The sequence below is a fragment of the Ambystoma mexicanum genome, chromosome 1p (assembly GCF_040938575.1).
Source record: "Ambystoma mexicanum isolate Mex_15411 chromosome 1p, UKY_AmexF1_1, whole genome shotgun sequence".
NCBI classification, from domain to species: Eukaryota; Metazoa; Chordata; class Amphibia; order Caudata; family Ambystomatidae; genus Ambystoma; species Ambystoma mexicanum.
The window spans coordinates 1,299,006,079-1,299,078,167 of NC_090921.1; positions in this window are offsets into that span (position 1 = coordinate 1,299,006,079).

Sequence of the window (72,089 nt, forward strand, 5' to 3'; positions counted from 1 at the left end):
CTGAGAAAACAAAAGGTGAGGGAAAGGGGTGCAGAAAGGGAGAGGAGGAAAAAAACAAGCGACTATCGTACTAGGCCTGATGACATTTCAGATATTGCTCGGGGGAAAGGGGAGGAGACAGACGAGGTTGCTATCATACTAGGGCCAGGGACAATTCTGATAGAGTAAGTCCATAGAAGAAAGTAAGGGGACGGGGGGATGATGGAAGGAGATAGGAAAAGGGGGAAAGAGAGAGGAGGAGAAAACAGAGAGTAAGCAGTCATAAAGAGTTGAGGATCAAGCGGGGAGGGCAAATACAATTGCAGAAGTCAGTAGTAGCACATAATGTTGCAAGCCAGGATACAAGATGAAGATTGGAACAGCATGTTTCAGGGCCTACATGAGTACAAGATGCAAAGGAGGTTCAGCATGAGAGTTGAGAAAGGGTGACGCACCGTGAATCAATGAAGTCCATAAAGTAAAATCCAGCATTGGCCACAAGACGGTGATGGTGAAACCAGAATGTATCAGGACAGACTCCTGCAGAAGTAGGCTGAAAGGGGGCGAGGGGGAGCAGGGTAGAAGAATCAAGCAAAACAGGCAACACCTGTGTGTGAGAAGGGGGGGCTCAGGACAGAGGGAATAAACACATGTTGTTGCATGCTTACATGATTTAGTTTAGTTTCTGGGCCATCCACATTTATCATGCATTTTTCATGTCCCCACACAGCCTTTGCCAGGCGCACTTGAGAAACACTCAAAACACCAATTTGCACACAGTGCCCATAATGTTTAAAGACAGCCAAGGCCCACAATCTCTGCACCGGTCCCAGCCGACTGGGCAAGGAGAAAAGCACCCCGAGTTCACTCCAGAATGCCCGGTTTTCCTCTAATGTCTGTATTGGTCCACACCTTCCTTGCTGCTGGGACTGCTCCAGGTAGGTGTCACTCTTTCAGAAGATAAATATGTTCTCATGCCACTCAATGCTAATCAAGAAACCTATATTAGTGCTCAACATCTCTTTTGCATCCCCTTCTGAGTTACATGTTGCATGCGCTTTGAAGTTCGAATACGGTGGTAGGACTGACCCAGCCATTCATGCTCTCAAGGTTGATACAATGAGTAGCATTAAATTATTGGGTAATAACACCTACTAGTACAAGTGCTTAGAAGCAAGAGGAATCCACATGAAGAGCTATATAAGAACACCAATTATTAATATTAGCGACCTATCTTGTGCTCGCAGTGTTACAAGATCACCCATGCCATTATTTGCTTCTTGGAAGGTTAATCATGCACACCTAGAAAAAAAAACACAAGGATGGAGAGTTTCCTATAGCGTTGCAAGCAAATAATAAAAGGTGCACACCTTTTAAATCTAAAAACAAGCCTTTTCACTAATATCCTGATAAGACAATGGAGTGGCCTTGTGGTTAAGTGCTTTGCCCTTGATCCTAACCATATCATGTTTGAATCCTGGCTCCGGCAGCATCGACAGTTTAAAGCAGTCCAATTACATTACAATAATAAAGGGGGCAAATGGATGTTGTCGGATTGCAGGTAAGGGGGAGACATTTTTTGGCTGATCTCAGACCCGGCAACCCTGTCCTACATGGTGGCCCAGGCACTATTGTGTGTCTATTTCACTTTGACACAGGCTTGGTGAACTCGTCCGTCGCCATGGTGCCACATGGGCTCAGACATCCGGCCCAGGGTGAAGTGCAATATCACGAGGCCATGTCACCTGAAGATGTACATACGGCCCTGCACCCTATCCCAATGCTAGCGCATCACCGTGGCGACAGCCTAGTGATCCGCCTAAGATCTCCTATGATCTACTATTCAGGGAGCAGCTCACAGCCCTTTTAAATAAGCCCTGCCCAAATAAGTCTAATTGTGTTACATTTGCTGTGCCTGCCCTCAATAAGTACCACTTTGCCCTGCAAAAGTAAATAAAAGCACCCTACAAAAGTATACCACACAGCCTCATTACCATCCTGGGAAGATCACTGGATATTGTCCAATACCTCCTCGAGGTGCCCCTTGCATTTCCCAGGTGTGAGTGGGTGTTCCCCGGAGTCGCACACACTGCCACCACAGTGCCACCAGCACAGAGGGCAAACCCCCAACAGGTATAAACAGTGCTCTAAACACATTGCTCGGGTGTGTGTGCATTCCCCACATGCACGCGTGCACATTACAGCAGGTGTTCAACGCAGAACAGGGGCCTCGCCTCACTTCTGCTTAAAAATACATGGGGGGGGGTCTCCCTATAGGTTCGTACATCCATATTCCAGGAGTGAAGAGCAGCGGGTGCACTATTTAAAGCGTGTCCGAGTAAGGATATGTGCCTGCCATATGATGGACCTACAGCACCCACGCCAGATTATAATGAAAAAATAATCATAATTAAGTAATGATTACCCTTCTAGACCACAGGTCACAGAGTTTACCATTCAATAATGTGAATGCCACTAACATGGCAGACACTGTGTGGGTGGCATGACGGAGATGTGATCTGCTGGCGTTCAACTGTGCAAACAGGAGAGCCATGGGTTAATCCCGGCATCTCCTCCATGTCTATCAAAAAGTGTGATCCTGGTCAAATCCCCTAAACTGGGAGAATTAAAAAACTGGCCAGCGCTTGAAGTAGTGGCTGTGTCAACGAATTAACATTTGAAAACACTTGTTGGGTGCGTTTGTTGTTTTTATTCTGGTTGCATGTGTACACACACACACATTGGTATAGTGACCTAGATTTTGGTGACCTTTAACACTGGGTCATCTTTAAAAAATAAAGCTGCTTTGGCGCGGCAGATGTACTGGTGGTGATTCAATTAAAAGGCATTTTTGTGTGGATAAAACATCTGTCACAAAATCAGTGTTTCTCAAACCATGAAGGAAAACTCTCTCTAAAAGAACACCATGCATTTCACAGTGTAATGCAAAATATTTGTGCAACACGAGCAGTCGCATATAGAGCAGGATCTACCTGCATTTCTACTTGGACACTGCATATTGTCAAGACATTGGGTTGTGGTTTTCTTAAGGATCGCCCCCGTCTCACGACATCACACATTCAGTCACACGCTGCAGCCTGCACAAGTATTTTTACACGATGTATGATGCAACTGCAGACAGTGCAGAGACACAGTGCACCATACATGCCAACATTCTGTGACCAAAAATCTGTAGGAATCTTAAAGTTTCAAAAATAGTCAGGCGAGGAGGTAATGATAGGAATAGGGCGCGTCAGCAACCCATTGTCATTGAATGAGCCCGCCGCTGCGGGTGCATTCAATGACAATGAGGCGCCTGCCACGCCTTCTGCCACCACGCCAGCTCGGGGGAGCCCTTGAAAGACTCCCCCGAGTTGGCGTGGTTGGGGGCTAATGGCGCCTTTTGTGAAAGGCACCCTCGGCGGAGGGGCGTCCTTAGCCCACCGCCGTGGGTGCCTTTTACATCAAAAGCCTGCATGCTGCGCCTTCTCCCGCTATGCCAGCTCGGGAAGTCCGTGAAAGACTCCCCGAGCTTGCGTGGTGGGGTGCTAATGGTGCCTTTTGTCAAAGGCACCCGCGGTGGAGGGGCGCATTTAGCCCACCGCCGTGGGTTCCTTTGACATCAAAAGCCTGCATGCCACGCCTTCTCCCGCTATGCCAGCTCGGGGGAGCACCTGAAAGACTCCCCCGAGCTGGCGTGGGCAAAAAAAAAAAAAAAATGAAATATTTTTTTTTTTTTTTTTTTTTTTTTTTTTACAAAAAAATCGGTATTTGCTGCTAATAAATCGGTAGGCGGTAGGACTGCTTAAAAAGCGGTATCCTACCACCTAAATCGGTAGGGTTGGCAAGTATGAGTGCACTGCATTGCGCACGACGACACTTAAATATTTTCTGGGGGGATAATTGTGGGGTGGATTTGTACCCCCTGTCCTACGCCCATGGGAAGAAAGACAGAGGAAACGGCAGAAAGGTGACGAGGAAAGCTGAGGAAGAAAAAGAGAATCAATTGCAAGTGAAGAGGGACAAGAGAAAGCTGTAAATTAAGAGATGTGTTAAAGAGCGTCAACACAGAGAGGAAGAAGAGAGGGGCAGGAGACAGGTACAGGAAAGAGACAGAAGTAGAGAAAGACATCTCTGCGAGATAGCAGACATTATGACAAGACAAACCCATCTAAATGTTGATGAGGAAGAGGGGATACGAAGGAGAGCAGAGAAGTATAGCCTGGACTCATTGAGGGGGCAAAGCAATTTCGTGGACAAAGTGACGTGGAAACGACAGGGGAAACACATGTTAAGGAGACTTAATTAAGGAGAAGAGGACAGCGATGATGGCAGCGGGACAATGGGGTCAGATGATGAACCAGGGGAAAGTGACGATGACGAAGGGAGTCAGCCTTGCCGCCCCTCCAGGGAAATAAGCCATGAAAGAGAGACACTGTGGAGAGAAGAGGAAGACGCTGGAGCACTTGGATTGTAAATTAGACTTACGTAGATTTGCTTTCACTCTGCCTTCCCTGGAGGCTTTTCACAAGTCCCCCGTGCCAGTACCCAGCCCGAGTCTTGCATCAGTTTTCAGTTTTGGTTCATGTAGTGTTCAGGCTCTGTTTCTCCTGGTCAAGGCAGGGCTCGTGAATGTTCGCATGTTGGTGTCTGCTTTGTGTTTTTTGTTGTGTTTTACCATAGCCTGAGTACTTTCCTCCATTGACTGATCCAGCATCTGTGCTTGTCTATAGTTGAAGTAGTATTAGTCCTGTATCTCTGCGTATTTTCGTTCTTTTAAGTATTGGTTGTGTGCTTGACTTACCCTTCTGCACACTACCTCTCTCCCATTCTCTCTACTCCCCACAGAGTACTGAGATGCTGTAATTTAAATGTTTTGGTTGTAGGTTTGCTGATTTGCCACTTCATAGTGCGGCTAACCAGGACCGGCCTTAGGGCAGGGCCACCCGGGCGACCGCCCAGTGCACCATTAGCCTCTCCGCCATGTCAGATCGGGGGGAGCCTTTCAAGGTCTCTCCCGAGCTGGCATGGTGGGAGAAGCCACAGCAGGTGCCCTATTGAAATGAAAAGCCCCACACTATTACATACAGGTGGTAAAATTGTAGCTCAATTTGTCAGCCGCAATTCATCAAGCCCCATGCCAAAAATTCCACAAGTGAAAAAGTCCTTGACACAGGCATCACATTTTTATTATTTATTTATTTATTTATTTACTGAGCATCTGGAAGGCGAGTATACATCAAGTAAATTGTGTTTCAAAGCGCCCACGGGGCAATCGGGAAGGGACCATGGCAATGAAAGGTAAATATAACAATGAAAGAGAGAGATGGTCCTACTAGGCCTTGTGAGTATTCAGAACGTGCAAGTGCAGGGAGAGAGAAGGGATGAGTGGGGGGGGGGTAAATGCTAGGAGTACCACAGAGGGAAGTGCTAGGGAGTGAGTTGCAAGCAGCTGTTAGTGCCTGGCAGCGATCACTTGGTAAGAGCTGCCAATAAATAAGTGCAGGCCTGTAACAGCACAGGTCAGTGGGTGTCAAGGCAAGTGCTGGTAGTTGGTGGAGGCTGAAGGCGATTGGGGGTGGGAAGCCAGGAACCAGGTGAACACATAGGGGCCCTGGTCACCAATCTCAGCAGCTGTGGGGATTAGCAAAGGAGGGAGAGGGGGAAGGAGGAGGTGAAAAGGAAAGTCTTGAGGACCTTCTGGAATTTGATGAGATCCAGCTAAAGAGGAAGAGTAAGGGGGGGGGTTGAAGGGAATAGATGGGGAAGTGAAAGGCCCAGTGGTGTGGGGTGTGGGAGTTAGTGTAAAAAATTGGAGAGCAGTGTATAGCAGTACAGCGAGGTGGGCATGAGGAAAGGGAGAGGGGTTTAGGAGATGATGGCGTGAGAAAGAGGATCAGAGGTTGAATGAGGGAGAGAAGAGCGGGAAACAAGGACAGGAGAGAAAATAGTAGAAGGGGAGAGCAGAGAGGGGAGGAAGAAGGCAGGAGAGAGAGAGCGAGCAGTGGTGGTAGAGAGGAGAGCGAGAGGAGCAGAGGTGGTAGGAAGAAGGCACAGGATGGAGCGGGTTGAGGCAGAGAGGAGGAAGGGAAAAGGCAGAGGAGACAGAGAAGATATATAAAGGGTGTAGGAGGGAGATTAGGGAGAAGGCAAGGGGAAGTGGTAGAGAATGAGATGGGGCACAGAAGGCATATAGGAGACAACCAGTGTCTGCGGTAGGGAAAGAGACTGGGCTACCAGCTGTTATTAAAAAGAGGGCACTGTTTGACCAACTCCAGGGCCCACCAAACCTAAAAATGTCAGATGCTTGACCCCCACATCCTAATGAGCCAGGGGTGTCAGAGGTAGGCAAAGTAAGAATCCAGAAAGACCAACACAAGATCCAGCGGGGACCCAACGCAAAGCCAAGAAAGAAGTGTGGGAGACTGCAAATCCCAGTGACTGGGAGTGGCTGTTGCCAAGACGTCAACCCTTATGAGGTGACATAAGACCGGGAGCAGCAGATGAAGCACTCATCACATAGCCTGCCCACCACCGGTGCCAGCAGTGCAAGGTTCCCTGGCACAACAGGGCGATTCTGCCCCCTCCCGTCCCGCCCTGGTTCTAATGACATAAACACACTCCGCCTGGGCCCAAGGCTGCAAAGACACTGTACCGTTTCCGCCACACCTCGCCTCAGCCCATCACCGAAGGGCCCCACTGCTCACTAGATGCCCGGACCAGTAGCCGAAGGTGCGCTGTTACCTGCTCACTGCGCGCTCTCTTGTCTCCAAGTCCTCATGGCGAGCCATGGGCCTGGGTACCCGGGGGATGGTGTACCGCAAGCCAAGTACAAGGGTTCCCAGCCTGACACTGAATGACATCCCCGAAACACGGATGGCTCAGGACACCCATCTGCGGCTTCTACATATTTGGCACAAGTGTGACAGACATATAAACCCCGCCCAAACTTCAATTATGGTTATCAGGAAACAGACCCCCGTGACCATCACATTGAATTGGGTAGCGTTTTACTCTCCGATCAGGAAATAATCCGGAGATGAGGGGAGGGTTGGCAAAGCAGCCAAAACACAGATGCGTGGCTGTCACTGCTTTTTGCAGGGCTTGGGTTCAAGAGAATTTGGTAGGCTCTCTGACCCAGCCTCCATTTTGAAACCGTAGCTCACCATGGACTTTCCCCCCCTCCAACACTTCCGTTACTTTAAGTTCTTCTGCCACACCCTCCTAGTCTTCCTCTGATCCATCAGAAGCGAAATTCGGGTCTCTGCCTCTCTCCACTTCTCGGGAGCTTTGTATATATGCGCACTTGGCCACATGGAATGAACCCACTTAATTGGCATAGGCAGGGCGGGTGGTGATTGGACCCCAAAAACAACGCATAATGCTCAGCAACACTGTGGATGCAGATATCACCAAATCAATTTGTTTCATATGCATACATTTATAAATAAGGGAAATTGGTTGGATGGCTCATGGTAAAATTGCCAAAAAATACAAAAAACACTCCACATCAACATTTCACAATTACACATTATAACTACACCACTGGGGAAAAATCACTGATCACCTTTCATACCTGCATCACTCTGCTAATCACACTGTTGCTTAAGCTTTAGAGAGCTCTTATGAAGGGTAAATAATCTCTCTATTTATTCAGTGCTATCTCCTTCTGACTCTCTGGCCTGACCAATACTTCGTTTTTTGTTTTTTGTTTTGCTGAATGGTGTCTGTCTTGTCCCCACACTTCTATGCCCACGGGCTTCGTTCCAGCGCGTTACAAATAAACTAACTAAATAAATAAATAAATATAGATCCTAAAACAGTGATCTGGTTTTAATGTTCTGCCTCTTTTAATGTTCTCTTCTTGATCTAAACCAGACAGCAGTGCGCGAGGCCACTGTGGGTGGGCCACGGTGTAAGTAAAGGGGGCTGATAATAGTTCCCGCCATTGCTTCACAGCACTGGTGTAAATGTCAGCCCTTTTCAGGGTGAACAAGTTATCAACCCCAGAAGGATTCCAAAATGAGCTGTCCCTTCTGGGACATGAACTGAGCAACAAGCACCTAACTCACTGAGCTATCTGTCCTGCAAGTAAACATGGAATCTGTAGATGTGGATGGCTAGTTACCAGCCACCTGTTTTCCATGATGACTGTAGGAGGGAGGTGCTGGAGAAAGCCTCACAGGTGCTTCAGTATGTGACTCGCATTGTTACATCAGTTGTCCTATCTCTGTTGAGGCAGCGCTTGGCTTGATGGGGAAGGTAGTGATCACATGCAGGGAGGCAGTCCTAAACCAGCAGGGGGCAGCCTTTCGGGCCATGATGCTGCCAACAAAGCCATGCAGTGACCCACACAGTTTGAAGGACATCCTCCCCTGCCACTGCCCCCAACTCCAGTGGACATTGCAAGTGCTAGCTTTTTTCAGGCGTGTCATTTTTCACTTTTGCACATTCCGTGTTGCATATTTTCGCTCTGACAATTGACAAGAGCTTAAAAGCCAGGACGTTCTCATTATTTCCCCCTTGGCACAGACTCACATGTGATCCATGTAAACAATCTTGGATGGCCCACTACTTTCTCAAAGGGACACTGTAGAAGAGCATGTGTAATAAAACCAACTACTTGCTTTAACTCATGGTTTGACACAGGCATGTAGCTTGTTGCAATGCATGACCTGAATATCATTTGGAATCTCACAAAATATGTGAGCATATTGTTTGTGTGTGTGCCTAACGGGAAGACGTCATGGATTAGGTATTATGGTAAAGTTTATAAACTTTGGAGCAGAGATAGATTATAAGCCAACTGGGGGTCTTGAGATGCCCTACCTGGGCAGGGAATTTCCATTTCACATTCGTCTCAGTGTGTCCTGCAACCCCCCTAATGAAAGGACAAGTACACATTCACTTCTTAAAACAAACACAGAAAGAGGGCGCCCCTGCTGAGTATCCTGCGGGATTGGTCCGGAACTGGACATTTTGTACCACCCACAGTTTAGGAGAGCTCTGCCAGGAGGCTAAGCGACTATACTTTTGATGGACATGTGAGTAGCTGAAGCCCCACACTAATACACCCATCACCACCACTAGCATTGGTGTAAAGATTTCAGATCATAAGCACATTTCCTGAGACTACAATGCAGGAGTCTGCAATCTTTGGCACTCTAGATATTTTGCGCCTCACCTCCCATCAGCCATCACAAGCCTAGTCAATGGTGAGGGATCATGGGAGTTGAAGTCTAAAACATCTGTCAAGCCCCAGGTTGCAGACCCCTGCTATAATCAATTTACATTGATAGGGAAGATTTATCTTACAACTAATTTACCTCTATATTTGTGGACCCCCCACATTTTTTGCTTTTATTGCAGCATCCTGACCTGACTGTTGCCAGTGGAACCCAGCCCTCAGCTGCACCCCACTGGGATTGTTCTCATCGTTATGGAGAAACTGACTAGTCCTTCAGCCTATCAGTACTGGGAAACTTTGTTTCTCTTACTCTTTTGACTTTGCTGCCACTTTTGGTAACCTTTTTATCATTGTACAAAGTACATTACTGTACCGCGCAATGGAGTCCTTGTGTTTTCTTACCCTAGTCAGTCACTAAGGATTTTTAGGTGACTGGACAATATGCCTAGGAGTGGACTGGTGGCAGCAGAAGCTTTTTCGTGGTATTTTCTAACTTTTTACTGAGCCATACTGCGCTTACCACGTTTGGCTCATAACTATGGCTAGTGTCCGTCATGGCCATGCCACAAGGTCTTTTATCTACTCCTTTGGCCATTTTGTCTGTAGGTCTTCCCCCTGGTCTTTGTGATCCAGGAATTCCTTATTTGGCCATGCAGTAGCCCGCAAAAGTGGCTTCTATCGTGGGCTACTGCAGGTCACGTGTGTGGGTACCCAGGAAGTGGGCTGGGACAGTCTGGTCCCAATCCATACTACTGGTGCCAGGATGTCTGGTGTGCACCAGAGCATGAGAGCTGCAGGGGTCCCTGATTCACCACTGCTGGCATGCATGAGTGGGGCAGATCTCCTCATTGACCGGCTTGGTGCGAGCACTCACTGGACTTGTGGATATGAGGAGGGGTCCTGAATATAGGCCCGCAGATCAGCACCAGGCCTGAATCGACATGTAGATGGAGCGAAGTATCCAGAAGAGCCAAGCAGATCCAAGGACTATCCGGAAGCAAGCAGAAGAAGGTTGGCACCCTCAGTCCGCTGTTGGTCTGGTAGAGCCCTGCTTTGCGCTCGATATCTGAAGACCTGCAAAGGTGCTTCAAACCCAGGGAGTGGTGGGAACAATCACTCTCGACGCCTCTTGGTTACCCTGTAAAAGCGTTTGTTCAGATGTGTTCCTGGGTCATCCAGTGGACTGTACAGCTGAAACGTTGGCCCTCATGCAGGAGCGTCATTGCATCGTGTTTTGCCTCAAAACCATGGGGAATCCTGGCTTGCACTACAAAGCACCTTTTCACTGAATTTCGTCCGCCCAGCTGCTTTGAGCCGCGAGAGAGAAGAGTGCGTCAGACCGTGAGAGTTGGGTGCCCCTGCGTCCCTGAGCGACAGTGATGGTCACTGAAGGTATTTTTCTGCATTCCTTCTTGTGCCCTGAGAGCAGCTGCATTGGTGCTCCTTTGTTCTTGAACCAATACAAGAGATATAGCTCCAGTTGTAAACCAAACCCGCATCTGCATCCGCAGTGCCTGTGCACTATTGAAGCCGAATCAAGGGCGGGAAACTGTACCTCTGGTGACCCCCTCCAGACCTGCCAAGCCTTTGTGGTCCTCCCTTTGGCTTGGGTAGCCCCTGCTTCCTGAAGTCCTCCGAAAGTTTGGAATAGCCTTGTTCATCGCAGCAGGTCCTCTCCTGACTTTTGGGAGCTGTTTTCCACTCTTCAGAATCCTATCTATGACTTTGCCAGCTTCTTAGATACAGTACTTTGTGAATTTATGCACGACCGAGCGATTTTAAACACACATCGAACGCTGAGCACAAGGTTCTATTTATCGTAGGGCTGGACTTATAAAGTTAGGGTTATCCATCTCTGAAGAAGATTCTCGATGTTATAAAGTTTGCCTGCCCTTTTCCCTTACAGGTGTTTAGCACTTTACAGCATTGACCAAAGTGACTGTATATATTTTACAAAGTGTGTTGTTACAGTGGTGTTTTTACTGTGCATTTCATTATTGGCTAGTGTTTATTATCAGGTCTAATAACTGGTATATTTTCGTATACTAATGTCTAAGTGTAATTCTTGGTGTCTGTGTGCTCATCAAAGACCTCAGATCACCGCCACTCCTCCTGTGACTTAGCCTTGACTGCTCTCCAAGCTACCTTGAATTGGTCTGGCTGCCTTCCCAGAAGTGTTCCGTGTTTCACTAACAAGGGTGGCCTTCTAAACTTCTGTTCAGCAGAGCAGAATTTAGAAATCCATTCTAACAGACATTACTGAGGTATTAACCCCTTATGTGCCAAGGACGAGATATCTCGTCCTTGACATTACCTCGGTAGTGCCAAAGACGAGATAGCTCGTCCTTTTTGACACTCTGTTTTGAGCGATCCCTGCAAAACTGTAATCCAACACCCAGGCTATGTGAGGGGGAGGTGCCACGGGGCTGGATTACCTTCAGTTTCACGTCGGTGTCCGTAATGCACGCCTGCGTGAAACTGAAAGTAAATTCACTGCGGCAGCCATTTTCGGCTGCCGCGGTGAAGAGAGAAGGTGAGTGCCCTTCTCCTTCTGCCTCGATCTCCGGCTGCATTTCAAGCTGGAGATCGAGGCAGGTGTTGTTGGAAAGGGGAGATTCTCCCCTTTCCAACGACACCCTTTGTGTAAGCACTGCTGCTCACGGATCGGGCGCAGATTGCTCGATCCGTGGACAGCAATGCCATTAGACACCAGGGGTGTCTTTTCAGTATGGGGGGCTGCTTACTAGGTAAGCGGCCCCCTTACCCCCTGAGGCCCCAAAGCATGGGGCCACAGGTATGGAGACCCCTGGGGGTGGATCAGTGACCATCTGCCCCCAGAGGTGGGGGGGCAAAAAATAACAATAAAACCGCCAGAAAAAAAGCTATGGGAAGGGGGGAAGGGGTTTGGGACCCTAGACACCAGGGATTTTTTGTGATGGTGTTGTTGGAAAGGGGAGGTTCTCCCCTTTCCAACGACACCATTTTTGTAAGCATTGCTGCTCCCGGATCGGGCGCAGGGTACTTGATCCGTGGGCAGCAATGCCACTAGATACCAGGGATGTCTATTGAAAGTGGAGGGCGTGGGGCTGCATACTAGGTAAGCAGCCCCCTCCCCCGAGGCCCGAAAGCATGGGGCCACATGTATGAAGAACCCTGGGGGCCGATGGGTGACCATCTGCCCCCAGGGGTGGGGGGCAAGAAAAGAAAAGAAACAGCATGCCAAAAAAAGTTATGGGAAGGAGGGAGGGGTTTGGGGACCCTAGGCACCAGGGATTTTTTTTTTTGATGGTGTTGTTGGAAAGGAGAGATTTTCCCCTTTCCGACGACACCATTTGTGTAAGCATTGCTGCTCCCGGTTTGGGCGCAGGGCGCTCGATCTGTGGGCAACAATGCCACTAGACACCAGGGAAGTCTTTTGAAAGTGGGGCCACATGTATGGAGACCCCTGGGGGCAGATGGGTGACCATCTGCCCCCAGGGGTGGGGGGCAAAGAAAAAAAAAGAAAAAAAATATCATGGCTGGTGTTGGAGGGGGTGCCTCCCCCCACTGGACCACCAGGGATTTTTTTTATGGAAATGGGTTGTCCCTGCCACCCAAAATGGACTTGGGGTCATGTCATGCAGCCCTCCCTGGGGGCAGTTATCTGCTGTTAGGAAGGGGCATGTAACCCCAGGGAGGGCTGCATGGGAACCCCCCCACTTATCTGTCCCCAGGTAGGGCTGAATGAGATGCTCCCCTCCTGCATTTGGTGTTGGGGGGAGAGGCGCGCCCCCCATTACATTAGAAAATTACCTGGCAGTTTAGGGTGCCCTTCACCCCCCTCCCTAAAGGCCAGCCTGCCATTTTGAAATGTTTTCTTTGCTTACCAAACTTGCCTTGGCACAGAGGGGCACATTGGTGTGCCAATCAGGCCCCAGGGTGCCCAAACATTACTGCCCCACCCACTGGGGGGCCCGTCCCACAGTTTTTGGTGGCCATCTCCCCCCACCCCAAATGGAGGGTGGGTGTACCTCACACAGCCGTTTGAAAGAGGCCCAGGGAGGCCTGCGTGAGGTGCCCCCGCCACCCATTTGGGGTGAGGGGGAGAGGGCCACAACAAAATGTGGGACAGGCCCCACAATTGGTGGGGCAGTAGGTTTTGGGCACCCTGGAGGCAGATTGGCACACTATTGGGCCCATCTGCGCCAAGGGGAGTTGGGTCACCAAAGGAAAAAAGTGAAAATGGGAGACAGCATTTTAGGGGGGGCTGTGGAGCACCCTAAACCGACGGGGAATTTTCTAATGGGAAGGGGTGGTAACCCATCTCCCCACCACCCACAATGGAGTGGGGGCCATATCATGCAGCCCTCCCTGGGGGCAGATGTCTGCTCCTAGGAAGGGACACCTGAGCCCAGGGAAGAGTGCAGGACAGCCCCCCCTTATCTGCCCCCAGAGAGGGCTACATGAGATGTGCCGCCCCTCAAATTGGGGTGGGGGTGGAGAGGTGCACCCCCGTCACATTACAAAATTCCCCGGCGGTGTAGGGTGCCCCTCAGCCCGCCCTAAAGTGCAGCCTGCCATTTTCAATTTTTTTCTTTGTTTACCAAACTTCCCTTGGCGCAAATGGGCACATTAGTGTGCCAATCTTGGCACACGGTGGCCAAAACATACTGGCCAATGCAATAGGGGTTGGGGGCACTATGGGTGGTTTGGTATTTGGGTGGGCTGACACAGATAATTTATGTTTTGTTTTTCCCTTTACATGTCTTGAGCATTTCAAACTTTTCCCTTGGTATGTACGTATGGAATTTTGGTTATTTCAACATTGTATAGTACCTGGAGGGCACATTGCTATTGGGGTGGGTGGGAACTGGGCCTGTAATGTTGGTGTTGTGAAGGGGAGGGTTCTCTGGGGAGGTATTGGGGTGGCCAGGGACACACTTGCCGGGGTAGCGCACAAAATGCCCCCCAGTCCAGCTGAACAGTGCTGTTCCCCTGGGAGGGCAGTTTGCCACTTAGCCATCTGTACAAGGTTTTACTTTTGTGCTGGGGGTTGCCATACGCCCATTGTTCTTATTCCCATTGCCTATCATTGTGCAGTCCAGCCTTCCATGGTGGTAGATAACTGAGATGTGTCTTGTATCCGGTGGAAGGAACTGAAAAGTTTGTCGATAGCTGCCAGACAGTTTGGATGTGTTATTGGTAGGCAAAGCACTGAATGTAATTCTTTTATGTTTCCTTTGCAGTTGCGGCTACTGAAAAGCTTTTGCTGACTTATGTAAGTACTACATATATTACTTGGTAATGTGGGGGTGGAGGGTTACTGTGGTGGGAGGAACTGTGGCTGCAGTGTCAGTGGTATGGGTGGGAAAGGGTAGTGGGGAGGTTCTGGGGGCAGTGATGGGTGTGCCTTGCATTGAGGACGATGGCTGCTTTGCAGAAGGAAAAGTTTGGCTGACATAAGTAGCAGCAAACATTCAAAAACGTTGCCGGTAGTAATGCAGATGGTCATTTTTTCTGAGCATGCTATGCACACTGTAACGCTCACCTGATTCCCGTAGAGGCGCCGGTCTTGACTGGGCGTATACCGTATCTTCAAAGGTGATGTGTAACACACGGCTGGCTCTTTGGGCTGGACCTCTGTGCACTGTATGTCTGGCTCGAAGGGTAAGATGTCTGCAGATAGAAAATGTGGGACTAATGAACTGGGTTATTGAATGTCTCTCTCTTCTTCCCTTTCTCTTCTCCTGTAGAACCCCAAAGGTTAACGCTCTCACCTTAGGTAAGTGAACGCCGTGCTCTCCATCTGCCTCGAGGCAGGGTGCTGTAACCAGTTTCTTCACTGGATAAGGGGAGCAGGTCTCTTGACTTCAGAGGACTGCTGTCCGTCGTTTACTGCACGAACGGTAAGTTTCGAGTAATTCTAATGTCTTTAAAGTCTTTAGTAATGATGTCTCTTGTTTTGCAGGGTTCCGGCGATGGCGGATGGCGGGCTGAAGTGAGTTGAAGATGGAGCCCGTGTAATGAATAGAAGCGCCTGGAAGCACGTAAGTAAGCGCTTGTTGCCTGCTTCACGATGCGCTCTAACTGTCTTTTTATTTTGCAGGTACAAGTTCGGGGCGGCTGCAGGGTGCCGGAATACCCACTGGGTTAGATGTGGAAAGGAGTAATGGCACGTGAGTATTAAAGTTCCCCAATGTCTTTAAACGCACCTTGTTTTGTCTTTCAGATGCGGGATGCAGCGCCGAAGGCCTCCGGAGCGTGCGAAGAGTTGGTAAGCTTTTGTCTTTCAGATGCCGGAATGCAGTGTGAAGACTTCCGGAGCGCACAAAGAGTAGGTAAGCCTTTGTCTTTCAGATGCCGGAATGCAGCGTGAGGCGTTGGTGACAGCCGATGGACCAGGTAAGTGAAGAGCTGTCACTGAAGACCGTAATGCTAACCTGTTCTTTCTTGTCTTTATAGGTGTTGCTGAAGACTGGATTCAGAATGGTAAGCCTTTTTCCTTAGGCCCAGGATCAGATGCAGAAGACACGATGAGCGTTCTGCTGCTGAGGATGCAGAATAACGCAAAGCAAGATTCATCCATCGGGTGTGGTTTAAATAGCCTCCTGTAGTGCTTAGGTGTCTCCTTCCACAGCCACGCTTAGGTAAGAAAAGAGTTCCTGCTTTCCAGAAGAGTTCCAGTGTTCTGAATCTAGGGAGTGGCTCCTGCCCCACCCAACAGGAAAAGTAGTTCCAAACAGAAGAGGATCAGAGACTCAACTGGCAGGCAAGTAAGCAGCATGGTCTGCTGCAGGTAAGTCCACCCAAGCATTATGAGCCCAGCGCTTCCAGCGCTGGGACTGGGCATATTTATGAGCCTGGTGCCACTGGCGCCAGGACTGGGTCCAAAAGGTCCCAATTGGGACTGGTTGGCACTCGGAACCTGGGTTATGGATCTGCTTCCAAGGGAGTTGGGAAAACCCTGACCTTTTGTAAGCAGAGATCATGACAGTACCCCCCTCAAGGCCCCTCCCAAACCGGGCTTCTCCGGGGTTTTGGCTTGTCAGGAAATGTTCGGTGAAATCTTTTGATTAGGCGAGGAGCGTGGACATATTCAGCAGGTTCCCAGGATCTCTCTTGGGGGCCGTAGCCTTTCCAGTCAATTAGGTAGAATAGTTTAGATTTGGAGATCTTGGAGTCCAGAATGCTTTTGACTTCAAACTCGAGTTCTCCATCAACTAGGATAGGTTTTGGAGATTTGGTTAGTCGGGTTTGAGGTTGCACGGGTTTTAATAGAGAGACGTGGAAGACCGGATGTATCTTCATGTGCGGGGGCAAGTCCAACTTGACCGCTACTGGGTTTACTATGGTAGTGATGGAATAGGGACCAAGGTATCTTGGGTTGAATGTGCGTGGCCCTTTTAGAGGTAGATATTTGGTGGATAACCAGACTTGATCCCCTACTTGATATTGAGGGGCTTCCTTCCGATGTTGATCTGCTCCTTTCTTGTATTGTTCTTTAGCCCTTTGAAGGTGAGAAACAGCTTCCTTAAAGGCTTCGGTGATTGTAGAATGCAGGTAGTCTACTGCTGGTGTTTCAAGATCTTGGAGGGGATCCAACTCCGAGGTTCGAGGGTGACTGCCGTACAAAAGAAAAAACGGGGTTTTCCCAGTTCCCGAATGGACAGAGTTATTGTAGGCATATTCGGCTATCCAAAGGATGTCTTTCCAAGTTTTTTCAGTTTGTTGCAGCATGCAGCGTAAATACTGTTCGAGAGTTTGATTGGTCCTCTCGGTTTGTCCGTCGGTCTGAGGGTGGTGACTGGTCGATAGTCTCACATCAATTTGAGCCGACCGACAGCAACTTCGCCAAAAATGAGAAATAAATTGACTACCTCGATCCGAAATTAGAACCGAAGGAAAACCGTGCAGTCGGACGATGTTTTTGAGAAATTATCGGGCCAGAGTTGCTGCTGTTGGCAAGCCTTTGAGCGGAATGAAATGCGCCATCTTGGAGAATAAGTCCACGATTACTAGAATCGTATTGTATCCGGAGCATGGAGGTAGATCGGTGATGAAGTCCATAGAAAGCGTATGCCAAGGGCGAGGTGGGATGTCAATAGGGCGTAAGAGGCCTGCTGGTCTTTCCTTTTGACTCTTGTTTTGGGCGCATACTCCACAAGACATTATAAAGTCTCTGATATCTTTTTTCCAAGACGGCCACCAGAAGTAGCGCTTGATCTTTTCTGAGGTCTTGGCCATACCGGGATGTCCTTCCATTAAAGAATCGTGATAACAAGAGATTACTTTTTTCTGTAAATCTGTGCTGGGTAGGTATAATCGTTCTTGGAAATACAATAAGTTGTCCTTTACTGCAAAGTCCTTTCCCTGCAGATGCCAATTCTGTATGTCTGCTGGAGTTACAAGTTGCCTGGCTTTATCCTTAACTTCCTCTATGGATTCTGTGGCGATTACACCCAGAATTCTTTGTTCGGGAATGATTGGTACAGGTTTAGGGTTGATCAAGTGTTCTTCCACTCCCATCCGAGAAAGGGCATCAGCTTTACCGTTTTTTGTACCAGGTCGATAGGTAATTATGAAGTCAAACTCGGCAAAGAATAATGCCCAACGGAGTTGTCTAGAGGATTGGGCTTTTGCGGTTTTCAAATATTGCAGGTTTCGGTGATCCGTAATCACAGTAACGGTGTGTTGGGCCCCCAGCAGATAATGCCGCCAAGCCTTAAAGGCAGACTTGATAGCCAGAAGTTCCTTGTCAGTAATCGTGTAATTGATTTCAGGAGGCGAGAATTTGCGGGACCAAAATGCCACGGGATGCAACTGATTGGTTACCGGGTCCTTTTGTGATAGAACTGCCCCCATGGCAAGGCTTGAAGCATCAGTTTCCACAATGTAGGGGAGTTCGGGGCGAGGGTGTTTTAAGATTGGTGCAGTCTTCAAATCCTGGAAAGCTTGTTCCGCCTCGGTAGACCATTCAAAACGTTTGTTTTTCTTTAACAAGGCAGTGATGGGCTGGACTATTCGAGAGAATTCGGGGATAAACCTGCGGTAAAAGTTAGCGAAGCCTAACATGCTTTGCACACCTTTTACGGAGGATGGTGATGGCCATTTGAGAACTGCATCGACCTTCTTCGAATCCATACGCACTCCGCCAGGTGATAATATGAATCCCAAGAATTCAACTTCAGTCACGTTGAAAACACATTTTTCCAACTTAGCGAAAAGTTTGTGTTGACGCAATCTTTCGAGGACCATTTTCACGTGTTTCCGATGTTCAGATTCCGATGAAGAATAAACGAGGATGTCGTCAATGTAAACAACAACACACACATCTATGAGCTCTCTGAGGACATCGTTCATAAAATATTGAAAGGCGGCCGGGGCATTACAAAGTCCGAAGGGCATGACCTGATATTCAAATAGCCCATACTTGGTGCGGAAGGCCGTCTTCCATTCATCGCCCTCTTTTACTCGTACCAAGTGGTAAGCTCCTCTAAGATCCAGCTTTGTATATATGCATGCTTTTCTGACTTGGTCCAGGAGTTCAGGGATCAAAGGTAACGGATATCTATTCTTAACGGTGATCTGGTACAGGGAGCGATAATCTATACAAGTTCTAAGGTCTCCTTCCTTTTTTGGAACGAAGAACAAAGCTGAAGAAGCAGGGGACTTGGAAGGACGAATAAACCCATTTGCCAGGTATTGATCCAGGTATTGTCGAAGGTGAAGGTTCTCAGGCTCGGTGAGGGCATAAATTCTACTACAAGGAGGAGTAGATCCAGGTATCAGGTCGATCTGGCAGTCATAAGACCTATGAGGAGGTAGAGAGTTAGCCTGATCCTTCCGGAAAACATCTTGGTATTCTAGGTATTCGGGAGGTAACTGGGGAGTCTCTGAAGAAATTGCTGCCAGTGCAACACCAGGTGGAGGGTGACAAGTAGAGACACATTCTGGAAACTGGACCGTTCTTGCTCGCCAATCGATCAGAGGATTGTGTTTCTCTAACCAAGGTATTCCTAGAATAATCTGAAACTGAGGGGCCTTGATCACATCGAACACGATCTTCTCATGGTGTCCATCTTGACTTACTAGCGTCACTTCTTGAGTGGTATGCGTTACTGGCCCGGAGGCTATCTCCGTACCATCCACCGTAGTAATGACGTCCTTTACAGCCTTGGGACAAAGAGTTAGATTCATCCTCAAACCATTTCATGATCCACATAATTGCCGATGGCACCGCTGTCGACGTAAGCTTCAATTGCATGTAATCGATCCGGATTATCAGGGCTAATGAGGACCATAGGTATCACGAAATGCGAGGTCACGGAACTGGTTTTCACGCTCGGCAAGAGGACCTCTATTCTTGTCGGGCGAGGTCGTTTCCCTGCTCAGAGTTTGTAACTTTGGTAACTGCAGCTCCTACTGCCTTCTTGGCAGGTTTCACCGGACAGTCTCGAAGAAAGTGCCCTGAGTTTCCGCAATAGAGGCATAATTGCAACTGTTTTCTCCTTTCCCGCTCCTTTTGTGTTAGAGGACCTTTCAGACCCCCTATTTGCATGGGTTCCCCGGAGTCTACTCCTTTGGAAGGAGTTGGCGGTTTGGAAAATACTCGAGCATCAAACTTGGAACGATCGGCCTTCCTGTTCTGCAGTCTGTGATCTATTTGAACGACTAAGTCTATATAGTCCGAACAATCTTGTGGGGGATTCACTACTTGGGCTAACTGTCAGATTCAGGAGTTCCCTTCACCCCTTCCGAGTCACTCCAATCCCCTTCCTCCTCACCTGTGAGTTCTGAATGTAAGGTTCCTCCGAACCGCTTCTTCCACAGCTCTTCTTTCTTCTTTCCTTTTTTTTTGTGAAAGGGATCTGCCCCAAAGGGAAGCCACCCTGACTTCCAAATAGAAGGTCTGGGGGGGCCCCTCCTCCGGTTCAGACCAGAGGGGAAAAAGCCGTAGGCATAAAAAACCCCTGGGTGATGGACTGTGATGGTCTTCAATTCGAAAATAGCAGAAGGTAAGTCTTTGTATGAGAAGCCGGCAGGTAAGTAGCATGCAGTAAAAAGTGGACTGGAGAACCTTAGACAGACCGTGAAAATACTGTAGCAAGAGAGATAGGGAAAGCTGGAGGAAAAGGGAAGGGAAAATATGTACTAAGCTCCCTGCTAAACCTGGCGAGAGCCTGCGAGTCCCAGGGCGATAGAAACACAGAAAGACAAGAGGAAGGGCGCTAGCAGATGGGAAGAAAAGCCGGCACCGAGAAAAGGCGCAGTGCAGCACACAAAAGGAGAAAAACTTACGAGCGCTCCAACCCGAAAGCCTGACGCGAGTAGGTTGCAACGCGCAGACTTCCGGGTAGGAGCGGCTAAAAAGCGATCTCCCCCGGCGGCCGGCCGGAAGACTAGACCACCACTGAGCGTTGCATGGAGACGTGGCGGAATAGCTAATGGCCGCTCCAACGCCATCGGCTCCATGTACGACAGCCGCGGCGGAGCGTGACAGTATGCCCCCCTCCACGGCCCACACCCCCCGGTTTACCCGGATGGAGTCGGTGAAACCGTCGAGTCAGCCTGGGTGCATGTACATAAGACTCAGGCTCCCAAGAGTCCTCAGAATGGGGAAACCCCTTCCAGGCCACCAAATACTCCAGCCGCCCTCGTCGATACCTGGAATCCAGAATACTCGAAACTTCGTATTCCTCGGGGAAAGGCTGTTGGGCTACAGGTATGGTTAGTTTCCGTTTGTAAGGAGTATCAGAATCAACCGGTCGGAGTAAGGAGGAGTGAAATACAGGATGAATCCGGTGCATACTTCTGGGGAGTTGTAGTCTAAAGGCCACCGGATTTATCTGCTTGACAATCTTAAAGGGGCCCAGAAATCGTGGAGTAAGTTTGTTCGGGTGAACCCATCGAGGTAAATATTTGGTGGACAGCCATACCCTGTCACCTACCTTCCACTCGGGACAAGGAAGGCGAGATCGATCCGACTGCTCCTTATACCTACTGCGGGATTGGCGTAGACTTTGCTGAGCCAACTTGTGAACGGTGGCTATCTCAGCTAAATGGGATTCAAGCGTAGGTATATTGGAGAAGGATTTGAAAGAGGGAAGCAATCCCCGTGGGTGTATTCCATAGGTGCAAAAAAAAGGACTAAGACCTGTAGCTGAGTGCAAGGAATTATTATATGCAAATTCCGCAGTAGGTAGGAGGGATACCCAATTATCTTGTACGCTATTAACATAACACCTAAGATATTGTTCAAGTGAGGCATTAAGCCTCTCAGTCTGTCCATTAGTCTGCGGGTGAAACCCAGAGGAAAGGGCACGTTCGATTCCCAAACGCTGACATAGCGCCGCCCAAAATCGGGAGGTATATTGACTTCCTCGATCACTGGTAATCTTCTCAGGCAACCCATGTAACTTGAAAATGTCCCTAAGAAAAACTTCCGCCATGACTGAAGCAGATGGCACTCCGGTTAGAGGGGAGAAATGAGCCATTTTGGTAAAAGAAACTATAGTAACCATCAGACAGGTACAGCCCTGAGACGGAGGTAGATCTACAATAAAATCTGTAGAAATATGGGACCACGGTTGTACAGGGGTCTCCGGTTGTTCGAGGAGGCCATAAGGTTTATGAGTTGGATTCTTATTCTTGGCACAGGTCAAACAAGTTCTACAATGTCTCTTGACATCTTGGGTAAGAGTGGGCCAGAAAAAAGAACGTGAAATAAGATCTAAGGTACCCCTTATCCCTCTATGACCTGCTGTCACATGGTCGTGGCCCCAACGTAGGATCCCAGATTGTAGGGTCTTGGTGGGGATGAACAACTTCTGATCCACCAGCAATAAACCATCAGACCATCGGACCTGGTGTTGTTGGTTCCGAGGTATCTGAGTCTCTGATTCGGACGTAGTGACCATTCTGACGTCTTGGAGAAAGGCAGAGACCAGGCCCACAAGACGGTTCCTAGGAAACATATACTCAGGTGTGGGTTCTGGTAGTACTTCGGGGACGTTGCGCCCAGATAAAGCATCTGCCAAACCGTTCAAGGTTCCAGGAATGTAGGTAATGATGAAATCGTATTGACTGAAAAAATGAGCCCAGCGTGCTTGTCGAGAGTTCACACATTCCATATTCCTGAGGATCCATAGGTTTTTATGATCCGTACGTAGGGTGAAAAGATGCAGACTTCCTTGTAGTAAGTGTCTCCATTCCTCGCAGGCAGCCTTCAATGCCAGTAATTCCTTTTCAATCACCGAATAATTCTTCTGACTGATAGTGAGGGTTTTTGAGAGGTAAGCCACTGGATGTTCCTTCCCATCTCTAGTCTGTAGAAGAACCGCTCCTAGGGCTCTCGCCGATGCGTCTGCTTCTACAATGAAAGGCTTGGTTTGATCTGGCTGACTCAAGATCGGAGCAGAACAGAACCTCTCTTTAAGCGTTAAAAAGGCTTGGTCCGCTTGTTCTGTCCAGAGAAAAGGTTGTGACTCCTTCTTGAGAAGGGCGGTGATGGGTAGAACTATTTGGGAGAACTGACCTATGAACTTCCTATAAAAGTTTGCCAACCCCAGGAAGCGCTGAACCTCCTTAAGGGAAGTAGGAGCTGGCCAGTCCAGGATGGCCGACACCTTCCTGGGATCCATCGTGATGCCTTCGGAGGAAAGGATATACCCCAAATATGGCACAGATAAGACTTTAAAGAGACATTTCTCTGTTTTGACCTTTAAGTGTTGAGATCGAAGACGGTTAAGTACTGTTCTCAAGTGCTGGGTGTGTTCTTGTTGAGAGGATGAGAACACTAGGATGTCATCAAGGTAAACTATGGTATTCAGAAAGAGCAAATCCGAGAATAGACGGTCCATGAAGCGCTGGAAAACGGCTGGTGCATTAACAAGTCCAAAGGGCATAACCCTATACTCAAACAGACCAAAAGGAGTTCTAAACGCCGTCTTCCATTCATCCCCTTCTCTGATACGGAGGAGATGGTAGGCGCTCCGTAAATCCAATTTGGAGAAGACAGAGGCGTCTTGTACGGCCTCAAGGATGTCTGAAATAAGCGGCATAGGGTAGCGATCCCGGATGGTGACCTTATTAAGGCCACGATAGTCTATACACGGTCTTAGTTCCAGAGAATCCCGTTTGGGTATAAAAAATAACGAGGCTCCAGCAGGAGACCGTGAAGGTTGAATGAGCCCATTAGTCAAATGAGTGTCCAGATAGGTACGAAGGGCCTTCTTCTCTGTCACGGATAACGAAAACATGCGCCCAAAGGGTACTAGAGCATCTGGGGCTATCTCTATTGCGCAGTCTTCCGGCCGGTGAGGAGGCAGGTTCAGGACCGGAGTTTCCTTGAACACTTCTTGGTATTCCGACAATTCTGGAGGGATCCGACACACAGCACAAATGTTCTTATCTTCAGAAGTAATGATCTGCACTGTATCAACCTGCGGCTGAACGAGACATTTCTGTCTACAAAAATCTGATTCGAAAGCCATAGTGTTGCGGTTCCAGTCTATAGTTGGATTATGTTTCCTAAACCATGGAATCCTGAGAATAATCGGGAAATGAGCCACTCTGATGAGATCGAATTGTATCAGTTCAGAATGCTGAAGGATGGTCGCAGTTAGGAACTCAGTGGACTGAGTAATAGGTCCGGAGGAGAGTGGGGTACCATCCACCCCTTCCACCTTCTGAGCATCTTCACGTTGCAAGAGAATGAGACCTTGCTGGTTGGCCCATACTGTGTCGATGAACACCCCCGCGGCCCCACAATCAAGCAGAGCCATGGTGGTAAGTTCTACGTGTCTTGTCTTCAATTGGATAGCTACTACCATAAGACGCGCATCCATTGCTGGGACTTGGGGCGAAACGGTAACAGAAACATAGGGACTAAGGTTTAGACCTCGGATGCTAGTCCCCTTTAGGTCCGAGGTCGATCGTTTCCCGCCCGCCTAGGTGGTACAGCTGGGCAGTTTCTACGTAGATGGGCATTAGATCCGCAGTACATGCATAGACCAGATTCTCTCCGTCGTCTTCTTTCCTCTGGTGTCAAAGGAGGCCGAGCTGTTCCGATCTGCATTGGTTCTTCCTTATGGCACAAGGATGGGATGGTAGGTAGAGAGGAGGCTCCAGCGGGATGGGTGACTGGGGTCTTTTGCTTCCTCCTTTCAGCCTTTCGTTCAGAGAGTCTATATTCTATCTGCAGAACCATCGACATGAGATCTGATAAGGTTGTGGGTCGAGCTATGCGAGCCAGCTCGTCCTTGAGTTCCTCCCTAAGACCTCGACGAAAGAGGGTATACTGGACCTGTTCCGGCCACCCTGCTTCTGTAGCCAACCGTTTGAAAGAGGAAATGTAGGAAAGCAGATCCCTGGATCCCTGCTGCACTTCGAGTAGCTCTTCAGCCGCTACAAGTGTTATGTCGGGCTGTTCAAATGTCTGTTTCAGCACAGACAGGAAGGCATCATAATTCCGAAGAACTGGGTTGTTGGATGTGACGAGAGGTGTAGCCCAAGCCAGGGCATTGCTTGTCATATTAGACACCATAAATCCCACTTTTATGTGGTCTGTGGAATAGGTCTGTGGACGAAAGGCAAAATGGACAGAACATGCTTCCAAAAATTCCTTCAAGCGTTTAGGGGCTCCATCAAACTTGCCGGAGGACAAGGCCATGGGAGGCAAATCAAACTCCCGTGCTTCTCGGTTAGTGAACAATTGCTTCAGGGTGGCATTCTCAGACTTGACGTTCTGTAGTTCTATATTCATAGCCTGAACCGCGGCTACCAACTCTTGTAACTGCTCCGGGGTAGCCATTGGAATCTTTTGGCGTTGCAAACTGTCAGATTCAGGAGTTCCCTTCACCCCTTCCGAGTCACTCCAATCCCCTTCCTCCTCACCTGTGAGTTCTGAATGTAAGGTTCCTCCGAACCGCTTCTTCCACAGCTCTTCTTTCTTCTTTCCTTTTTTTTTGTGAAAGGGATCTGCCCCAAAGGGAAGCCACCCTGACTTCCAAATAGAAGGTCTGGGGGGGCCCCTCCTCCGGTTCAGACCAGAGGGGAAAAAGCCGTAGGCATAAAAAACCCCTGGGTGATGGACTGTGATGGTCTTCAATTCGAAAATAGCAGAAGGTAAGTCTTTGTATGAGAAGCCGGCAGGTAAGTAGCATGCAGTAAAAAGTGGACTGGAGAACCTTAGACAGACCGTGAAAATACTGTAGCAAGAGAGATAGGGAAAGCTGGAGGAAAAGGGAAGGGAAAATATGTACTAAGCTCCCTGCTAAACCTGGCGAGAGCCTGCCAGTCCCAGGGCGATAGAAACACAGAAAGACAAGAGGAAGGGCGCTAGCAGATGGGAAGAAAAGCCGGCACCGAGAAAAGGCGCAGTGCAGCACACAAAAGGAGAAAAACTTACGAGCGCTCCAACCCGAAAGCCTGACGCGAGTAGTTTGCAACGCGCAGACTTCCGGGTAGGAGCGGCTAAAAAGCGATCTCCCCCGGCGGCCGGCCGGAAGACTAGACCGCCACTGAGCGTTGCATGGAGACGTGGCGGAACAGCTAATGGCCGCTCCAACGCCATCGGCTCCATGCACGCCAGCCGCGGCGGAGCGTGACACTAACACATCTTTGAGCTCTCCGCGTAGACCTCTATAAAACAGCGTAATCCTTTTGTCCTCAGGCCAGTGAGTTTCCACTATCAGTCTGTTGAAAGACGCAATATAAGCCAAAAGGTCTTGATTACCTTGTCGCAACGAAAGAAGCTCATTGTCCAAGGCCTGCCCCTGTGAATGTCTTGCGAACAGTTTTTCCATACTGAGCTGAAAAGCTTGAAAATCATGGAGGACCGGATCATCTTGATTTACTAGAGGGATCGACCAGTCTGCCGCATTGCCACTAAGGTACGAAAGCATGAAAGCTACTTTAGCTTGATCAGTTGGAAAGGCTGCTGGCCGGCATAAGAAATGCAACCGGCACTGATTGATAAATACTGCAAACCTCTTTGGGTCACCAGAAAATCGTTCGGGCGGAGCCAGAGGTACATTCCCAGGTAGGTTGATCTGCACTGGATTCATAGAGGATGTAGAAGGAAGATTTCCCCCAGATGCGGGTAACGGGGTCTGTCCGGCTTGTGACTGTAGCAATTGTCTAGCGAGATCATCTGTTCGCTCCTTGGAAATAATCAGTTCCCTTCTTAGAGCATTTGTTTCCTGACGGGCTGCATGCACTTCTGCCCTTAGTTCCCCAAGTAACTGGGCTAGCTGGTCGGTATCCGAGGTTTCCATAGCGCCTGGACGGGAGTTTTGTGGTAGGCTTTGCGTTCTGTAACGCTCACCTGATTCCCGTAGAGGCGCCGGTCTTGACTGGGCGTATACCGTATCTTCAAAGGTGATGTGTAACACACGGCTGGCTCTTTGGGCTGGACCTCTGTGCACTGTATGTCTGGCTCGAAGGGTAAGATGTCTGCAGATAGAAAATGTGGGACTAATGAACTGGGTTATTGAATGTCTCTCTCTTCTTCCCTTTCTCTTCTCCTGTAGAACCCCAAAGGTTAACGCTCTCACCTTAGGTAAGTGAACGCCGTGCTCTCCATCTGCCTCGAGGCAGGGTGCTGTAACCAGTTTCTTCACTGGATAAGGGGAGCAGGTCTCTTGACTTCAGAGGACTGCTGTCCGTCGTTTACTGCACGAACGGTAAGTTTCGAGTAATTCTAATGTCTTTAAAGTCTTTAGTAATGATGTCTCTTGTTTTGCAGGGTTCCGGCGATGGCGGATGGCGGGCTGAAGTGAGTTGAAGATGGAGCCCGTGTGATGAATAGAAGCGCCTGGAAGCACGTAAGTAAGCGCTTGTTGCCTGCTTCACGATGCGCTCTAACTGTCTTTTTATTTTGCAGGTACAAGTTCGGGGCGGCTGCAGGGTGCCGGAATACCCACTGGGTTAGATGTGGAAAGGAGTAATGGCACGTGAGTATTAAAGTTCCCCAATGTCTTTAAACGCACCTTGTTTTGTCTTTCAGATGCGGGATGCAGCGCCGAAGGCCTCCGGAGCGTGCGAAGAGTTGGTAAGCTTTTGTCTTTCAGATGCCGGAATGCAGTGTGAAGACTTCCGGAGCGCACGAAGAGTAGGTAAGCTTTTGTCTTTCAGATGCCGGAATGCAGCGCGAGGCGTTGGTGACAGCCGATGGACCAGGTAAGTGAAGAGCTGTCACTGAAGACCGTAATGCTAACCTGTTCTTTCTTGTCTTTATAGGTGTTGCTGAAGACTGGATTCAGAATAGTAAGCCTTTTTCCTTAGGCCCAGGATCAGATGCAGAAGACACGATGAGCGTTCTGCTGCTGAGGATGCAGAATAATGCAAAGCAAGATTCATCCATCGGGTGTGGTTTAAATAGCCTCCTGTAGTGCTTAGGTGTCTCCTTCCACAGCCACGCCTAGGTAAGAAAAGAGTTCCTGCTTTCCAGAAGAGTTCCAGTGTTCTGAATCTAGGGAGTGGCTCCTGCTCCACCCAACAGGAAAAGTAGTTCCAAACAGAAGAGGATCAGAGACTCAACTGGCAGGCAACTAAGGAGCATGGTCTGCTGCAGGTAAGTCCACCCAAGCATTATGAGCCCAGCGCTTCCAGCGCTGGGACTGGGCATATTTATGAGCCTGGTGCCACTGGCGCCAGGACTGGGTCCAAAAGGTCCCAATTGGGACTGGTTGGCACTCGGAACCTGGGTTATGGATCTGCTTCCAAGGGAGTTGGGAAAACCCTGACCTTTTGGAAGCAGAGATCATGACACACACTTGGTACAGAGCTCATTCCTTTTACTGCAACGGTCACCATTTCTGTGGTCCAATTCCAGCAGTGGTCCCAGTGAGCCCCGCCAGGGTCCCCATCCTTTTGCAGGGGGAAAAGCTGTAACGCAAGGTAGCTAGAGGGGCAGGACAGTCAGGGGTAGGGGAGGTGGTGATGTCAGTGGCTTTGGGCGTCCATCTCCCAGGCAGATATTTTGTCCCCCAAATTCAGCAGTGGGTGCAGGGTGCCCCGGCAGCGACCCCATCCCTTCCTGGAGGGGAAGCTGTAGTGTTGGCCAGGCAGCAATGTAGGGTGGTGGTGGTTGATGTGTGTGACCTTGGCCGCCTCTCTGCCTCGGTAGTCGAGTGCCCCCAAGTTCACCAGTGGTCTTGGAGCTGTGGACAAAGCTCTCACAATCAAAGTGTCCAAAGTTGCATCCATTTGTGATCAATGGCGCACATTCTGTCAGGGTACCTATATTCAGAGAGCGTACAAAGCACACTTGCTGTGGAGTTCATATCCTCTGTCAGACTAGTCACCATGCCAAAGTATAACGGTGTAGCATGTGAAAGTCACCTTGCCACCGTGCAGTGCAGTCAGTGGCTCAGAGGAGCAGAACCTTCACTGATTACAATTGCGCCAGCACAACTGTGTTATTGGCACAAGGTGAAATACTGTCTTCTTCACCTCTTTCACCTGAAAAGCATGAGTCAATTATGTATCGGCCTACTGTAATCTCACGTGAGAGGTGCATGTCCGAATGGGTGAAGTGTGTTTCTGGGATTGTTACAAGAACCATGTGTTGACGCAATCGTTGTGCTATTTGGTAAACTCTAGGTCTGGCCATATTCATGGGGGTTTACTTGTTTCCATTTCCTATTGAGAATGAGGGTTGTGTAGATAATTGGATACTCTTTCATCCAAAGGGCTGCATGATTTTTCCGAGGGCCAACCACATCTGGGTCTCAAAGGGATGCCCTCCCAGTGCATTGGTTTGGGGTCGGGGGGAAAGCGCTTTCACCAGCTCAGAGGAGCCATCATCGATGCCCAGGCAAAAGGAGAGCCCCCCCCCCCGACCTTATAGTGGTGCACCTGGGAGGAAATGATTTGGCGTCTGTGGGACAGAAGGGGGTACAGGAGCAGCTCAGGCCGGACCTGGAATGGATTGCACCGAGGTTTCCAAACACTGTGGTGGCCTGGTCCCAGATGATTCCCAGGAGGGATTGGAGAACTCCAGGGAATGCAAGGGCCATCAACTGCTCGGTGTGGAAACTGAATGGCGAGTTCGCTAGACTGACAAAAGGCAACGACAGAATTCGGACCATTCACCATGGCTTCATAAAAGGTGAAGTGATGTTTCACAGAGATGCGGTGCACCTTTCAAAAACAGGCATGGAACTGTTCATAGAAGACATAATGCAATTTGCCCAGACGCTATTTTATGGGGGGAGCCCAGTAACTGATGGAAGGACTGGATTATGTGAAATGCGAATAAAAATGGTAGTAAGTATGTTGGCAGTGAGACTCCCACTTCCTAGAAATTGTTTGTGTTCATGGCATGTCAATGCATTCAGTATGTGCGTGCTGCTAATTTCTTAGCTACCCATCACCACTTGCATCATCCTAAATCAATTTGCTTGCCCTTGCATTAATTTCGTCCTTGTGATCTTTCCCCTTCCAACAGAGACCCCTATGTGAATGAGCAGGTGCCAGCAATTGCCTCGAAGGGCCTGCTGTGTACTTTTCTTATCTTCTCTGTCTTTGTCTTGATTGCCTCTGGCTTTTCAACTCACCCAATCACTAATACGTTGCATGGTTGCTTCTCACCTCCATTTCCCATCCATCAGCATCCCATGGAGGAGGGCATGATGCAAAGCATGTTGGCTGTTTCTAAATTGGTAGTGTGGCTGCAATCCTTGTCCCCACATTTGTATTTGTGTAATGTATAGCGAAAGAGGACATTGTCCTTAGCTTTTTTGCTGTCTTTCTTTTAGGTGCAGGTGTGTTGTAGTTTTCTACCCACTTGTTGGAAAGCAGTCAGCTGGTCCTTAGCATTTCACATGAGTGTTTGCAAAGTAGTACTCCGTTTATTGGAAGGGAGTACGTCATATTGCAGAGGGCTGCTACAGTTTGTGAGCAAAATCTGGACCTTTTGGTGTACTTGTGTGGAGTAGGTTTGTGGCACTGAATACCACTTACTCTGCTACGTTCCATACTTTGAGAAGCACACATACTTATTGTTTCAGTATTCAGTTGGTCTTTGGGCAGTGAAGGGATCCATAGCGACAGTACTCATGGCTTCTCATCGATCAATGCCTGGTGTGGAGGCATTAGCTGCAGTGATGGAGTCTGGCTCAGAGCAAGCACAGAGGTGGACATGCAATCTGAAACAGATAGTGCTTCTGAGGGTCAGGAGGGAAGTGATTGGGGAAGTGAGTTATCCATTGATGAAAGTTCCTGCTCCAACTCATCATCGTCATCATCTGATGATGAAGATGAAGAAAGAGTGCATCCATCTTTTCGCACACTTCCCACACGCAGGGCACCTGTAAGGGGGAGGGGACATGCAGGACATCCACGCAATGTGGCAGCTCCTGACATGGCTGAAGAGTCGCAGTGGGTGCCTCCAGCAATGGCTCAGCCTGTTGTGCCCCCTTTCACTGGTATATCAGGGTGCACAGTGAATACAGATGGGTTTCAGCCTATTGATTTTTTCAACCTTTTTGTTGATGATGGGTTCATTGCATATGTGGTTCAGCAACCCAATTTATATGGTGCACAGTTCTTGAGGTCAAAGGGTCCCACTCCAAAACCCCAGTCCATAGTACAAGCATGGGTTCCCACAACAGATGTTTCAATGTACTGGTCTACTGTAGCTCCACTTTATTGCCTGTTTTTTGCAGCTACATTGAGCAGAAATCGCTTTCAAGCACTGTGCTGTTTGTTGCACTTCAATGAGAACTCGGCAGCATTACCCAGAACTGACCCAAACTTTGTTAGGCTCTTCAAACGCCAGCCTTTTCTGGACCACTTCACTCACCGATTTGCAGAGATGTATGTTCCTAGCCAGAACATATCCATCGATGAATCATTGGTGTTGTATAAAGGTTGGCTACTGTTCAGGAAATACATTCCAAGCAAGAGAGCACAATATGGGATCAAAATGTACATGTTGTATGAAAGTACCACTGGGCATGTCTGCAGCATGAGTCTACATTGGTAAAGACTCTACCCTAAACCCTCCGGGCTGCCTAGCCCATTTAGGGACAAGTGAGAAGATAGTTTGGGATCTTCTCACACCATGGCTCCACAAGGGTCACCATTTGTATGTGGACAATTTCTACACAGGAATTTCACTGTTCAAGGAATTGTTCAATGTGGGCACATTGGCATGTGGTACAATCCGCAGTAACCGCAAAGCCTTCCCCAGAAAACTTGTGTGTAAGAATTTGGCCAAGGGAGAATGTATGGCATTGCGGCGGGATGACTGTTGGCAGTGAAATTCTGTGACAAAAGGAATGAAAGTACTTCAGCAGTCACTCTGCGCGGGCAGACTCGGCAAGTGTGGAAGCCCAACTGCATTCTGGAGTACAAGAAGTACATGGGTGGAGTAGACAAAAACGATCAAGTGCTTGAGCCATAGCGTGCTGAACGCAAGTCACGTTTCTGGTACAAAAAGTTAGCCACACACATTGTGCACATGGCAATGTACAATACTTATGTGGTGTACCGTGCAGCTACTCCACAAAACAATCTCTCCTTTATGAACTTTGAATGAGCAATTGTTCAATCTCTGGCTATGGTTCATGTCCAAATTCCCTCCTTTCCAGAGATAGAAGATGTGGCCAGATTGCAAGAGCGACACTTTGCTGATTCTGTTCCTTACACTGCCACGAAGACACAACCTTACCGAAAATGTAAGATGTGTACAAAACAAGGAAAGAGGAAGGATACTCGTGTGTACTGTCCCCAATGCCCTTCCCAGCCTGCCCTCTGCTTTCAGCCTTGTTTCCTTTTGTATCATACAAAGGAAAAATATTGGGAGATCGACTGATTTCCAAAAATCCCCATTATTCCTTGAAAGTGACCCTTAGCCTCTGAATTTGTGCATGTCTTATAAAGGAATGGCACTCCTTCTCCCTGCACTGGAGTTGTACCTTCAATGAAAATGCAACAGGATGTCAACTCACTTCACTTGATTTAGCATGCCTTCACGAGCATTGCTAGTCCTGCTTCCTCCACTTGAGGCCTGGCTACGAAATAAACATTAGTCTAGATCCCTCAGCTCAAGGTGTGACTTGCAAAGGAATGCGAATCAGGCTCCTTCCATTGGAGGCGTGCCTGCGAAATAGTAATCATTGTGGATCCCTCCACTCGAGTCGTGCCATGCACAAGAAAGGAACTCCATTGCGGATCATTCCCCTTTGGTGTGCTTTGGCAGGCAATGCTAGTCATACTCCCTCCTCTTGAGGTCTGCCTGGGAAAGGGACATCACCCCGGTACCTTTCACTTCAGGCCTGCCTCATAAGGAAAAGTCAGTCTAGCTCCCTCTGCGCGAGGTGTGACTTGCAAAGTAACGCAATGGATGTTCCTTCCAAATCAGGCGCATCTTGGAAAGTAATGCCACTCCAGCTCCCGCCACTTGAGGTGTGCCTTGGAAAAGATGGGGACACGGCTCTGGTTCACTCCCTTTTGGCGTACTTTGGCAAGCAGTGCTAGACCTGCTCCCTCCACTTGAGGCCTGCCTGGGAAAGCACAACACCCCGGTACCTTTCACTTCAGGTCTGCCTCAGAAGGAAACGTCAGTCTAGCTCCCTCTGCGCGAGGTGTGCCTTGCAAAGTAACGCAATTTAGGCTCCTTCCATTTCAGGCTCACATTGGAAAGGAATTCCACTCCACCCCCTCCACTTGAGGTGGGCCATGGAGAAGAAGGGAAGAGCACTCTGGGTCACTCCACCTTTGGGTGTCTTGGCAAGGCACGCTAGTGCAGCTTGCTCCTGTTCGGGATTGCCGTAGAAAAAAACGTCATAGAAGCCCCCTCTGCTTCCGGCGTACATTGGAAAGGAACCCGAATCCGGCTCCTTCCCCCTAAGGTTTGGCATGCAAAGAAATGCCAGTCCCGCTCCCTCTACTCGAGGGGTGCGTTGGGAAAGACCGGAACACCATTCAGGTTCCCTCCACTCAAGGGGTGTCTTTTGAAAATAATACATGCCACTTTGGCTCCGTCCCTTGAGGTCTAAGTGTCATGAAAGTGGTACTTGGACACCAACTGTATGGCAGCGGTGTCTTGCGTACCTCGTAACATCCTGCCCTATTTATTGTTTTACTGCAAGTAATGTTATGTGTGATGTAAGTGACATGTCTTCTGTAAGAATTAATTGGATACAATTGGTGTGTGAATGAGGTAAATCTACGTAGAACGTGCAGATGTAATTTCTGTGAATGCACTTTCCCAGCACTGCAGAAATGATTGCCATGTGTGTTTTGTGTGGGTACGGCTGAACATATGAATGTTTGCACAGAGTTGCTATGGGCATACTCGAAGTTGGTGTGGACAGAGGGAAATGTCTCTGAAATTGGCTGGAAATAACGACAATTCTCAGACATGTTGCTCTGGCCACCCACCGAAACACACTGCCAACAACACATGGCCTACGGTCCTGTGTTCCCACAGGTGTCCCAATGAGAGGCAGACCTCTCATGCGCAGGTGTCGTACCTGAGTGATAATGGGTACATCATTTGTACAGTAACTTCTCTTTAGTGGGCTCAGGAAACAGTAAAGTACTGTCAGTAAGCCATTTCACATGCACCTTTCCTCACACTTCTCATACATACTAGTCACAATGCAGTTGGACAGGCAAGGTGGGATTTAGCAAAAGGACAAACCTCCTTATGTAGCACAAGAAGGATCGTCCTTGTGAGCAGTGATGCCACGACAAGGCACCCAACGGATCACTGGCCATTCGTATCCCTTTCTTGTCTGCAGTGAGTTGGCATCCATTTCAGCAGTCGCACTTCTACCAAATCACTTGCACCAGAGCAAGTGTATCTCCACATTAGCATATCTACACACTTGTACCACGTGGACATGTGCTCACAATGCAACCGTGTCTCTCGCAATGTTTTGACCATCATTTGCCAGCAATTGCATAGCAACTTTGTCTGCATTCAAACTTTATGTGCCTGCAATCGTATGTGGGCACTGATAGCAAGTGCATCCTGGCTCACTTGGCTACCCTGCCCTACAGGCGCTATCTTCCACACACGGCACCAAGGTAGGTGTACCCACACATGTGAGGTACCGTTTTCATCATGACACCTGTGGGAACGCAGGATGATAGGCCATGTGTTGTTGGCAGCATGTTTTTGTGGGTCAGCCGTGTGAAATGTGCGGAAAATTGTTTTTTTTGGCCACATTTCGGACTTTGCCAGGGTTTCTGGGTAATAAATTCTGGGCCGATTTGCGCAAGTCAGACCTCTGTGGATTCCCAAGGGTGTCCTCTTTTCGGAAATGCATTGGGTTGCCTGTTTTCCTTGGTGGCTGGACACCTGAGGCCCATATCTGTATGGTGTGCCCGTCTGGAAAGATCGTGAAATTCAGCTGTCGGAAAAGACTTGGGGTTAGGGGTGTTTTCGGCTTTCCCCTTGGCGCCCAGGTAAGTGCACCCACACATGTGAGGTACCGTTTTCATCGGGAAACCTGTGGGAACGCGGGAAGGTATGACATGTTGTGTTTGTGTGGTTTTCATAACGTTTTGACCCGTTTGCTGGTGCCCTTTGTCACACAACCCTTTCATTTCCCAAATGTGACCTACATTTAGTCGCTGCTTTAGGCAACATACACTTTTGTAACCTGTTGTCACTGGGGTCTGAGAAATCCTCGTCAGAGTACGTTGTTTCAGATTCTCCACCCTCCCCTAGCTCCTCACCTTCTTCTTTCCTTTCCGTACCCTTCTCTCCTCTTCTTCTAGGTCGCTCTGTTTTTTTGTGAAGATAGGGACGGCCACGGAAGGAAGCCACCGTGCTACCCAAGAAAGGGTGCCCGGTGCCCCCCTCCGGGAACGCCAACAAGGGGAAAAAGCCCTAAGGCACAAAAAAAACCCTGAGCGACCCCTGAGATGTCGTCTTGAGATGGGGTCAGTCAGATGAGATGGTCGGCAAAGAAATACTGGAGGAGCTCCGGAGGAAGGCAGTCCAAAGAGAAAGGATGATCACTAGGTGGAAACCCAATCCTAGGAAAAAGAATCAGGAGTAGTCGGCAGTCCAAAAGCGGGCCAGGAACTGGTACACAGAAAGCAACTGTAGAAGGTATCCAAGCAGAAAAGTAGACAATCCGAAAATAACAGGCCGAGGTCTGGTACACAGCGAATCCAACAGAAAGATGAGAGGAGGCAAAGGAGGAGACGGAAACAGAAGGCAGAACAGAGCAGTGGTAAGGAAATCGGAGTTAAGTAAGATGGGACGGGGGGTGGGCTAGAAGACTGGAGGGAGAGTAAGGGGAAATGAGAGGAACAGAAAAGAAAACAGGGGGAACAACGAGCTCAGTGGAAAAAAAGGAACAGGCTAGTAGGAGAGTAGGAACGGAACACGAAATAGGGATCGGGGACCTAACGGAGAAAATACACGAGCTAGAAAGCTGCGAGTAGCACAGAGCGTAGAGCACTCTCGGGCATCAAGGAAACCGGAAGCGTTGCAACACGTCTGCGAACCGGAAGCGGAAGGCTTTTAAGCCTACGAGTCGCGTCAGCGCGCAACACTAGAACGGAGCTTCAGGAGTACGTGACGAGTGAGCGGGGCGTTTAAAGTGCTAGTATCTGCGCCGCCAGCGGCTACACAGGCTCCACCTGCCTCGCGGCATGACACCTGTACAAGTCACCTACACTTGAAAAGGTCTGCCTGTGCTCTTTCAAAAAATGTATGCTTGCCGTTCCTCACCACATTGGTTTTCCTGATTTACAGATGCTAAATACGTCTGGTCAGGCCTTAAGCATAAAACTCCTGTGTACCATGGCTGAGTGTTTGGCTTGTGGTATTGCTTGTGTGTGCTTTCCTAACTGCAAGACTCAGGGGAATGTAGCCTAGCATTGTTTTTCACAAAATTCATAGAAGCCATTGCCATACCAAGCCAACCATGTCCACTACATACCTTTTTGTTCAGTCATTTTCCCGCTTTTTCCCCAAACTATGGCATTTTTCCCATCCTAGTTGTTGCCCACCTGTGCAAATCACCCCTTCCTAAACTTGCAATTTTGTCTACTTTTCAGAAATGTATGCCATTCTGTCCTCCAATTCGGCTTTCCTACCCTTTTCTTCCATTTTGTCCATGCATGTCCAATTGGCAAAAATGTCCAAAATCGCCTACCTCTCACAAAACGGTTGATAACCACATCAAAATAATTTTATTTCGTTTCCACTCAATCTGTTCTTGAAAGCCAGGGAATTGGGGAATTCAGCACAGCAAACCATTTGTTCCAAGCTCTTACAAAGAAAAAAACACAGGCTTATTTGTACATCAATTTATTGGCATTTTTTGAAAAAACACATTTTCGCCCTTTTTGGTTATTTTCTCTCATCCCCCCTACAGCAACCTAGGATTCCTAGGTGGCGTTCCGACTGCCTACATGTGGGGAAAAAGGGGCCACATTTGGCTGAGATGTCTCATGTAACAAAAAAGTTACAAGCCATTGAATGGCCACATACCGAAATCACCAAAAAAGGCCCTGGCACTGGGGGGAAATACCCATGGCACTTAAAGTGCCGGTAATGTTAATTGAAATAAAGCTTTGCTGGGGGATGCTGGTAGCTTCTCTCACTTGCCACCAGTATACATTCTTCCTGCTACAAAAGGGGGCAAGGCAGACCAGTCTGGGCGCAGAGTCTCCCCTTTCCCTTCTAGCTAAGAATACCAACTCTTGCCAGAGCTATCGTCACACTCTCCATGTTACATAAATACATTGCAAGATTACTAGATGACTCCATGTCAGTGGGAACATTGTGTTCCACTCCTGGGCTTTGCTTTTACCTATTTTATTTTAGTCCACTTTATTCAACTAAACTGACCCAAGACTACAATAGCTAGAATGCAACTGAGAGAGAAATGAAAGTCTGGAACTGGGGCATGGTCTAACCGATGACATGGAGTCCCCTGGTAACCGCACACTCAACACATCCTCACTCGCCACACAAGCACATGTTTCAGTCTGGGAAGCCAGACCTACTGGGTTTACCAATGATTAGGCTCTTCGAGACCTTCCTGCTCCTCCATAAGTGCCTATACAGAATGGGATAAGGTACTCCCAAGGTCTGTTATAAGGGTATATTGCAAGTCACCAAGGAGTGTGTGGGCAAAGGGAGGAATGTGGCTGAAGTCTGAGCATGGAATTGCGAGGTGACTTGTAACATCCTTTTTTGCCGACTGCAGGGGGGGGTTTATGCCTCATAATACATGGTTGCAGTGTCTTCCGCTTCAGTACTTGGTTTTGAATTCATGCTGATGCTATTTTCAAAGTTTTCACATGTAGAATGTGTAAGTAATTGACGAAAAAACAACAAAGTATGATTTGTAATTTGTTGCAACAAATATTGTCAGCAGATTTCATAAAATGCATATAAAAACCTTTGCCATAATGATAAGAGGTGCCGCCCCGATCATGGATATCTCTCCTGTCCACTGAATAAACACACTAACATACATGTCTCCAGTAAGAATATGAAAATCTTGCAGGCCTTTAATTGCTGCAGGGGCCATTGGAATTCTGCTATGCGCTGTCTCGAGCAGCATGCTTTGTGGGACCACAAAACAAATGTAACCAATTATTACAGTTGGGTAGTGAGGTATAAAGGTATCTTTTTTTGCAGCCACTTCAGGCTGCCACTAGGATAGACCTGTTTCCTGCTTCAGGAGCGCCTTCCGCTTCTTGGTGGCTCACTTAGGCCCGTCTTTATTGTAGGCGCCTTTCTGAGCTCCTCGCCCCTCTCCTGCACCCGGTGCAGGCACACAGGGCGCATTGTGATGAACACCTGGCCTGTGCTCCCCTAATCCAGCTGCTTCCTGGAGTGTCCGTTTCCACTTGAAGCCGGATGACAGGCGTTCAGAGTCTGACAGGGAGTTAGGGCGGCTTTACGCCGGCGTCACGCATGCCACGCGGCCCCTTTGTGCTGGGTCGATGACCTCACTGTGGACGGGTGGGTGACACGTGCAGTGGAGGCCCTGACACTCAATAATCCCGGAGTGTACACACCTGGGTGGTGACGCGAGGGTGGTGGGAGCGGGGTTAGAAGAGGCTCCTTTGAGTCCTCTCCTTCCCCATCCCCTGCTCCTGTCTCATTTTCCCCCTCTTCTCCGTATCTCGCTCCCTTCTCTTCGGCTCTCCGTGCTGTCTCTAGCACCTCTCCCCTCTCTCGTGCCCTTTCCAACATGTCTCTCTCATTTCCCATGCCTCGCTCCCTTCCCACTTTTTCTCTTTCTTTCCCAGTCGCCTTCATTCGCCTCCATCTGGCTCCCTGTCCACCCCGCACGCCCTCTTCTCCCTATCTTGCTCCCCACCCCTCCCATCCCTGTCTCTCTCTTTTCCCCCATCTCAATACTCCTCGTTAACCACCTCCCTTTGTCTCCTGTCTATCCAAGGGAGCATCCACATTGACATTTTGGGGGTGGGCAGAAATCAGTTTTTAGATTTGTCAAGGTAAGTAGTGCTGTTTAGCAGCAGTGTTGCATTAAGGGTACCCTATGTACACTGCCTTTAAGTGCATTTGTTGTATTTTGCATTTGTATTTATTTAAGAACAGTAGGGACGTCATTCCACCAAAATGCCAGGGGTACTGGAAGTGACATCACATGACCCTTGACCTCTGATGACATCACAGGAAGTGATGTAATTTCATCCCACCCCTAAGTGATATCACGTGAAGTGATGGAACACAACGTTTCACCACTTAACAAAACAGGAAGTGGCATCTCATAGCATTGTTCCTAACTACACCACAAAAAATATGGTTACGATATCACTATGATGTGATATACATTCCATACAAAAATGGATCACCATATATATCGTTCAGATCAGTGTGTGTAGGCCCATATTACCAAATTACTGTGCATGCAAGCAGACATCCATGGTCAAATGATAATGATGTCTTATTATATTGCACTTACTCTTAAGCGCTTTATATAGAACAAATGTTCATATAATATTACCCAACCTGTGTTGGTACTCATTTATTGACCTCAGAAGGATGAAAGGCTGAGTTGAGGTCTTTAAGAACAGAGTAAATCAGTGAATGAGTCTAACAATTATTGTACAGAATTCCAGAAAGACAAATTATTTGTAATTCCTATTCTTTCTTATTTATGGTCACTGCTCAAAGTGTTAGACTTGTGGAATCTCATTTTTTTAAGAGGCCTGAACAAGAAATCCAGCCACTCCAGAACAAAAGAGCCACATGGCGCTGGCCAAAGGAGTTTGCATTTAAAAAAAGTGTTTTTTTCTTTTTTTACCCCAGGGGTAGCAAGGGAGACCACAGGGGTAGCAAGGGAGGCCTCAGGGGTCACAGTTGCAACCCCTGGAGACCCCTAAATGACGTCCCTGAAGAACAGTATGTAATTTCAAACATAAATGATTTACAAAGTAGACCATGACAGACAGCAGAGGCATCGTTGGCTATATAAGGGCATTGTTCTAATGAATGGCACGGGTGAAGCGGTTACAATGAGAACATAAACCAGGGACAGTGGATAATGGACATTACAGTATTTGTTGCTGCGACAGGACCATTTGCATTTGAAGTGTACCACAGTAGTAAAATGGAGCATGTACATCCAGCATTTGGCAAAAGTCATGAGCACCACGAAACAATATTGCTTTTAAAACGGCACGCTATACTATGGGGTTTACAAGAGAGGGTCACCCCTGGTAGAACATACATACAAACTACATAGACCCTCTGTCAACAAAGTCTATGACAGGTGAGTATTCCATGTGATAGTCACTGTGGAGTCATATATGATATCTTATGGCTTGATGTCATTAGATGTCAATTTTTATCATATGCACATAAATGTGCACTCTGTATATTCAATATAATAAAATTATTTTATTCACACTTTAATATTTTTATAGAAACACACATTATTAAAAACATTAAAGTGACTTGTGCATAACAATTGTAATGACATTATTTTACTCCCAAAAAATAATCAAAATTCATCAGCTACACAGTAGCATTATTACCAACTTGAGAATCACGTACCATAGAGTCCAAATTAATGTAGTTCAACAGCATGTCCCACTGTTATTTATAGTAGCATTATATTCAGACAATGAACCTGATATTGACATTAAGGCCTTGTAGTGCCCTCATTCACGACAACCACAATCATGCGGTTGCTACTTGACCCAACATGTTTCGTTCTTTACTGATCACTCAACACACTTTCAGAACTTCTTCAGGGGATTTACAACAATGCCTCTTCAATACTAGCCGGCACATCAAAGTTGACTCAGACACATAGAACAAGTGAACAGACTCCATGCTCTCTGTACTTCTTTCCAATTTCTTCCAATAAAGATACATTCTCATGTTCATAAAAATCAAGTTGTGTGCATCATCATTGTATTCTCAGCAAGTCCTGTACCATAAACAAATAAACAGCAGAAATGAGATGATGTTCATCCACATAATTGTACCTTAATTCTTATTTTAAAAAAAAGTCTTTGCAAATGCTTACCACCATTACGCGTGGTGTTGCAGCATCAGATATGCAGATTGATTTCTCACACGTCCAACCCTATGAAGAAATACATCTATGTGTTACATTTTGCCAACCCTTCTTAATTAGGTAAACACATTGGTGCTATTGGTGGGCTGCAGCCACCCAGCTGCCAGTATTATTCTGAACGGGATAGTGTGGACTGATAAAAAGAACCTCAAAGCTATGTCCATGCTGTTACGAACCGTTCTCAACGGTGGTCCTTTCTACGCCGATGGCGCTTCATGCCATCCATTCACACCGTCACCCCCAAGATGGCGTCGCGTAATGGAGTGGACGGTCTAGAACCCATTCCAGCCATTGAGGAAACTCCGCCTTGTGAGTCGATCACGGTACTTAAACCACCGGAATGGAAGACTCAGCGCGTTGCTACTGTTCTTAGTGGTCACGCTCCGTAAGTCTTCGCTTAGGAGAAATACTGGAATTTCACTTCCACATTGGTTCCTACCTTCCACCTCCTCCCTTTATTGAAACCTGCTTGTCTTTTCATCTTTCCTCTTTCACAGGCTGACTGTTATCAAGCGCTGTCACTTCATAACATTCAAAGACTCATTACTGGTGAAGTCGCCTTCTGAACCGCTCACTGCCCGTAGGTTCTCCATTCGATTCATATTTCTTCAATCAAGAAGCCCCGTGCTATACTTACCTTTCTTTACTTTCCCTTCATGTATATTGAATAGGAATCTCCAAACTACATCTCCCATCATTCATTCCGGAAATCACCTTTCACATCCACCTGCATACTCAGACGGGGTAGGTTGAGTCAAAACTCTTACACACTCAGACAACCCGTCTTTTCTACATAAAATAGAGCACTGACCTTGTTTTCTTCCTCTTCCAAAGTTCCCGCCGGTTCCAAACCTCTACAAACCCTCCTCCGAGAGTCGGCTTAGCAATCGGCGAACTATTGAAGAAACTTCGGAAATAGCTGCACGACTAACATTTCCATCGCGAAGCGGCAGCAGAGGGCTTGAATTCCGATCCACTCAACGCTCTCAAGCGACACAGGGTTTTTTCCCTTCACTAAGGGTTTCCCTGCCACATCCTTCCATTGCCGAGTTAGAGGCGGAGGGAAGGTGTAACAGGTGAACTCCTGATAGCCTCATTCCACTAATTGAAGACCAGGTAGGAAGTTTCCTTTTTGTTGTGTGGTGTTGGAGGGGTACTGGGAGAGTCAAGGTGTTTACACAGTTTCATCTAAACTCTAAATCTTAACAGATAGCAACGCCCGATAGGGTGACTGGGTAGCGTTTTGGCTCTCTTAGAGTACTCTACCTCACCACAGAGCAATATGGAGCAACAGGTCCAACAGTTGATGTCGGCTGTACAAACCCTTTCAGGGGAGGTCCAGCAGCTTAGACAGGAAAACCAAATATTACGACAACAGGTGGGTCGGTCTGCCCATAGCTCAGAGGTGCCTCCGGGTCCTCTTCCTTTCGGTAAATTCGATGGAAATCCACATGCAGTTAAGGAATACCTAGAGGCTTGCACAGTTCAGTTTGCCTTTAAGACGGCCTTTTTTCCCACGGATCGCGACAAGGTAGGCCATATGATCGCCCATATGACGGGCGCAGCACTAGCATGGGCGACCCCCCTTGTTACCAATAATAACCCGATTCTGGACTCGTATCCCGCCTTTTGCAACAGTGTCAAAAGCATGTTTAGCAGGCAAGAAATCACAATAGCCTCACAAGAGAGTCTGTTGGACCTTAAACAGGGAAGTCAGGACCTCTTGACATACATTACTAGGTTTAAGCAGATGTCCGCCGACACTTCCTGGGCGGACGACGCTCTCGTAACCATATATCGACGAGGGTTATCTGAAGACCTAAAGGATGAAGTATCACGTATTCCCCGTCCCCACAACTTAACAGAATTTATTGCCTTAACGATGCAAATAGACTATCGCCTCCAGGAAAGACACCGAGAGCGACGCAAGGTTCGTTCACAAAAAGCCTTTTCTGAAGGAACAGTCCCTCTACCCAAGACTTCAGTGTCAGAAGAACCGATGCAATTAGGTTACACTAGAGGTCCTCTTTCTCCAGAAGAAAGGTACAGAAGAAAATCGTTAAATTTGTGCATGTATTGTGGGGCTAGTACACATACTGTAAAAGAGTGTCCTCTTACTCCCAAAAGAAAGTCGGGAAACGCCAGCGCCCGACCGTGAGGGGAACCACGGTTCAGGGCTCATTGACAGTTACTGGTTCCCTAATGACCATTCACTCGGATCCCGATCCTGTCCCCGACAGCGCCATGATTGTGTTAGAAGTTACCCTATCCTGGAACAACATACAGCTTCAAAGAGTGTCTGCTCTCATAGACAGCGGAGCTGCAGGGAATTTTATTGACGACATATGGGCAGCACGACATGGTATTCCGAGAGAAGCAAAACCCATAGCCATCCCAGTGGAAAGCGTGGATGGTAGCCCCTTAACCTCTGGACCCATTACTAATCATACTGGCCCGTTAAAGTTGGGCGTTTCTAATCACCAGGAATCTCTGGTATTAGACATTATCAAGACAGCCCATTACCCGTTAATCCTCGGATTGCCTTGGTTGAGGAAACACAATCCTTACATAAATTGGACTGCCGGTACTTTGTTCCTAGGCTCAGAACACTGTGTTCAACACTGTTTAGGATCAAACAACCCGTCCTTAAACCCATACATGTCCCACCAAGGGGTCCATCAGGTGAAGATTCTTCCCCCTGTTTACCAACAATTTCAGGAAGTCTTTACACAGACAGAGTACTCCTCTCTTCCACCACACCGCAGAGATGATTGCGCTATCGATTTAATCCCTGACAGTCCTCTCCCCTTTGGGAGAATGTATATACTTTCTGCCAAAGAAAAGGAAGTATTGAAGGAGTACCTCCACACACATGTACAGAATGGGTTGATTACCGAGTCAAATTCCCCGGCAGCAGCTTCTTTGTTTTTTATTCCAAAAAAAGGCTCTACCGAACTTCGCCCATGCATAGATTATCGGGGGTTGAACAAGATTACAGTCCCAGACCGGTACCCTATGCCCTTAATCCCGGACATATTGGAGGCGGTCAGGGGTGCACAGATTTACACTAAACTAGACCTCAGGGGAGCCTACCACTTAATACGCATAAAATCTGGGGATGAGTGGAAGACAGCCTTTCGCACCCCTTTTGGTCACTATCAGTACCAAGTCATGCCCTTTGGCCTTACCAACGCTCCCGCGGTGTTTCAAAGGTTCATGGACCACTTGTTCGCAGATATATTACTACATTATGTCATCGTATATCTGGACGATATCCTGGTCTTTTCTCCCGATGAAGCTACACACGTTCAACATGTCAAAAGGGTCCTTTCCCGTCTACAAGATAACCATCTATTTTGTAAATTAGAAAAGTGTGAATTCCATCAGTCTTCTGTCACTTACTTGGGGTATGTCCTTTCACCGCAAGGAATCTCTATGGACCCGACAAAGATCTCTGCCATTAGAGACTGGCCATCCCCCAAGTCCATCAAGGATATACAGAGGTTTTTGGGATTCGCCAACTTCTATAGACGGTTTATTCCACACTTCTCTTCTCTTTCTCAATCACTGACACATCTGCTCAAGAAAGGGGTCCCATTTGTTTGGACTCCCGAAACCCAGACCTCTTTTAACGCTTTGAAATCTATATTCATTAGAGCACCCATTCTAGCTGTTCCTGATCAAAAAAGACCATTTATAGTAGAATCAGATGCTTCCCATTCGGCACTAGGAGCAGTACTATTACAACCGGATGCACAGAATCTGGAAAGACCCGTCGCCTATTTGTCAAAAGCCCTCACTCAAGCAGAACTCAACTATACAGTCTTGGAGAAGGAGCTCCTGGCTATAAAAAGAGCTTTTGAGGAGTGGCGACATCTGCTTTTGGGAGCGAAACACTCGATCGAAGTAAGGACAGATCACCAAAATTTACGAACCTTACAGTATGCTCAAACATGCAATAGCCGCCAAGCTCGATGGGCTCATTTCTTCTCACCGTTCCGAATTACTTTCACCTTCATTCCCGGGAGAAGTAATTTGAAGGCAGATGCTCTATCTCGACGGGAGGGCAAGGATCATAAAAGCTTTAAACCAGAGCCCTTATTCCCCATGGCTAAGTTCATTCCAGTCATACATCTTTTTATGCAGAAGATCCATGATCAGACCCAGAGGATGTTGACGGTCAATCCAGACGTTATCACTCAGCACGAGTTGTCTGTTGATAACGGTCTCCTGTTTAAAGGAGATAGACTATTCATCCCAAATGAAACCCTTCAATTGGAGGTACTACGACTATGCCACGATTCACGGATCGCTGGGCACAGAGGAATCTCCAATACCATAGAACTGATCCTCAGACATTTTTGGTGGGCCACGGTTAAGGAGGATGTACGGGAATATATAGCTTCTTGTGCGATTTGTCTACAGACTAAAATTCCTCGCAGACCTCCTGTGGGGAAATTAGTGCAAATGCCACTACCCAATAGACCCTGGCAAATCATATCCACAGACTTTATCGTGGACCTTCCCGAATCGGATCATTGTTCCACCATTATGGTCACTGTGGATTCACTAACTAAAATGGCACATTTCATCCCCCTTCCATTTGTACCTTCTGCCCTACGAATGGCCCAGGTCTTTTTGGATCGCATCTTCTCTTTACATGGTCTTCCCAAAACGATTATCTCTGATCGGGGTCCCCAGTTCACCTCCAAGTTCTGGAAACATTTGTGTAAAACTTTGGGAATCTCACGTGCTCTGAGCTCGGGCTTCCACCCGCAAACTAACGGACAAACGGAACGCCTGAATCAGACGCTAGAGGGATACCTCAGATGCTATATTTCGGCGGCACAAGACAATTGGAAAGACTTGTTACCTCTTGCAGAATTTGCATATAATAATGCTGTGCATTCGGCCACCAAAGTCAGTCCTTTTTACTGTACTTATGGCTTTCACCCTTCCGTATTTCCGTCAGTCTCCCCTTCTTCCTCAATCTTCCCAAGCTTGGGGAAGCTTTCGGACTCTGTTCGTCAAGGACACCAAAGGGCATTGGAAGCCTTAAAGGTTGCACAGGATAGAAGCAAGGCACAGACGGACAAACACAGATCCAAGGATCCTCCTCTTGCCATAGGGGATCGTGTATGGTTGGCCGGAAAGTTTTTGCCTCGAAGACTCATCCCTTCTAAACTGTCCCCTAAATACTTTGGACCCTTTAAAGTGTTGGAGCGGAAGGGACTAGCGGCATTCAAATTGGAGCTACCCAAGTCATGGAGCAGGATTCACCCTACTTTCCATGTCTCCCAACTGAAACCAGATGTTCGTAATCGTTTTCATCTTGTCCCTGCCGGTACACCCCCTCCGATACTTCGAAGTTCCGGTCCAGAATATGAGGTATCGGATATATGTGATGCACGTTTTCACAGGGGGTCTCTACAATTTCTGGTCGATTGGAAGGGCTATTCACCGGCTGAGAGATCCTGGGAGCCCGCCTCTGCGGTGCATGCTCCGCGTTTGATTCGGGCCTTCTATCGCCGGCACCCGGGTAGACCGGGTGCCGCCTCCTTTGGCAGGGGGCATACTGTTACGAACCGTTCTCAACGGTGGTCCTTTCTACGCCGATGGCGCTTCATGCCATCCATTCACACCGTCACCCCCAAGATGGCGTCGCGTAATGGAGTGGACGGTCTAGAACCCATTCCAGCCATTGAGGAAACTCCGCCTTGTGAGTCGATCACGGTACTTAAACCACCGGAATGGAAGACTCAGCGCGTTGCTACTGTTCTTAGTGGTCACGCTCCGTAAGTCTTCGCTTAGGAGAAATACTGGAATTTCACTTCCACATTGGTTCCTACCTTCCACCTCCTCCCTTTATTGAAACCTGCTTGTCTTTTCATCTTTCCTCTTTCACAGGCTGACTGTTATCAAGCGCTGTCACTTCATAACATTCAAAGACTCATTACTGGTGAAGTCGCCTTCTGAACCGCTCACTGCCCGTAGGTTCTCCATTCGATTCATATTTCTTCAATCAAGAAGCCCCGTGCTATACTTACCTTTCTTTACTTTCCCTTCATGTATATTGAATAGGAATCTCCAAACTACATCTCCCATCATTCATTCCGGAAATCACCTTTCACATCCACCTGCATACTCAGACGGGGTAGGTTGAGTCAAAACTCTTACACACTCAGACAACCCGTCTTTTCTACATAAAATAGAGCACTGACCTTGTTTTCTTCCTCTTCCAAAGTTCCCGCCGGTTCCAAACCTCTACAAACCCTCCTCCGAGAGTCGGCTTAGCAATCGGCGAACTATTGAAGAAACTTCGGAAATAGCTGCACGACTAACATTTCCATTGCGAAGCGGCAGCAGAGGGCTTGAATTCCGATCCACTCAACGCTCTCAAGCGACACAGGGTTTTTTCCCTTCACTAAGGGTTTCCCTGCCACATCCTTCCTTTGCCGAGTTAGAGGCGGAGGGAAGGTGTAACAGGTGAACTCCTGATAGCCTCATTCCACTAATTGAAGACCAGGTAGGAAGTTTCCTTTTTGTTGTGTGGTGTTGGAGGGGTACTGGGAGAGTCAAGGTGTTTACACAGTTTCATCTAAACTCTAAATCTTAACACATGCTCTGTAACACTGTTTGCAGTACTCAACCAAGTGTGGCATAAGTGTTCCAATCATGCGCATCTGCAACAATAGTTGCATTACGGTTAGCATGATATCTTCTATAGTTCAATCGCATATCAATTAACTAGCACTCTGTTCACACAGTTCATGCACTCACAGTTACTCGTTTTCTTGTAACGTTGCTTAATCAAGTACACGTGCAGCTTTCTTCTCCAACACCAGTCCCGGAGTTCAAAGCTGCATTCATTCGCGGATGCTGGATCACGTGGTTGGTTATCACGTGAATCAGTGCAACACTGCACATGTACTCATAGGCTTTGTCAAAACCCGGCGGCCATTTTAATGTGATTTACATGTTCAACTCAAACCAATTTATGTGTGGATAACCTTGCATTAGATGCCGAAAATACTCTGAGCATCCAAAACGAAGGGTGCTAATCATTCACAATGTGTGGCCATGACATGAAGAGTCATATACCAATTTTGACTACAATTCGCACTGTTACCCAGTCAATCATATTCTGATTCACTATTAACCTCCATCATACTCGAAGACAGCCTTGTGGAGAAGCATTATAGAGCAGATTCCAACCTTTCAAAGTCATGAATTATAGCTAATTACACAAAATAGTGTGTGTACCTCTAGAATAGCTGTGCCATTATATTGTGCCATTCAATGCACTCATTTAAACCGTTATCATAACGTTTAGTTAAAAAAAATTGACATAGTTTTTGCTCAGACAGTTTTTTTTATCATAACATTTATTGTTGTTAGACGCAATTTTCACTTGTACTGTGTATCTTATTTCCTCACATTTATGTTTGGCTCCTACACAATGTCCCACTAGGAGAGCTGTTAAGATTTGATTTCTTATACACATTTTATGTACGCAAATGCAAGTTTTTATTTTACGTTCAGTCTTCGCTATATATTGTTTTTTTTTTAAAGATTCTTTTTATTGCTTTACAACAGGCAAGGGACGGGCATACCCATCACTCCAAACATATATTACAGCTGAATAATGTTCAGTGGTTCAGACTAAAACAAGGAGCAAGAACTAAGTGAAATGCAAACAAACAAGCAAGGCTAGGTCGCAATTAAGTACAGTTGTTGTGGGCATTCCCAGTCCATGATAGGAAGAAGCAGGGAGCACTGACAAGGAAGGTAGGGTCTGGAACAGCAGCACCTGTGTCTCAGTCTGGTAACCATAATTGCCCCGGTTATGCAGCTCCGGTCCATTTACCCCACACCTTCAATAATTTACTGGGGCAGCCCCCCTGTATATAGTTTTTGACAAGGACACTATATAGCGCAAACAACCCTTGTTGTATTGCAATTAGTGATTGTTACTGTTGCCATGATCTTGTTAACCCAATGTCAATTTCCTGCATTCTTCTAGTCGATGGGCAACAGCGGCATTGTCCACGTGGGGTGTGTCCTGTTGGTCATGGTCATCCCCCATTGTTCTGTGAAGTTAACTGGTGGTTCATAGACATCATTTCTGATTATAACATCCTTTCGGTTTTTGACTCTTCTGTAGGCACATCCTGGTTGATTAATCAGACATTTGCCTCCAGATAAGATATGACAATTTTTGTCGATGATTCTATTCATCTGGTTCGATAAAGGATTGAATGAATTCAGGAACATGATATCTTCATTGTTCATAGTTTTCCTCCTGTACTCTCAAAACGCTTCTCGATTATCATTAGAAGCTCTTTTGTGTGAACATTTAACAATTTGTTTGGGGAATCCCCTGTTCAACAAATTGGAGCTAAAATCTTTGTCATCATAATGAAACCCTTCTTGTGTTGTGCTATTCCGCTTTGGGTGTAGAAATTGTCCAAATGGAAGATTCACTCTAGTGTGTCTAGGGTGGAAACTTGAGAACAACAATAGCGAATTCTATCAGTTCTCTTATGGAATGGTTTAACCTTCAGTGCCTTTTCCAAAGAGTCAACAAAAAAGGTTATATCTAAAAAGTTAATTCCAGATTTGTCATGAGTAGAAGTGAATTTTAGGAACAGATTTTGATTATTGACCCATTCAAAGAATAATTCAAAGATATGTACATCTCCGTTCCAGATCAAAAGAACATAATCAATGTAACATTCCCACAGTCTTATATGCTCTGTGAATGGATTGTCATCAGACAGAATTTTACTTTTCTCAAGTCCCTCTACATATAAGTTGGCTATTGTAGGGGCAACTGCGGAACACTTTGCCGTGCCATGGATCAGATGGAAGAATCTATTGTTGAACACAAAATAGTTTTCGGTTAATGACATTTCAATACACCATAATATAAAGAAATTTGGAGTCGGAGATCCCTGCTGCTTGGTATACAACAATTCTTCAACCATATTCAAGGTTGCTTCTTGCAGAATTTTGGTGTATAGCGACACTATGTCAAGTCCCACTAGTAATTCAACCTGTCCATCAAATTGATGGCCCCCGATCATTCTAATTATTTCTGTAGTATCCAGAATATATGACATTTCTAATATGAAATTCTTCAAAAAGAAGTCAGCAAATGTAGTCAATGGTTCCAAAATAGAACCCGTCACCGACACTATAGCTCATTCAGGGGGATTGACAAAAGTTCTGGATCTTGGGGAGTATATCAAATATTGGTATATGAGGACTAAGTGTTACTAAAAAATCTGCCTCTTGTTTAGTGATCCATTGCCTGTGATATGCCTTTTCAACTTTCATGGTGATCAATTTCTTCAACCTCTCAATTGGGTTACTCAGTATTTCTTCATAAAATGACACATCACTCAGTTGTCGGTTTCATTCTTTAATGTATGCTTCCCTATTTAGCATAACCATGGCGCCGCCTTTGTCTGCCTTCATGAGGATGATTTCTTTATTAGACTTTAAAAACTGAATTGCCTGCCCTTCCCGTTTAGAGATGTTTTGAAAGCCATGCATCTTCATATTATTCTCCAGTACGACTAATTCTTGCATTACTGTGTTCTCAAACACCACTGCTTCTGACGTGTGACTCTAGGAGGGAGGACAAAAGGTTGAGGGCCTACGAAAGCCACTAAGATTTTCAGGACAGTAAACGTGTTATTCATAAAGTACTGTTTTAAATGTATTTTCCCGAAAGAGCTGCTGTCATTTAGTTCTTGTCCTGAAACTGGCATATTTGGCAGCGGGCACACAACTGAAGTCCTTCTCTTACATTGAGATTTTGCCTTCAGTCGGGAACCTGTGAACAAATTGTTCAATAAGCTGTTCTGCTCTTGGTTTGTTGAGGTTCATACTCCCAATCTGTTCGTCCTTGGTCTCTCCCTAAACAGTTGGATTGGGTTGAACCTCTGCTTCTTCCTCCTCAATTTCTTTGGTATGTGCCTCGTATGAGTCTACCTTTCTCTACTCCTAGATTGACCTCTATTTGCTGGATAGTATTCCTTATGTCAACCATCCTCAACTGTACTTTCTTCACTAACCGGTCATTGTACACACTAGGATCATAATCCACTTGAACATATTTGAAGGCTTGTTCGTGTGAGAAGTTATCTAAGTCTATTTTCATGTGTCAAATTCTTTCTCGAGTGGTAAACTCTTGGAATTCCTTTCTTTCATGATTTCCTCGAATCTTTTTTTTAAATCTCCCTAGGGGAACCCATTTCTGTATTTTGTCTACTAATGTAATCAGTTCAGCAGTCAGTTTGTCAGTCATCTCTTTTAAAATGGCACCATGACCCATAGCACATTGGGTGTATTTTGAAACTACAAATGTTTTTTTTCTTCAATGGAATGAATATATTTTATATGGCAGCCTGCAATACCAATTTAAAATCCAATACATAATTTGATTACATGCTCGTTTTCCCCATCATTTCTGACCTGTAATAAGAAAATGACATCACGGCTGCTCTGTAATCAGTTATTACGCAGCAATTGTTATGTCACAATGCCTGCTGCTTGAGCCAGCGCAGATCAGAATTCAGGCTGTCACAGCAAGCCTTACAAATTCCTGTATAAAAATAGCTTTCTGTGTCACTTTGCAGTCATTAACTGATCAGAACTGTTTATGACAGCATGTTTAGTTTGTGCACATCTGGGGTTTAACACGTGGGAGCAAGAATTTGCATGTTATTGTTTGTTTTAATTCACAAAATAAATGTTTAGATGCATATGATTAAACGGCTTACATTATTTTTCTGGAACACATTAGGAGTTGCATATGATATTTCTAACCCAGACAGATTGTACATTCATTATATTTATCAGCCGCTGGAAGAGCTCTTGCATTACATTAAGCAAGAGGCCAGGCCTTTAAGTTGATGACAGTGTATGGCCATGTGTTATAAGGATAACATTTTCCCTACTGTGACCTTATACAGGAACTCGGTTTCGGCCTTGTTCCTCTGTTTGGTTATGGAACTCCTCAGTGACTTGCAATAACCTTATAAAGTACAGTAGGGGGTACCTTATCCCACACATAGATATAGAACAGATGTACACTAATGACAGGCCTTCTCTGTCTGTTCTCCAAGACTCTGGACCTCCTCCCCATCAACATCCGACTCAGCCCCTCGCTTCTACAGTTCAGGAAGGAGCTCAAGACCCTCCTCTTCAAGGAATGGCTCCTCCCTAACGCCTAGGTGCATTCACAGTCCACTCCCCACCTTACCCGAGACTGGGTGCCTTGATCCCCACTGTTTCCACCAATGGTCACTTGTGGATCCATTGCTGACTACTGCCCTTCCTTCCCTGTTGGATCCCTGCTCCCTTGTGTCTATGCTCCTTAACCTTGTTCTTCCCCAATGCTTGTAAAGCGCGCCATTGCTTCCTGAAGCTAAGTCCACATTCAATAAATACCATAATAATAATGATGATAATACATACATTATTCTGCTGATGATAGGTCCTATTAAATAGAGCAGCAAATGTATTCCATGCACAATTATTTACTGAGCATAAATGTTTTAAGTAATCAGTTAAAGTCTTTATAGTTTGATTCATAGCTGCGGGACAGTAAAAATTATAAAGTAAGATTTACAATGGCAAAATCTTTCTATATCACATGAATAATCTTGCTGTCTCTTCCAAAAATGTATCCTTAATCACCTAACCATAGACACCCTGATTTTCACCAATTAATCTGCTACTTTTGACAAAGTCGGCCACCAGATACTCCTCTCCCAAACCTCAGATATCGCACCCAGTGGTTTGTTCCCTTCTTTCCCTCAGACAGACCACTTTTCTCTCAAACAGAAACCAGATAGTTTATATTACCTCTTTCTAATCAAGTCCTCAAGCCCGCTCACATGGGTCCTGTGAAGGCATCATGAAGCAAGACACAGACAACAGATTAACTTTCTTAACACAAGGACTTTCTTTGATATGTCAGGATGGACTAAGGCATAACTTGCCCTAGACTAAGGTGGGATTTCCCCACCTAAACAAACTAAGGACAGTCTGTGTTAGTAAATTCAACTTAAAAGTTGTTCTGTGTCCATAACATACTTGCTCTGAAAATGTAAGATATACAATGTGTAGGGATGTCAGCACCAAAAGAAAGTGTTCAAAATAAAGTTCTGAGCTACTTCCAGCTGTGTCTTGTTTCAACTTCCCTTTTTCCAAGTTCAAATAGTTCCACAAAAAGGCTTGGGGTCCCCTTCCCCAAGTATAACACAGTTTCAGGATATCTCAGGATTCCCTTCTCCAAGTTCAACACAGTTCCAGTCTCTTGACTTTCAACAATGTTTCCAGGTACACCTTATACTCCTTCAGACTACATAACAGTTTGCACGGATGCTTTCCTCCACTTCGGCACTTATACCATACAGCCTTTGTCTTTGGCCTCTCTTGGCTCCTTCCTAAGTCGGGCTACTTGATCTAGGCGCAGTTGTTGGACCACACGGTCCACCCATCACAGGTCATGCAACCAATAACCTTGGCACTTCGTGATGCTCTTAGTTTTGCTTGTCCAGCATCGTTTTTCCACCTTGTACCAGTGTCAGCACTTGACATGTGCAGTGGTTTCTATTTGGCAGTCGTTTGGCTTTGACACAACTTGTATTCACTTTATTCTGTGGTGTATATCCTCTTCCATCACCTTGCTTTCACCTTGTCCATTCAAGTCAGCAACTTGTCTTTCACACTTGTCTTTCACATTGTCTACTCAAGTTCAGCAACTTGTCTTTCACACTTGTCTTTCACCTTGTCTACTCAAGTTCAGCAACTTGTCTTTCACACTTGTCTTTCACATTGTCTACTCAAGTTCAGCAACGTGTCTTTCACACTTGTCTTTCACATTGTCTACTCAAGTTCAGCAACTTGTCTTTCACACTTGTCTTTCACATTGTCTACTCAAGTTCAGCAACTTGTCTTTCACACTTGTCTTTCACATTGTCTACTCAAGTTCAGCAACTTGTCTTTCACACTTGTCTTTCACATTGTCTACTCAAGTTCAGCAACTTGCCTCTCACACTTGCCTTTTACTTAGCTCATATATATTCTTTTCAAGCTTTCACTTTTATTCCTCAATTCTTCTTGGCAGGTTCCACTACTTTCACTACTTTTACAATATTCATTACAGGCTTTCACTTTGTTCATCAATTCTTATTAGCAGGTTTCACTACTTTCACAATAGCACATCATTCGCTTTTCACTTGTGCTGTCAGTCATTTGACATGATTTACATATCTTCTTTTTAGTTTGGTATTCAATATATGCCGTTGTATTTCCCAAAATACTTGACAACTTTTTCATGATTAATTGTTCTTTCATTCAGGTTCCTAACCCCATTCTCATAAGTTTCCATTCGTTTGCAAACATTAGATGTCCAATTCCTGCCCCTGGAGTGAACCGTTACGTGTGTTCCCTGTCTCGCACTCACTGGGGCTTGTCTGCTCCTCTGGGCATGTTCCTTCGGTTCTCCGTCACTCTCTTCACTCCCGGGTACAGGTCGAGAGCTCCAGCGAGCAGCTATTGCTGTCAGCAACCCTTCTCAGAGCGTCCGGCAGCGGTTAGGAGGTTTCTGTGTTCCACGCAGCTCAAGTATTTGCTGGGGCCCTGGTCTTCTCACGGCCTGCCTGGGTCATAGCACCGCTCTCTCCTCCGGGAAACACACAGCATCCTCTCTGCCAGTCCTGCTCGAGCCTGCTCCTCGCCTCACAACTGCCACCTTCTCTCCAGGAAGGTTCTCCCTTATGTGTTGCTTGGCCCTCCTTTTAAGCACCTGTGGCCTTTCAATAATTTGCAGGTGTGAGTACTTTTTTCCCGACCATAATTATAGCAATTAACTGGACATGCCTGACCCTCCATAGGCATCTTCCTCGTCTCTACCAGAGTGGCGAAATTGCTTAGAAGTGTGCATCACTCCTAGTTGCCTCTTCCTCGCCCCAGTCGTATGATTGTGGGACAGTGGGTGTGTGTGGAAGGGGAAAAGACGTACAATACCTCACAACAGCAGGGGGATGGTAGAACTCATTCTCATGTGGGAAAGGGGGATACCATGTCACACCTAAACACATCCTCTCCCCACTCCCCGAGGTCCCTCAACCCAGGTGATCCTCCTTCGCATATCCACCCCACAGGTCACTGGGTTCCTGGCCACCTGAGAGGAAGATCCAAGGGGAGCAGATGGGAGGATGCCCTCAGATTCCTCCCATTCCCCACAGGAATCTGCCCCTCATCAATATACAGTATACTTACATCCCCAGCACTGCTGAAGCAATCATTTGGTTATATTTTCTACTCATATGCCCATGACCCCTAAACCTGGCCAGACACGACAAATCTCCTGAAACGTCTGGGGGCAAGCCAGGCATGACAACCATTCACTGCCTGATGCGTGTCAACTGGTTGTAACTCAATGGGGACAACACCAATGTCCTTATCACTAACCAACCTTTATATTGAATGAAAAAACCTTTGTCTGTTTGACATGCGCTTGCCCTATGTCAAATAATAAACTGAAACTTTCATTTGAGCCTAGTAAGGTCTTTCAGCTGGCAGTCAAAATATATAATGAAGATGATTGTATATAATCAATCCAATACATTTGCAAAGTGGAGTCTTAGTATACTTAGTGTGTAAATTATAAACACATGCTGTCAGATGACAGCTACACCTAAGTTATGCCAACTGTATGGCCACCCGTTTCGCCCATACTCGGGCTTTCTCAAGGCTTTAGTATCCAATGTCATTCAGATAACGGGCCTCATTACAACCCTGGCGTTAAGGGGTTAACGGCGCCGTAAAAGGCTGCGGCGCCGTAAAACCCTTAACGCCAGATTCACACTTTAACGCCTACTTTTTGCAGGCGTTAAAGTCCAAGGCGCTAAGCGACCTTGGTGCTAATTACGGCACCGTAATTTACGGTGCCGTAATTAGCGCCTTCCCCATCCCCATTGAGCCCTATGGGGCAAAAATGGGGAAGGGGCAATGGTGAATGGGGATTTACCGCCCCGCCAACCTTGGAATGGGGCGGTAAATCCGCCATCCACCATGGCGGAATCCGGCATGGACCATGGTGCTAATAGCACCATGGCCCTACGCCAGGGTTGTAATGAGGGCCAACATCTCTAATGATAGTTTAGTGTCCAGTCGCATTCAGATAACAGCTCTAATGACAATTTCAGTTATTCATAATCACAATCATTTCTGTTTCAAATTAATTCTAATACTGTGCTCTCAAGGCTTTCAAGAGAGTCCATAAAAGAGGTAGAGAAATGAGAAATGGAGTATCGAGTTGTTTTGTGCCGTCACCATGGCACCTTTTGTATCACTCATTAATAATAGTATTCATCCTAAACTGGAGTAGATTTATTATGCGAGGGATCGCTCGTACAGCTTTCACAATTAATGTCTGCAGTCGGCTTGTAATGATAACAAGTAGACTCACATAGTGCCTGATTCAAAACAGTATACTTTTACTGTCTTCTGCAGGGTTTTGGCTCAAGGAAGCTTGTATTTACACATAGCCAACCACAGACTGGTCATGGGATTCACTGGATAGACTCTACAATCACGCTTTAGAACAAGCACAATCTCAGGGAACATAATCATGACACCTCATGGATGACGCTGGGCTAGTGGTTGCATGCACACCCGCACCCAATATCACTAACATAATAGTACCTCAGATGAAAGTGGATTAAAGATGATGACATTCTGAATGCATTTGTAGCTATTGTATTGTTTTCTTTCTCTCTCCATTTCTCATTTCTCTCTCTCTTTTAAGGACTCTCTTGAAAGCCTTGAGAGCACAGTATAATAAATCTGAAACAAAAATTATTGTGATTATGAATAACCGAAATTGTCATTAAAGCTGTTATCTGAATGACACTGGACACTAAACTTTCATTAGAGATGTTATCTGAATGACATTGGATACTAAAGCCTTGAGAAAGCCTGAGTATGGGCGAAACGGGTGGCCATACATTCGGCATAACGCAGAAGTAACGGTCATCTGACAGCATGTGTTTATAATTAGGCTTAACTTAGATGTATCTGTCATCTGACAGCATGTGCTTATAATGTACACACTTAGGGCCCGATTCATGGAATAGTGTGCATTTCTCCTGCATTTGCCATACGCCGAGAACGACACTGCATGAGCCTGCACGCAGAATAATAAATGCGTGCCCCACTTATTCATGGAATTTACTGCAAGAAAGTTACGGTATTAGCAAGTTGCGCCTGGAACGCCCCTGACACGACCCCCACGCAAAGCATAAACAGCCAAAACAGCTACATTTGCGCGCTCACCCTGGCGCGAATAAACTCACCCTTCAACCAGTGGGTGGGGTCCCCCGCTAGCAGGCCTGCATCTCAGGGACCCTGTGTAGGGTCCCCCATAACTGTTGCCGGCACCCCGACAAGTAAAACTCTGAAAATCTGCGTGCGAACCCCTGTAAACCGTCCCAGCACCCCATTACACAGCATACCCGCACCCCTAAGTCTGATCAGAACCCCGTCTGTGTGCACACACCCCTAAATCCGACATGCAAACTCACCTTCGTGCTGCGAATCCTATGCGCAAATGGCCTTACGCCTGCCTTCAGGTGGTGGAGAGATTGAGGGATTTGCATGAGCATTTCACAAGCGAGAGGTTGCGCAGTCACATCCATGAATACGCTTTGCTGTGCGCATTTGTGGGCATGCTATTGACTGCCTGCGGCCCATCCCTTGTAACGCCCAGTTTTTTCCTTGTTTTTCCTCATTTTCCGAGCTTGTTTGTTTTGTTTGTTTTATTACTTGTATTGCGCACCAGACCCGAGGGTATCAGGGCGCATTGCATAAAACAACTTGCAGCTTGGTTACAGATAAGTACATTTACATAATACAAATTATACAATACAGAATGAGGTGATGTCACATAGTCAAGATACAAATAAGATACAATATACAGTTTTAGTAACACATTGTCATGTACAAGGGTGTAGCAGGAAGGGAGCCAAAGGTATTCTAACGAGGGTTGGCAGGATTACTTGTCCACCCCCTACTGCGTCCTCTGCGCAGGCCTCGCCCACGCTCGGGGTGGAGTCTCAAGCAAGGCACTCGGCCGCTCGCAGAGACGTGCCGCGCCTGCGCAAAATCCACGCAAGTCCAAGGAATATCCCACGCATTTGATTCCATGAATCGACCAACGGGATTACACATGCAGTTTGGCGCTTAAGTACCCTATTTTCCACAGAAATATTTCCATGAATCAGGCTCTAGGTATACTAACAAACCAATTTGCAAATGTATTGGATTCATTATATACGATCATCTGCATTATATGTTTTTGACTGTTAACTAAAAGACCTTACTAGGCTCAAAAAAATCTTTCAGTTTATTATTTGAGATAGGGCAAAGTAAGTGCATGTCAAACAGAAAATAATTTTTTTATTTGATTAATTAAGCTCTTGGTTGTGGGCTTAGTCTCAATAGACATGCAGCTTGCCCTCCGTTAGCAATATTAGGTTTAGAAACCAGAACACACAAATACAAGCCAATCACCCTTTGCCAACTGTGAAAGATCTTGGTTTCTGCCTAGAGTCCAACTCTACCTGTGACCAAATAAACTCAGTGGTTAGTACTTCCATCTTTCTTCTCTGTACTCTCAAGTGTCCACCTGTTTCCCCACAAAGTCACAGTGATGAACACCCTTATGTCATGCAGGCTAGATTATGGTAACAATCTTTGCTTTATAATTATAATTGTTCTTTTGTAAGGCACTTAATAACGGGGACTTGAGCCCATTTTCGAACCTGTGTTGCTATGCGTTGTCTTGCTTCCCAGACAAACGCGTTGACCCTGATCTATCCTCCCCGTGTTGGCTTCCGTGCCCGACTCCTATGGAGACTTCAGAACACTGGGGCCTGTCTCACACTCCTCAACAGTGACATCTCCTCCCTGGTGCTATCCTCCCTACACTAGTTGCCAGTTACAAGCCCATACAATCCAAGTTCTAATGCGTTTCTCGCTGTATTTGCTTCAAAATTGGACCTTCTTTCCCACAGCCTAAATGCCAAACTACACCTGATCTGGGGTCCTCCACTCGTATCCAGACTTCTACGTGCTACCCACTCATTAGACAAATCTCGATCTGGAGACTTTTCATTTGTAACTCTCGCCTCTAGGTTTTGAAACCAATTGCCAATCTGGATCAGAACCGTCACTGGGCATCTCGTCTCCTGGGGACCTTTGACGAACGGAAGTACGTCAGGAACACATCATGCCTGAATGTGTGCATGCCTGCACGCATGCAGACCAGGAAGGGTATCCAGTCAAGGCGGATTTGCCCAGAAACCTTTAAAAGGCCCTGGGTCTCTGTTTAAGTGGTAACTATTTTACCAGAAGCTGTACGCAGTTGCTCTCACCATTAAATGGAGTCTCTACCATGAATAACGGGCTGGTTGCAGCATATTTAAACCCAAGCCACGTTTTATCTTTCTGTAGCTTTTGGCCCGAATAGCGCCTGGCCATCCAGACCTGTACACCTGTCCCCTAACTAACGCAGACACCAGGTTGTATTAAAAAGTACTTAATTTAGTTTTTATATACTGTGTGTATGTGATTTACTTAGACTCGCCTGGACTGATCCATCCGGCCTGCCACGGGCCAAATGGAATGTTGAAGAACAGAAATGAAGAGACACATCTCTCGTGCCCAAGAATGGGCTGGCAAGGGAGAAAGAATTCCAAGAAAAAAGTTGGATCAAGAAAAAGTGAGGAAAAAAGGGGAAGCGAGAGAGGCAGCTCAATGGGGACCACGCCCTTGAGCGGCGGCACCTAGGGCCTGAAACAAGTCTCAGGCCGCTCTGTCATCGTGGCCCGGTGGAAGATGTAAGCTCCGGCAGGCTGGCCAGAGCCCTGTTGAGTATGCAGGCCACCACCTGCGTCACTCCAATGCGACAGAGGGGACCTGGCCACAAGGCCATTGGTAGGATCTGGGAGCATGGCGGTTGAGAACAGCAGCATCCCCTTGGTAATGGGAACACTTCCTAAAGCAATGTGGTGCCGGAGCCGCAGTGGTGATCACGGGCAACTCCCTATGGCATGGGGTCATCCAAGAACATTTAGAGGGCAGCAGCGGTGATCATAGGCAGCTCCCCAGGGAACAGGAGTGCCCAGAAGATAACAACAGGCCGCAGAACCACAGTGGTAATCATGGCGGAACAACACACGGGCACGAGGGCCCTCGAAAGACAGTGTATGTGCGCAGGGACACATTGAGCGATTGGGTGGCCCCACATGGTGTACAGTGCCAACCCAGAAGATCAGACTGTGGAGCAGCCCACCATTTCATCCGGGACAGCCCCAAACAACAATTTGACAGCACCACAGGTACTGGTAAAGGTTGGCAGAGTGCAGCAGTCCCCCTATGTAAAAAAAACTCTATATGGTATTGTTGTTATATTTCGTGCATATTTATATGTATATTTAAGTGCACGTGCATATTTACAGTTATAGGTATGTAGAGGGTATAATAGTATTTGAGTATAGTACACTTAGGGGAGTGTATATAGAGTTAAGTAGATAAGGACAGAGAAGGGAAACAGGATTGTCTGTACTCTGGCGTGAGGCAGATGAGTGAAGTTGTGGCCTCAGGGAGGCTGCCCCAGGGGTGGGACCAACAAGTGAGGTCATTCTCTGGGGTCCTTCTGTAGTGGGTGGTGCCAAGTGTAGGTCAGGGGTCTGAACTGTTAGTTCCACACATCAATATTATTATTATTATTATTATTATTATTATTATTTTATTTATTGAGCGCAGACCTTGCTTCGAGAAGCAACCCCATGGGCCCAGCTCCAACCTCTCTATTGACAGGTGGGCTGGCAGGGCAGATCAGTTCACCAAACAAGGCTCCTCAACTCCCCCTTTAACTTCTTTAGGAGAAGTTTCAAGTCGGTATCCTTTTAATGGAGGGATATTTCCTTCATCCCTTTTCCACACGTTTGGTTGTTCCCCTCTTGGTTTTTGTTTTGCTTGTTTGAAACCTCCAAGTTTCCTTTTGACTCCGATAATGTACAATGTCACTTGTTTCAATAGGGTTCTCCTGACCCCTCTGATTCTCTAGCTTGGATGATCTCTTTGGCCATTGCCAATATTCAGGATTCAGGTTTCTAGGGTTCCCATAACCCGTTCTGGATTCCTGCTCTCTTCCTTCCGCTCGCCTTTTGTTCTACTTGTTTGAACCCTCTAGGTTTACTTCTTCTCGGATAATGTACAATGTCACTTGTTTCAATAGGGTTCCCCTCACTCCTCTGATTCCCCAGCTAGGATGGCCTCTTTGGTGTGACCAATGTTCAGGCTCAGGTTTCTAGGGTTCACGTAACCCATTCTGGCTTCCTGATCTCTTCCTTCCACCCCCCTCCCTCTGCCCAGGCCAACCCGGGTACCTCTTTTACCGTTGGGTCTGCTCCAGTGGGATAGTGTCTCAGCATGGTGATTTTAGTTTGTTCGCCTATCCGGCTTCTCCAATATGTCAGCGCCGCCTGCTCTCTGGACTCTGCACATCTCAGAAGTCTCCTTCTTTGTATTTGGAGTGGAGGATAAGTTCCTCCATATAACCCTGATTTCGGTGTAGTTCTTTGGGGCCCAGACCCACCACAGCTGTAGCGTGGTCACGCCACCAGGAGAGATGGTGATCTGTCCCTGCCTTGCTCATGACCAGCTGGTCACTCACAGTACCAGCCTTTCGGTGTCCTTCCTTGCTCCCACTCTTCTTCCACGCTACCGCTGGCTGCACAGAGCAGTTCCGCTCCGCCCCAACGGGACGTTCTCTCGTCAGAGGCTTGTCTCTGCATAGGATTCTTTCTCCTCCATTGAATGTTCCTTGTCTCTTTATTTCCGCTGCCGTATTTGAAAGATGCATGTCATTCCTCTTTGACTGTTGAGTTCAAGGAGAATCCAGCATTATTTGAAGCCAAAGAGGTTGAAGAAATGTCACTATTTCTTGGATTCAAAATAGAAGTTAGATCAGTCTTTTCATTCCAAAATATACCGACAGTGTATTCTTGATAGGGAGTTCTTTATAGGAATTGGAGTGTTTGTACCCTTGAGGGGAGTCCCTCCCAGTGGGGCCCCACTTTGCCAGACTCCTAGGAAGGGTTTGGCTTAGTGGGCTCACCTACCTAGCCTCAAAGGGGGTAGTCCCCCCCCGGGGAGAAGGGACGAATAGCCCAGATTCGTCACAGGATGCTATATGTAGACTGGCAGTGAGGTTAGAGGGATAGCATGCCTGTGGGGCCTGTAGTCTCCCTTCACAATGCTTTCCTTCAAAATTACAGAGAGACAGACTTGCCACACCTGGAAAGCATTGCTTTCTGCTTTCGCATTGGAATTGCTCAAACTCTACAACTAAGCAGAGATAAAATAATGAGTGTACCTTTAGACATGACAGTGCTGTGGAGTCGGTATCCCCCTTTACTTCGCAAGAAATACTTCTTCAACACTTACCACTTCAGCATTCAGTTTGTCAGACATTTACTTCTTCATGTGTTTACTTCTTCTTACCTTGTGTTCTGATCTTGATGGTCGTGCAGATTATCGTACCTCCGTCCCCAAGTTCCGCACAGGCAGGAGAAATAAACTGCCTGTGCAATCTTTGAGGCCACAGATGTTGTGAGCCGTCAATCAGGAACCAGGAACACCGGAAGAACCCCAGACCACTGTAAGGCAATGGGTGATTATTTAAACAGGTGCAGTAGTAAAGAACTGCAATGTAAACACTAATTGGAATAGGGCTTACCCCAGTGTATGACAACAGTGCCTTGAATGTAGTGGGTCGCAGGAGGTCGAGGGCTGGAAGACCAGGCGTTCCGCACGGCTAGTAGGAGGATAACACCTGGGTCAGATGGCAAAGACCTGAAAGCACAAGTTCCAAGAAACAGAATTCAAAGATCCAAAGTTCCAGAGAGATTGATCAGAAGCAATCCAGGGGATAGGCAAAAATCAGGTCCGTAGAGCAGTCCGAGGTCGTAAGGGACAGAAGTTCCGAATTCCGAGGAGTAGACAAAGATCGAGTCCGTAAGGCAATCCGAGGTCGTACAGGAAACAGTTCCAAAATCCAAGGAGAAGGCAAAAATCAAGTCCGTTGAACAGTCCGAGGTCGTAGTAAACGTGATTTGGATGGAAAAACAAGAAACGCCAAATATCCTCACGAGATCAGCTGTGAAGCACTGCTTCCGTGTTTTCGGATGCTTTTGAACTCGTTTGAGGCAGTCACGTGTTGTGGATCACGGAAGCGTGCAGCATGAGGATTGTCACGTGATCTTGATCACGTGATGCAGGATGATCGAGGTTGCTGTGGAAGTCTCTCTATGTGTCGCAAGGATGATCGTGAAGACCGGGGACGTTGCCAGTTGTGTGAAAGTCTCCATGGCAACTACCAACGAAATGAAGGACGGAAAACACCCCGATTGCATGCTGGTGTTCTCACTCGTTGGGTAGGATGCTGCCGCCTTGAAGTGTGTGCCGTGACTGCCTTTGCAGGTAAGTGTGAGGAGGGAGGAGCAGCTGTAATGGGGGACATGACACCTTGACTTCGTCTGTATCTTCACATTGTCAGGTGCAATGGATATGGTAAGGTTAGCTATAAGGTTACGGTTGCGGTCAGGGACGTGTGAGAGTGAAGAATATGGGTTAGAAAAGAAGAGGGTAAGAGAGGTCTCCCCCTGTAATGACGAAGTAAATGATAGAAGTGAAAGACAAAATAAGTAAAGGTATGAAGAGATAAATATTCCAAAGTGAATATATGGCGAAGTGAATGCAGGAGAAGTAAAGGCATAAATCCGTGGAGTCTTATTATTGGCCATAGTGGCCTAACCAGGAAGTGAGAGATTTATTACAACTGGCATCTGTTCACTATTTTCTGATTGGCAATGGGAAATCCGGCCAGCTAGTGTGGTGGCAGCAGGTTCACTATCTATTGGCAATCGGGCTCCAACCATTAGCTTACTATTCAGAGCATTTACAGTAGGGTGGGCTACAACTGTTGAATAGTTGTGATCCATTTTTGAGGTCCTCAACTCTGCCTTAGCTTGTGGTCCTTTATTCATAGTGGCGTCTCTATGGGATTAGCACCTTGTGTGTGTTGGCTCTAATTCCTGGCGATTGCTGATGGTTAAAGTGTTTTCTATTTGTGTAGTACTCTATTAAAACATGCAGTCATTGAATACTGCATGTAGTCATAGGACATGTTGTGTGTCTGTCTGCATGTGTGTATTTGTGTCTCGGTATGTGTGTGTGTTTGTGTATTTCTGTGCTTGTGTGCTTGTGTGTTTCTATGTGCGTGTGTACAGGCCCAGCTGAAGATGTGTGGCAGCCTTTACAACATGATAGTTGTGGGCCCCCTCCGTAGAGCAAAAATAGTCTGAGGCACCTGTGGAAGTGACAAGCAAGAGATGGCCAGTCAGCAGGGAGCTTAAACTCTAAATGCCCCTGAAGAGCTCTAAATTCTTCTTTGTCAGCAACTGACTTATGCGAAGGAAAGTTAGAAGGCAATGAGGTGATAACACTTCTGTATATCCTGTGGGAAGAGAGAACACAGCTTGCAAGCGCACGTTTTAAGCCCCAGAACGAAAATAGAGAAATGAAAATATTGCTGTTTTACAAGACTGCTGACTGTCAACAAGGGGACTCCCCTGAGGCTCGAGGTCCCTTTCGTTTGAAAAAGGTGAAAGGCCCTTACTGAGTATGTGAGTGTGTGTTTCTGTGTGTTCGTGAGTGCGCACGCGCTTGTTTCTGTATGCGTATCTTCCCCTGCATGGCTGGGTGTGTGGAGCGATTGTCTGTGGCTTCTCCTGACATTCCTGAGTGGTAAAAATGTTAATCTAATAATGGTTTATTTAATTCTGTGGCACGCCAGAGGGCTAAGTGCTGACACGTGCACACACCCACACCAACATCCACCTACTGGCACAGAGAAATACAAACCGCCCAAAACCGCAAAACACTGTCAGCTGCACCACCTCAGATACACAAACATACGAAAACACGCTGAAACAAATTCTAATTTGATCCCCTACGGTATGTTAACATGGCTTGGCGGACTGGCCTATACAGAAGCTGGCAGATTTCCTGACAGGGCTGCGCCTATGAAAGGCACGTAGTGCTGGGTAAGAGTCAACCTGGTGGAAATTCAAGTTTTTTACTAGATCCAATTGCGGCATATGAGTTTTTGGACATTGGGAATATACAAGCCCAGCATAGAGCCATGGGAACATTCTATTGTTTCAATAAAACTATCAATTGAAGTCAAGAACCCTTCGGCCCTGTTAGTCTGTTCAGTCAGAATCAACTAGAATGTTCTCGAGAGTGGTTCACTACATGGAAAGGTCATTTGCTTCGTGTGAACTCGTGGCAAATGACGGATTTGCCACGAGTTCACACGTCCTTGGGCCTAGCCTAACAGGTCTTTCGGAGGCATTGGTCTGTCAGAAAATAGACATACTTCCGCATAGACACTGATACAATTGAGTGTTCTCAATGTCACTGGGCCTAGTGAGATCGTGGTTTTGTTCTCCCCTGTTCCCCTCCCTTGCCTTGTCGCGCTCTGAAACACTTGTGTACGAGCGCGATAGAAATAAAATATCAATATCAATAGACCAGTCTGCCTTTGCCTGGGTCCTGGTTACAGACTAGACTACTTGTAAAGATTTCACACTAGCATTATCAAGCATGGATTAAGCCAATAGGTTTTGGCCATGGGTGTTGCTAGGTCTGGAAAAGATCAGGGGATATGCTAATTTTGGGACTGTCGAGACTGGGGGCTAGCTAGCATTTTTGGTTGTAACCCCTGAGCTTCTATCCGGTGCTACAACCAAAAGTCCTAGGGCTATAGCCCCCTCAGCCCCCCCCCCCTGCAACGCCTCTGGTTTTGACATTCATATAACAAGTGTGGTGTGAAATGCTCAACAGAGTTCATGCCATTATTAAAGGCCAGAAAGGACGGTCACGCCATTGCAAATAACAATCAATAAGCAAATGAACACAATACAAGCACATATTACAAAAAAGTAGACAAAAACGATTCGGTCAAGCTTTGGCCATCTTGGACTCTTTTATTAAATTGACAGTAGAGGCAACCAATTGCAACTAAGGAACAAACCGAATGCTCACCCTTCAGCAAATCACAATGCCAGAAACATACAAAAGTGAGGAATAATGATGCATCACTAAGATAGGTAGGTATACATCCATAAACATTTGCCAAATATCTGACATCCGTTCCCGACTTGGACTGGTGCATGCAGTTTTTGAGATTAAGGCTAAACCTGTTACCGACGGGTGAAATAAATCCCACCAGAAGAAGGGGTGAACTCTCAAAATCTAGTTGTGAACATTACAAAGAACAGGGAGTATTGGAAAACCTATTGCATATCTATTTGAAATGCCAGGTTTGCAGCAGTGTAGACCTCAGTATTCTGACAAATGTCTCGATGACACTGGTTGGCTTAATACGCAGGCTTTCTGGCAATGGATGGTTTCAGAGTATGAATTCTGTATGATGCTGAAATTACTCCGGTCTTTAAATGTTCTTAACTTAGTGATTTTAAAGGTTAGACGTAGAACTTGGCTAGGAACAACACATTAGCACTTTACACTGAAGTTGCAGCTCTTAACGATGCACATTATTTAGTTTTCCTTTTTAACAGAGACTAATGTATCGATGTTTTTGTCCTGGAGTATGCTTTGTGTTTCTTTTTATTTGTTAATATGTGAATTTGTAATGTTTATGGAAAACCTTTGTGCAAAATGTTTCTTAGTAAACTAATAAGCACTTTACTAAAAAATAAAAAAATAAAAAAATTGCCATCTACGCTATCCTTCCAAATGGCGTTTGCTCCATTAGTTGAAGTGACAACTTTTAGTCAAAACTTAAAAAGGTTTCACATATTTTTATGATCTGCAAACAAAAATTGTCTTATGATTGCTGCCTCCATGTAGGTTCCTCCTCAACCATGTGATGTGGAAGTGCTCGGATGGGTATGGGGGTTGGAAGAGGATGTTGAACCTGCTGCGGGGGCCACTTCTTTTTAAAAGAAATCTGAAAAGGCAGCCGCCTTCACATGTTTTCTAGCTTACATTTTCAATCTTTTTCCCGATTCAAAATGGTGGACGAGAAAATGAATATTATGTAATGTAAGAATAAGCAAATATATATTAATTAAACTTTTATTCACAGTGATTTTATCAGGGCGGAAAGACTTTCTCTCAAGGGTGAAAATAGTATGGACTGTATTAAGTTAACCTGGACTAATGTGTAGTAGAAGGCTTCTTGTTTATTGAATTTAGAGCGTTGCCGCTTAAGTATTCATCGAGTCACTAAACGCGTCTCCTGTTTTTAACACGGTAAATCTCTGTACAGAAATAGCCAACAAGGAGGCCAACTCCATGTCTGGATCAACACGGGATCTGGATCTTGTTATCTTTAAATGGCAGCTCTTGTCATCTGAGGTCCGAGTGTAAAGGGGGTCTTCATTATTGAACACAAAAAGGAGACTTTGCTTGGAGGATGGTCCTTTGGTACTTGACTCATTTTAGCATGACAACACTTCAATAAATGATATTTCCACTGTCCAGATAGGGTCTAAGTTTACTCAGTTGATTAGAGAGCTCTGTGGGAGGGGGGGAGGCTGTTTGGTGGAAATTGTTTACGTAACACATCTACAAATTATCAGACAATGACATGCTAGTGCAACATCAGACAGGGTTGGTATTATCCTGGAATATTGCAGGGATCAATTTGAAACAGAGTGACCTGTATTGACATGAATTTGTTTAAGGTTCTGATATTGTTTTACTGCAAGACACATGGCTATAACATTCCCACATATTCTGGGTTTGGACACCTTATTTACTCCCACACTTCCACCCAAAAAATGATGGGCCAAAAAGGACATTTGGTAGTCCCGTTAGAGCATCTTTGGCCATTGAATATGAACATCTTTCTTTTTCATCTAATAATATACACATTTGAAAATGGACTTCTCAGACACACAAGCATGGGCTTATATTTAATGTATACAATACTAATGGGGGTGCACACTCCTTAACATCCTGCATGGACGATTTAAATGTTAAATATGAATCTGTAACTAAAGCGAATATTTTTTATCCTCTATTTGATCACTGTGTATTCATTGGAGGTGATTTTACTGCACGCATTGGGGTAGTTCATGAGTGTAATACTTTAGATTCTAAAGAGCTGGCGGCCTGGGGTATTCTTGCCATGTCTAGAAACTCCCATTCTATGAATCGGCAAGGCAGACCACATTTATCGTTGATGGGTGACCGTAATGTATCTTCCGCCAGTGTCTGATAAGACTGGGAAAAGGAACATGGATTCATGCAGCGACCGCTCTGATGGATTGTTTTTAGCAAGAAATTGCAACTGGGGCGGGGGGTTGGGTGCTTTGCATTTTGTGGACTTGCCCATTATTGAGCGAGTAGATAGTGGCAATTGTCCTCTAGATTTTTCTTAAACCTTATATCACCAATTACCATCCCCCTGAACACAATAGTCAATAATAGGAGACGGTCTATTCGTAATACAGCTCATTTAACCAGGCGGATAGCTAAAGATGGATCTGGCTATTTGTCGGATTGCCTTTCGTGTGATAAAGATGGAGTTCTTGCAGTAAAATCTTTTGATGCCCTTTATACGATTGTTAAGAATGTTCTTACAACATAATGTAATCCACTGCCAGATAGAGCGAGGCCTGCTTGGCACAACAAGGAATGTAGAATTGCTAAAAGGAAACCTTTGAATATGTGGTGGCCAAGACCGGGCACCTTCCCAAGAGCCCCTCCCCCCTTGGCCGGCCTCAGCTTGCAGTAAATAAGGAGAGGACACACAGGCTCATGGTAAACCAAGCTAGCTGTATTGCATTGCAAATACATGCCATACAGAGGGATCAGCAGGGAACACAGCATGCAAGTGTTCAGGCAGTTAGGCACACAGAGCTCTCTCTCTCTAGGGCCCCCACCCTAGAGTGCCGGTTTATATAGCATATCATAGGTAAACGGTAAAATGTTTCTGTACTTTCATAATGAGGGTGTTACTTGGCACGACATTGCAGACATTTGGCAAGAGCTGTCAATATCCTACTTGTGACCTTGTGATGCAGTCCTACAGGGACATTGTGTTTTATTATTGATAAACGGCATTCGCAGAACCCCTTCTGTTATCTCCCATACGTTGAACTACTGCTATACTTGTGGAGAGTAAGCGGAAGAGAGGGTCTGACGTAATCACAGGAGGGATGTGGGCTGTTGGAGTCCTGGGTGCTGCGTGCAGAGGGACACAGAGGAAGATGGCATGTAGGGTCTGAGGCCTAACTATATGGGGGGGGGCATAATGTGGCATACCATAGCCTAATGATAATCCTGCATAACATAGCAATCCTGCAGAACATAGCATTGCAATCCTGCCACATAAACCCGCTGTTTGATCGTCCCTGAACAGGGCATAGACCACAGGGAGCAAAACTGGAGTATAATCTCAATGAAAGATACCCAGGTATATGGGTGGAATCATATGGGTATTTCCCATTTTTTTTTGTCAAAGGGGGGGTTGAACTTGTGTAGGGAGAGTAAGACAGACATAAATAAGATACAAGTCAACTACCCCTGTATCAATCCGCTGCAAACCAGGCTTGCCCGGTTTGCAGCGGATTGACTTGTAGTTGACTTGTATCTTGTTTACGTCTGTCCCAGGTATATGGATGACATAAGGATAGGGTGGAGAGGCACAGGGATTGCTACTGGAACAATGTTGTTCGTACAGATAGAGATTGTGGACCTAACAGTTCGTAATTCAAAAATTCAACCCAATCAGTGTTTCACATTCGAAAATGTCTGTCATTTTGAAACATTTGTATTTCAAGCGACATCAATCTGGTCTCTGTGAGACACCTGTCTAGCACAGCATGACAGACAACAGCAAATAAAAAAACCTATCCTTGTAAATACGGCAGTTATAACAACAATAATTGAAATACTATGTAGAATATAAGTACATCGGATTCACAACCACACTGCGCATACACGTTAAGTTTAGATGAAGGGAATATTTTAATGAAAGTGAAAATAGCTGACAGGTGTTTCGACCACAAGGTCATCTTCCAGGCTTGACTGTGTTCTGTTCTCCCACTTGTCGGAACTTAAATTGTACGGTTTTCAATCAATTATATTAGCAGCAATTGCATAGCTCTGAACTCTGAGGAACCTGGCAGCTCGCCATGCATCCACTCTCGTGTAGAATGGAAGAGCTCAGTGAACCCAACAGTGTTGGCAAGCGGTGTAAGAGATCAGCGCATTTGGAACACATTCAGTGGGTCTCTTGGGAGGTAATTTATTGGCATAGCTGGGGTAGACGAATCCACAGGAAAGGGGATGGGTCATCTTGGGGCAAGAAGAGTCGTTCATTAGGAAGTTATAACACCATTCAGCAATATTGAACGGGACAGGATTAAGGGAGTCCCCCACTGGCATACACAGGAGTGTGGGAGCATACATAGCAATCAGAGGCAGTCATTAGGTCTGAATAGGCCCAAGTGAAAATTTAGAAAGGTGTTGGTGTCTGGGTGTAGGCTGGTGGATGTAGGGTGAGGCAGAACACACACTATGGTAATGAACCACAACATGGTGCAAACACTTCACATTTAATAAGGTAAAAGCAGCACTATTCCTAGCTTTAGCAGTCCAACCCTACGCAGATTGGGGCCTAATGCCTGAAAGTTACAAAGAGTGTCAGTCGTGACAGGACCCGGTAGACAGGAGAGACGATGATGCAAATGTTCAGGATCTCTTCCAGGATGATGATGACAGATACGTAGAGCTGGATTAAATCAGCTGCAGCGCTGGGCACACCCAGCTGGCCTCCAAAAAACCCTTTGGATGGACCACTTATGCACCTATACAGCAGCTGCACAGTGTTATTATTGCTGCTTGGTGATAAAAAAACATTTGAGAGCGATGGGCCACCCATATGAGACAAGGGTAGCAAAGATTTGAGAGCGATAGTTCACCTGCTGATGTCGGGTGAGATGGTGGCCACACTTTGCAAATTGTACCTTGGGACAGGTAGTGGAACTTCGTTGTCGAGGAGTGCTGGAGGCGGAGTCACCATTGTTTTAGCTGCTGCGAAGCCAGTGGTCCGCTGAAGAGGGGTCTCTGTCTCCTGTACCCCTGCAGATTTAGGCTTTGCTGTGTCTTTGGTGATGTTGGACAACCCGTTGTCTTTGTCCTGGACTTCTTGCTGTTTATCGCTGTCGAGTGGAGGTGCTGCTTTCACACACTGGCTGGCATGGACTGCAGCGTGGTTTGTCAGGCACTCCAGCTAGGATGCAGGGATTATTTTTGCTGATGCAATTTCAGGACCACCCAGTCCACCGGCAGGAGGCAGTGGAATGGTGCTTCAGGCAGTCGCAGCAGAGCCTCCTATATTTGCTGGAAGTGAGAACAGACAATGAGCATTAGTCTTTTGCAATATTTATTTATTTATTTATTCATTTATTTATTAGGATTTTTAAAGCACGCAGCAGCCCACAGGCATTGTGGCGCTGTTACAAAGAGTGTGTTGCAATAGCATAGCGAGGCATAGTTGCTGGTTACATGGAACAAGGGAGCAGTTTACACATAGTAGTAAGAAGTTGTAGGTACAGTATAGAAGGGGTGCATACTTGGTTACATTTATGATTACAGTGCATACTTAGTTACATTTGTCGCGGTCATGGCTTTGTCAATTAAATAATGTTGTTTTGAGGACTTGTGCGGAATGTGAAGAGGGGGGTTTCAGCACGGAGTACGGTGGGGAGGGCATTCCAAAGTTTGGGTGCTTGATAGGGAAAGCCTATACCTCCAGCGTTCGCTCTTTTATGATATGAATATGATACAAAAATATCAGCATTCAGTTGTAAATCAGAGATTTGGGGAAGGTGGCGCAGTAACTGGCCTTATCATAGGTTTCTCGTGGGCGGAGAGACCTCTGTCAGAGTTTATGGAACTGGAAGGCCAGGATGTAAAGAAATGCTAGGGGGTCCTCAAATCCTGATGCTAAGGGGTCCCATAATCCTAGGAGAAACAGCGGCACGTCAATATGAGCCTGAGGGCCATGGAGGGTGCTGTCAGAAAGTCAAGTGTGGGCCCTGCACTTCATAATGGCCAACTCGGTATGTAGCAGAGTTGCAATAAGCGGGGCTTCAACCTAGGGTGCATTGAGAATGGGAAAATCTTGTGTAGTTAGGTAACCTCTCTGGTCCCAGAGGGTCCAGAAGTCGTGTGATATACCAAAAGCGTAACGTGAATCAGTG